This window comes from Numenius arquata, chromosome 9 (genome assembly GCF_964106895.1).
Source record: "Numenius arquata chromosome 9, bNumArq3.hap1.1, whole genome shotgun sequence".
In the NCBI taxonomy this organism is placed as follows: Eukaryota; Metazoa; Chordata; class Aves; order Charadriiformes; family Scolopacidae; genus Numenius; species Numenius arquata.
Genome location: NC_133584.1, coordinates 9453495 through 9525583, shown reverse-complemented (window position 1 = coordinate 9525583; position 72089 = coordinate 9453495). Strand labels below are relative to the sequence as shown.

The 72089-nt window shown below is 39.4% G+C and overlaps 1 protein-coding gene across 1 annotated transcript; it reads left to right on the top strand.

Annotated features, from left to right (window-relative positions):
• The first annotated feature begins 19549 nt into the window (after positions 1 to 19549).
• Positions 19550 to 69837, top strand: MME (membrane metalloendopeptidase). The gene is made up of 23 exons (XM_074153342.1): positions 19550 to 19600; positions 22846 to 23015; positions 24449 to 24484; positions 32195 to 32356; positions 33456 to 33536; positions 34279 to 34374; positions 34480 to 34598; positions 35580 to 35645; positions 38950 to 39084; positions 41160 to 41261; positions 44010 to 44146; positions 44238 to 44331; positions 47873 to 48001; positions 48900 to 48998; positions 50886 to 50966; positions 51885 to 51988; positions 54151 to 54209; positions 59359 to 59478; positions 60157 to 60290; positions 62422 to 62487; positions 65137 to 65232; positions 65597 to 65673; positions 68426 to 69837. The coding sequence occupies exons 2-23, from the start codon at positions 22856 to 22858 to the stop codon at positions 68523 to 68525; spliced, it is 2253 nt and encodes a 750-aa protein (XP_074009443.1). The 5' UTR covers positions 19550 to 19600; positions 22846 to 22855; the 3' UTR covers positions 68526 to 69837.
• The last annotated feature ends 2252 nt before the right edge of the window (positions 69838 to 72089 follow it).

Sequence of the window (72089 nt, the reverse complement as noted above, 5' to 3'; positions counted from 1 at the left end):
ATTTAGCTTGAGTTCTCTTGATTAGGCACCCATTGGCAGCTTCTCCTGAATCATGAGGAATAACAATTAGCTTCAGATGGAAATATGAAATCTAAATTACAGTTGCTAAACCTAAGAAAAGCAAAGAGAAGATTCTATTATAGTAAGATATATTCAAATTACATACACAGCACCTTTAATTTAGGAAAGTGGGCTCATTAGGAATGGCAGAGATGTGGATGGATTATGAAGTTAAGTATTTCTTTATATTCCTCAAACTTGATGACGAGCAACACAAGACTGTGTCTTGTTTTCTCTCAAATTTTATACACACAAAATATTAAATAGCTTCTCAACTATTTATGCATCTCTCCTATAGATATCTCTTACCTCACTTCCCATTTGGCTTATTTTCCACCCTAAATCTTCCAAAAATTACTCACTCTTCTCCTGAAGAGGAGACCAGAACTGTGCTTCCCACTTCAACAGAGTAACACCTGATAATACAAGCAGCTTGGCAAGTGGGCCTATAGCTATGAGAAAATGACTGGCTTTCTATTTGCAATCTGGATAGTACAACTCACTCACAGAGTATGGATCAGTGAAAGACAGATGCCAATACATCAATACCCTCATACAAAATATTTGAGGCAAAGCAGTCTGTTAAGTGAAACTACTTGCAAAACATCTTTTCATTAGGAAACTCTTACTCATATCCTGAGTGTAATTACTACCTGACGTATTGTTTCCCTAAAGTTCAGTTTACTTTCCCACCCACCTGCCCTAACATGGTCAAGCTAGAACTGAAGGCACTATAAAAAAGCATACTGAAACACAGCCTTGATGGATTTTCCTGGTTTAAAGGTCTTACTCAACTGACAGAACCTAAAGGGAAAGTTTTCTAGACTTATTGCCCCCATGTAGTTTCTGTAAACTCCCCCAAAAAACTGAGATCAAAGCAAATCATATTTAACTGGACAGATGTTATCTTCCAGCACACCCTGATCCAGCTCATCAAACAACCCAACTCTCCCCCTTGTGAGCCCACCATCTCCCTCTCTTTTATAAAGACTGAAGTTTAACTATGTTCAGATGTACCTGTTTCATCTCAGGAGGCAGAGCTGACATTCTCAACTCTCCCAAACCTCCTGCTGCTGTGCTGCTCAGCACGATTGCTTCCACAGTCATCACTAGGACAGCACAGCTGAGAAAACTTCCCTTACTATAACGACTTGGCCTATTCCCCCATCACATTTCTTCTTTGTAGGAGACATTAAGCAGTGAATTACCTTGAAAAGTTATTAGCGTAGCTACATCAGGACATCATCATCATTCTGCATTCACTGCTTTACCTGCATGGCAGTGTCCAGCTGCAGCCTGCATTTCTACAAAAACAGTTCCAAAAGTATGCTATTTTCTTTGCTAAGTACATCAAAAGATTCGAAGTTACTTTGTCTATTAAAATTTCAATTTACCAACACTGTTAAAGTGGTACATATTATACACATTGTAAAAAGTGAAGAAAAAGCGTTACTTATTGCCTATCTGAGATACTACTGAAACACTGGATGGTATTCAAGCATATATAAGTATAACCTTAGAAGGAGAAAGAATGGAAACACTCAAGTTAGATTTCCAAATCAGCCACTGCTTTGCTTTCTTTACTTTCTTAATGTTCCAACTCTACGATGAGCAACTTCACTCAACTTAGTAACAACAATAAAGGGTTTTGAAAAGTATTCTCTTCATCTGCTGGAAGCTGCAATACAGAAATCACAGTCTCCATATTATTACAAAATATGTGAAACACAAGAGCAGTTCCCAGGATTCCCTCCATATTACTGAGGAAGTCTGTAACCTGCCAGACTAGAATCATGCTTTCTTACCCTTTTTCCCCATGTAAACCTCGCTTTTTTGTTTTTAAACAACGGTAAAGCTTGCTTCCTGAAGAAAATGAAATGTGCATAGGAAAATGTGCATAAATGAGCATCAAGTAAGAAGCGATTAAGCAGATCCAAAGCCCAGAATCGAAAGAGACAGGTGGGAGTCACTCTGTGCATGTAGGATCTCTGACAAATGACCAAGCATGACGACCGACCGGACAGAGAAAGCCACTCTGGTTTTCAGAAGTGGAAGGACCCTGCCTTCTGTCCAGCTCAGTGGGAGCTGCAGACACCAGCATCTCTGTAATGTTGAGCAGAACAACAGTGCAGAGCACTGAAGAGAAGGAAAACTGTTATGTTTGTGTGCTGGTCCCGCTCTGTGAGCGTTCTCAAACTGTCTGCTTTTTTGAAGTTAACAGAACAAATCTACTTCACCATCATACCACAAGAAAAGACTCAAGACAGTAAGTATTTTAACAGTTGTGTCTAAAACATGCAGAAAAATCACTAAAACTCCATTTCATTAACTCATCAATGGACCTCATATAAACAAAAGCTAATTCCTCAGTTTGTATTAATTGACTTAAGACTCAGCTTTTAAATCTTGGGCTTCTTTCTGCTGGGGAGCTGCACAACACAACTCCTGTCCCAAACCACTCTTCCTGTTTAAAAATTTATTACAACTTTATTCTGACATCAACTTCTCACATTTTGAATCCAACTATGCCAGACATGCTTTGAAGATATGCCTTTAATGGGCTTTATCCCAGACATGCTTTGAAGATATGCCATTAATGGTCTTGGGGCTGCTTCCCAGTCTTCATTCTTCTAAATTAAGTGACTTAGAATTTTACCACACAAGGACGTCCTTTAACAGACAGCCGTATGATTGTGGCAGTGCTCCATGTTTCAGAGCATCTGTTTAAACACAGGCATTGCTCTTGTACAGTTTCTACTATCTTCCACTTATATTCCGACAATGACATTTCACTATTCCCTCATATATGGTCAACCCACATTCAGTTATAATATATCATTACAGTCACATGGGAAATGGAATAAACTAAATAAAAACCCCTAGTAAGAATGGCAGCTGATTGATAAAGAACTAGTATGTTCATAGGGACCTAATTAAACCCATTTTCTGGTGCATTAAGGGGGAGGAAAGTATTCATAAGATAGACTAGATTTTTTCCAAAAGCATGTAATGATTTATGAATTCAAGTTCTAATGGAAAGCAGGTGGAACTTGTACTATAACTGGCTCCAGCTCTAGAAAACAGAAATGTTAATTGAACATACCCTGCCAGGTAACCACAGAAAATTCTTCTTTAAAAAATGCAAAATCCGGAACTGTTGATTTTTATGGCAGAGGGTAATTGTAGCATGTTGAATTGCAATGTCTTAAATAGCACACAGAAACACATGGTAGAAGTATATGCCATGTTAGAAACTTCTACATGATTTCAAATGTTCTTGCGCTGCTTCTTTTTACTGTAATAAAGCAAACAGCTCAAGTAGGAATAACTTGGAAAAACAGCAGTACTGCAGAAATGCTCACATGCAGAGACAGAATCAAAGACGGGTTTTCAGACGTATGTCAAGCTGAAATACATTGAAACCCACTGTCACCAATATTTTCAAACTTAGAAATGCTGTTTTCAGTACTCCTGGGCACTCAGCTTCCAGTGACTTCAAGGATACTTCCGCCCACCTACCACTTACTTAGATGCTTGGCAACTTATCCTTCTGTGTCTGTATTATACAGTGCCCTTATAGAATTTCACAAGAGCTGGAATGAAGAGAGACTTCTTCTGGAAAGAGTAAAATATTGGCATTTCAAAAGAAAGGATAACAATGACTGTATCTCCAAAAATGTACAAGCTTCCATTTGCTTCCATGTTGCATCTTATTTTGGTTATTATTCGGGAAGGCTATTAGTACTTAAAACGGAAATGTGTCAGGAGCTTCTTTTAACACAGTATTTTTAAATTATTCCCAATTAGCCCAAGGGAAGTCATGATTTCACAGCAGGGTATTAATGCAGTTTTCCAATAAAGCAGATACATACAAACAAAACAGGTCACAGCTTAACAAAATGAACAGTACAATTACATTTGTAACTAAAGCATATATTATGACTGACATTTTCTATGTGAATTTTGCAATAAACATATTCATTAATTTGCTTTTAGCAAAACCTATTAATGAAAAGCCAGTTGTGTCATCTCCTCAGATGTTTCTTTATTTAATCAAGCTGTTCTTCTTACACTAGCAACTGAAATCTTTAAATTTAGCAAACAATCCAGCAAGGTAAACTTTTAAAACTTCAGAACTTCTAAATCTTTTAAGCCTCAGCTGCAATTGTTTGTGGCACAAACACAGCTCAAAGAAGAATAATAACACCAAACTACACCTGTTCCTGAGCCTTACAAACATTAGAGAAATATTACGTATCCACGTACCTGTATCATCCTCTTTTCATTGCTGTCTAAGCTTTCTGTATATCTCAGCTCAAAGAAATGAACTTTGGGCGCATTCTTACTTTATTAGAGCCTGATACAGAAAACTACTTGTTATTATTATCATCATTATTATTCCTAATCTAGTGGAAGGTATCCATGCCCATGGCTGATCTTTAAGGTCCCTTCAACGCCAAACCACTCTATGATTGTATGATTATGCTGGAAAACTTTACTGTGCTCCTGCACCACAGGTTGAGAAGAAAATTAAAAACAAGGCATCACTTGTCAGTACCTTTGAAAAAATTAAAGCCAGAAACTCAGAATTTATCTTTAAAAAGCTATGAAAATCTTAACTGGATATCAGTAAATTCAAATTTATAACCTCCTAAAATGCTGCAAGCAGAAATGGTTAATTTTTAAATCCCAAACAAATTTGGATTATTCCCTCTAATCACCATTAAATCATATGAAAGATAGTGAGAAACTATTTTGTTTTAATCATTATTAGCAAAAACATGTGAGAAATATTATCTTTTAATCTCCACATAACTGAAATATTAAGATGACTATATCAGCAATGATTTTGCTAAACCCGTCAAAAATCATGAATCTTCCCAGCTTTAAACATGCTGGCAATAAGGAAGCCATAGCCAACGTCACCACAATTATAAAATGTTTCAGTGTTTATCTGAATGTTAGCAAGGTTTCTCCAGTGAGTACAAGCTCATCAGAAAGAAAACCCAACAAACCCAAAACCCAAACCAGATTAAGTCAGCACACATTTAAGTGTTGTCTTACACACACTTCAAATTTTAATCTCATTCTACCTAGTTGATTTTATAAAAGATACAGTATGTTTTCATTTTTCATCCCAGCAGAATCAACTATCTTTAACAGTCAGGTTTTTAAGAAACCAATATCCACATCAAAGTCTAAAAGAAAAACCAAACCCCACCCATAAGATAAAAGCTAAAATATCTTTTCTTTATCACTAACATCCCATATCAACTAAGATGATTAACCAAGGTATCTAATGTCAAGCTATCCAAGATATAGCAGGGCGTTTCAGTAGTGTTTCAGAGAATATGATAGCTAAAACCTGGGAAAAGGTGGGAATAAATATTTACAACCATTTTTGTGAATTTTATTTTGGCTCAGCCATCTTTATCAGAGCAGAATATTATCTACATAGTAAAAGCAAATTCCTATCTGCAAACAAAACCTAATAATCAGGGCAATAATGTATGCAGAGGACAAATAATTTTTGTCTCAGGAGGAAACAAATGTAACTTATAAACATTATAACATCTAGCCAGTGAAAAACTATGAATAATGTCACACGGCATATCGGATAGTTTGAACTGATCCTCCCAACATAATGTAACAACTGTAATGATGTATCAGCAAATACAACATTTACCTAAAACTGCCAAGAAAAGCTTGAATAAAATAAAAGGTAAAAGAAACCTCTCTATAAAGAAATTATAAACTGTAAATGGAAACAGCTGAAAGCTCACAAAGTAAAAAGTTTATTTATGCTAGCTACACTTGAAATTAAAAGATGCATAGGGCAAGGCTAACTCAGTGTAAATACACACCAGGCAAACACAGTGCACTAGGTTCTTAAGACGGTCAAGATCAGACGAACACAGAGAAGCTGCAAATTCATTTTTGTTCTCTCTCTAAGCTAAGCACACCTTAGTACAGTACATAGCCTGACAGAGAGACAGGAACAGGAGAGTCACAAGTCAGAGGTACTGTTCTGTAAAACAAGAAATTTGAACTATCTTGTTAAAGTGAAAGATACATTTTACGCTACTGGGTACCAAAAAAAACCACCCCAAAACCACCAAACAAGTACACTGCCTATGTTGAAAGCTTAATACGGCTCTTACCCTCTGTGGTCTTCCCCTTGGTTTTATTACCACTAGCAATTCTTTAAGTTCTATTGGCAACAAATTCACAAATGAAGTATCCTTCCTTTGCTGAGTGAGGTTGTATAGGACCTTCCCAAAGGGCAAATGTGGATTTCTACTAGGAGAGCCTTTCAATGTTTCAACGTGCTTGGTTGGGATCATCCACAGAAAGAACGGACTGCTGAAGAGATACACTATCCCTGAATCAAATAAAAGGAGGGAAGACTAGCTGGAGAAAACAGAATAAGGAATAACAAAGTAAACAAGCCAGCTATGCACTTTGTGAGGACTTGCAGTACTTTGTAATCATTACTTTGCACCATTCACTCACATAAATCAAGAACAGCTTTGACACAAATACCTCTTTAAGTATGAAAATAAGGAAAATAATTATATTAGTTCTGAGCATTTCTGAATATTTTTCAGAAGAAGTCTTGTTGGAGTGAAGGTCAAATCATAATTATAACACGGCAGCACTGGACTCAAGACTTCCCCTAACTCCTTCAATGCAGTTACAAGTCCCACTGGAGTCACAAGTTAGGGGCCTTGCCATGGCCCAGCACGGAGAGCCGTGTCTCCATTATCAACTCACTAGTTTCTCTTGCTACACCAGGCATCCTTCATCTTCAGATATAGCACTTCATATTTGCTGTTCGTTGTTTCTTTTTGGATAGGAAAGGAATATATTTAACTGGTCAAAAACCAGAAGTCTTTGTTCATTTTAACATGGCATTCCCTGGGGTTATCTCACTGAAGGAGAGAGAATAATAACACACTTCTGGAACGGGCTTGGTGCTTCAGCCAGATTCTCTTTTCTCACTTCCGCCTGAGTCACTCTCTGATCCCCCAGGCTTCTCCACAGCTGGGTGTCAGATTATTTTGGCTGGGAGTTGTACTTGCACAGTTGGTACCACCTGCTGTAAATTCTTCAGTCCTTGTTATCTCTGCAGCAGCTCTTGGCCTTTCAAAAGCTAATTCAGTGAAGAAAGAGGAAGGGACAGTTTGTGCTTGATGTTTAAACTGCAAATTTGTTTTCCAGAAACTCTTCAGATTGATAGTTTTGATTATATTTTAAGAACTCACAGTGTGACACAATGAACTATCAACTCCCGCTGCTGCTGGTGTCACTTAAAGGCGGCCAAATTCTATGCTGTTAAGCTGGATGATCAGTGGTATAAATCCAACGTAATGCCAAAGACCGCAATGGAATTACTTTACCCGCAGGTGACAGAGCTACTCTGAGGTTGTGTAAATAAGAGAATAAAAGTTCACTGTACCTCTTCATATAGATAAAAAACAAGCTAATAGGCACACGGCAGACTCTAGTATTTTTCTGTTTATCCCACTACTCACAACAGTCAGCATTTTTAGAAACACGTGTTTTTAGTACTGAGGATGCCATCAGTCAAGTAACGGGGGAGGTAACAGAGATAGTAGCTGCAGTGGTTACAGAAACAGCTGAATTTATATTCTTGTATTTAAACAAGACTTACTTAAACTCACTTTAGCTGCAAGACCTGAACGCTCCCTAGGAATGAACCGATTTCTCATCAACAAGCACATTCAGATTGCTGCGGTCAGGAGATATGGGTATGGACTCAAACTAGTTTGAGAGAGGCTGATACACATTACAGTTAAAAGAAAATCTGAATTTGACCTGAGAGCCAAATTTCACAAGTCAAACCCACTGCTAATTCAAAAATAGATCTGAACAGGTCAAATTTAAAGAAAGTTCTACACTCACTTTGCTGTAAAGGTAAGCTAACTTACTTTTATTGCTGTGTGGTCTTTTTACAGGGTAGTCATTGAACAAAGAGAAGAAAGCTAAATGTATTTTGGGTATCTTTAACCTGCAAGAAAAAACAGTAGTGTTGTGCTACTATGAGAAAAGTGACTATTTGTTTTCTGCCTTTCCTTTCCCTTACCCTCCTCTCTGTCCAAGATAAAAGCTTAATCCAAAGCACTGAGACATGGAGCAGGGGGAAGAAAGTATTTTTAGATTGTATGTATTTTGCCCTTCCTCTCTGGAAAGTAAACAACAGTTCATACTTCTCAGTTGTGAGTGAAAATAAACTAGGACTTCATAATAAAATAACCTAGCATTTAACAGACACTATCTGATCTCCCCAAAAAATACAGAAAGATGTAACGCCGCAGGACCTCATAAATGGGAAACAGGTAGGACAGAGGAAAGCAAGTACTTCATGATTTTTTTTAAACACAATTATTTATGCAAAGATCAGAAAGTAGCAGTAGTTATATATACCAACAGTATGATGCATACCTAGTGCCTGGTTAATGTGTATTTTAATATTCATGCCTTATCAAATACGCAAATATAAATTCTCAGAGAAAACACACAACATATGGTTTAAGCCAGCCATGTGTTTCCAAGATAATTTTGAAAATCTATTTCTGCACTTTAAATTATAAAATCTTCAAAACTTTTCCTTATTGTCTGCAAAATAAGCATTTTTTTACTTCTCATCTTTCAGTTTTATGTGCATTTGGAGATGCCCTAGTTCAAAATCTTTAGCTGCCTAAATAGGTGGGGTCTTTAAAACTTCTTAAGGAATTTAATAGGCCTGGAAATTCTTAATAGGCTACTAAATCCCCCTATAAATCCTGGCAAATTCCCAGACTGCCCATTCTCACAGGGATACATGGCCTAATTACAAATCCATTAAACACTGTGAGTTCAAGGGTCTGCTTTAACCCTGATATTATTTGATCCGCCTTACACTAATAGCTTCAGTGAAACAGAGAAGAGTAAAAAAGGACAAAGCCAATAGGAAAATAAACTGAAATCAGGGTCAGAGAGTAGGCAAATTAAAAACATGAGAAAAGTAAATGGCAAGCGAAAAAGACTAAGCAGGAGGGAAAAAACTCTCTGAGATAAAGGGGAAGGCTTTAAGCTAAAGGCGAAAAAAGAATACTGCTTTCATTGTATAAGCTATCTCTTAGCCAAGTTCAAGTAAACTAAGAAGAGGTGTTAAGATGTTGATGTCATGCCACTTGTCTAGGCAAAGGTATGGCACCAGCTCTGTCTCTGCTGTTCAGCTGGGGCCACTGGCAGTTGCTGCAAGTGAGTAGGTATCACTGTAGAACTCCACCCGGCAGAGGTGTGATGATGATGCTTCTATGATGATGTGTTTTAAGCTGAATGTAAAGCAGGTATTTTCTTTTATTATACATGCTTAATTTTGTTCATGCTCAGACATCTGTAACTGTGCTTTCTGCAACTAAATACCACACACAAGCACCTAACTAAATGACCTGATTTTTCAGGGCAGAAAGATGTCCTAGGTCTTGATATCATTGTTAAAGTTCCTAGAAGCTTTGCCACAGGCTCAAGTGAAGGCAGGGCAAGTCCTCACTGAGGATCATCAGTAGGGATTTATTTTCTCATTTTCAGATTCACGCATACACAAGCTTTGCCCTTTCATATTTTAAGGTAGAAAAACTGATGTAAACGATGAGGAAAAACTATTATTTTTCTCTCTCAGATCTACTATTTGATGTAACCTAAGAAGGGTGATTTGGAACAGAACAACTCTTACTGTGTTCTGACAGTCCAAAGTCAGGGGTTTTTTTTCTCCCCATTTTCTATACAGTACTCATGTTATGCAAGCCTTGTACTTTGTCATTCGAGATTAAGAAAAGACCAAAAAGAGATATTTAAGTCATGAACTTTGTTCAAATTATCTCATTGTCCAGGGACGTGGAGCCAGCTAATCTGTGACATTGAAACAGAACTTATTTTTCTTGCAGACTATTTGCTTATGTCATTTGGTTGGCGAAAAGAAACTCCCATCTAGGGTGCAAGCAGCAAGAAAAACCAGAAAATTGTGACTATTGATTTGTCACTATTCCAGGCAAGGTGGCACTACTTACTGTTTTTTTGTGTCTGATAGTTTTCCAGTGACCCAGACATTACTTAGGAGTATTTTTAATCTGTCATCCTGAATTTGGACATTTCTTTCCTCTCATTTTGAATACCTTCCAGCCTTAATAATCTTCTTGATTTTAACTGTACTCATCACTCACAGCAAACATGGCCTTTAGTTGTTTAGCATGTTTATTACGCTTGCAGTACGTCAATGGCTCGTTGTTTTAACAAAATATGACAATGAAAAGAATCACACCCTTCGGCATGGTATAACCTGATTAGTGACTGTACCAGTCTTGACATTTTTCCAACCTACTGAGGAAACACATACTTTAGGATCTGTTCTTCAAAGTGTTTGTCTCTCCTGATAAAGGCCTCCTCACCTATCAACAATCTAATGTGGTCAACACACAATGCAAATGTGCAGTATTTCAGTAGAAAGCTATCTTATACATAACTCCCATGCAGCGCTGCTATGCCCTACTATTTGTATTTAGTTATGAAATAATTTGTTTGATAATCTGAACAATAATTCAAAGTGCTGTTGGACAGGATGCTTAGATTCATGCACGAGGTAAAGATCTAGAAGGTAGGCATATAAATAAAAAAGGTCTAATCACTTTAATCCACTGAAATAATTAATATCTTTTTCCCTTGCCTCCTTACTGTACATTTAATTTTCACACTAAGATACCTAGGAAAAGATACTCACCATTTCTTTGGTTAAATATTGATGACATTCATTATGAGCCTCTAGAGAAGGCAATGAGGCCCATGCTTTTTCAAAGGTATTGTGGCTCTACAAACAGCAACAGCTGTGAAGACTACTGAAATACCTGGTCTCCAAACACATCCAGATAACTATCGCACTAGAAGAAAAGTGGATCTTAAAGAGGCAACTCATACGAGAGCACTTCTGAGTGCAAGTTGGCACACCCAGTTCTGAAAAAGCATTTACACTGTATAGCACAGCTTCTCAGGTGTGCTATATATTCAAGTATCCACATTAGAAAAGCTCACTTAAGACTTCACGCAGTACCACTGAAAATTTCTAACACCAAGTAAAAGGCTAATCATTGCCCAGTAGCTTCAGGCCACTCTCAGAATCTGTTCTGTTACTACAAAAAACATTAGTCCATCTTTCTCAAGTACCATGGGTACGTTTTCCTCACTCATCAGCACATTTAGCTACAGCTTGATACCTTGGTTCTGAAACAGAACAGTTTCAGCCAGTGCCAAGCCAGTACTTGCATAAGTTATTCTGAGACCACAGTCACCATGACAGGGACATTTCAGCAGGCACATACCTTTGTGAAGCGGTATCAGGGCTTGGAGAGAGGACTTTGGATGGACAGCAATACTTGCAGAACTTCCACGCAAGTCATGCCACCTTCCTGGTACTGTGGCTGAAGCCTGTTTCACTGGCCAGGGAAAGCGAGGTATATTTTTCCTACAGCAAGTTGCCTGTGCCATCTGGAGGCTGCTCCAAATCAGGGGATTTGACAAATCAGGTGATAGTAGGATAGTAGGTGACAAATCAGCTTCTTGACTTCTGTCGTCTCTTTCTCCATTCCATGCCTGCTTCCTCTCTGATAACTAAGTCTCTGGGTGGTCTTTAATGGAATGATCATCTCAGAGACTCTCTTTTTTCCATAGCAGTTCTGCAAAATGCAACTTTTAATCTACACTTCCACCTTATAAACGAGCCTGGGTTCAAAGTCCATCTAAGAAAAGGCATGTGTGCATTGACAGCAGCCGAAGTTTCACTACCATACAAATAAAAATACTGGGTATACATCATTAAAGGAAAAACAGCCAACCAAACAAAAAGAATTAGTCCTTCACAGGCATTTCTTTGCAGTAAAGATGTCATAGCATAAAATTTATGAAAAACAGCAGGTAGATTACTACAAAACATTCTCTCTTTATTTATCTCCTTTGAATTTGGCTTATAGTTTATTTTGTGCTTTTATTTTGTGCATCTAAGATGCCTCTTAAACACTGTGAAAAGGCAGCTTGCAAACAAACAATAGAGGTCTTCTTTTGATTTTTTCTGCTACAATTTTTTTCAACTAAATGAAAAGGTGTCTTCTTTCATTACTTCTGGAAAAGTTCTTATGGATTAATATGCATTTTGTCAATCTTAAATGAAGAAAAAACAGTCTCAGAACTATTCTCTCAGCAACTGGAGAAATAAATTGCTTTTTTTCATCAAGCATCGCTTTTGGTCTATATTTACTTAGCTCCAAATATAGCTACTCTTCAGGAAAAAGTCCTCTAGGATGCTTTCATCATCCTTAGTTCTGCAGATAATTTAAATACTCCACCGAGTATCTCCACTGAACCATTCAATGCACCTTTAGAGCAAACAACAAAAAGACTAAATATTCTGATACGTGGTGACGAAAAGAAAGGTTATTCTATTGTTGAGAAAATGAGTGATGTTAATCTCATTATCTTACAAAGAAAAGACAAGACAGAGTATGACTGCAATTCTGTTTTCCTCAGGGCTGACACAGCCAGGAGTAGCTTCAGAACATTTTCTACTCTGTAATGGTCTACCTATCTTTTCAGCTGATAACCAACCCCCTGCCCCCGAGCTGCCACATTCCAAAGGACATATTCTGCCATATTCTCTACTTTCTTTAAAATATCAATATTCAAAGTATTCCTCAAGCATATTTGCTGCAGAACTCTGGGCTACTCTGATACTCTCAGAATATGCTGTGATCACAACACCTGGATGAGGGGCAGGCTTTTGATTTAGTGCTGTTAGTCCACTCCGTATTTTGGGTATTTTTATTTTCATTGATATCACTACTACATTTTTCCTGCTATCAATTAAACCACCAATTAATATCCTTACTAGATGCCATTTTTGTAAACTGTATTGTGCACTTCACTGAGTAATGGAATGCAGTAAGATTTTTTATATTTTTAAGTAAAAAGTTGAATGAGGTTGCATATTGTGAATTTAAAGCAGCCAAACGCAGTTGCTACCATAACCTCCAGAAAACATCTAGCTTCTATCTTAAATTTCTGAACTATTAATAATGACAATTGAAAATTGTGATGACTGGTTACTGCATACCACATGATACCTATTATACCCTTGTTCACGTGGTGGAGAAGTCAGAAACGTGAAACAAAAGAGAGGCAGGACAAGCACTCTTAAGGACAGAGAGCCAGCTTTATTCCTTGCATTAGTGTTTATACCAACACTGGTATAAACATACGCCAACACTATGAGTATGACTATGCAACATGCTCAATTTGAACCTTTGAAGACTCCAAAATAGCGCTCTTTTATATTTCAGTAGAAGTAATTATTTCCGCAAATCTGCTCCAATTCATGTATCCTCTGTCATCAACAGGATAGGCCCTTTCAGAAGCTCACCCCATGGCTTCCAGCCTGAAGTCCTCTCTAGCTCTGAGTAAAGATGGTCAAAACTCAGCTGTCCAATTCCTGGACAGCTGAGTGGCCTGTACACTATGAAATGGACCCGAAAACCCGTGCTCTTTTATTTGTTGGTAACTTTAATTATCTTGTACATACACACCAGGAATTATAATTCAGTTTCAAATAGTGCGGCAGTCCAATGTATTATAAGCCTTAACCTCATTATTTTGTCGAATCTAGCTGCTATCATTTAGCCAGGAGAAATACAGAGCAAGTACATGCTTTACAAGTTCCTAACTCAAAACATTCTCCACATTTGTGGTTCCCATGTTATCTCCCTGCCCATGGTTCACTCTTTGGTCAGTAAATGCTACTGACTCTCTGTCATTTCCTGTAAAAAAGCAATGCCAAAACTCGATCACATTATCATCTGACCGCCACCACACAGGCCCCTTTCCTGGCATAATGCTCCACTTCCCAGCCACGAGGTTGTTTGGCAATGTCAAACTGTGCAATGAAGGCAAATAGGAAATTACTAGCCCCAAGGCCTAAGAATAATAAAAATGATGACAATGCTAACAAAACACAGGCAAAGTTTAAGCTTTCAAGATGATACAAGCAGCAAACTTCTCTGAAAGAAAAATACGTACATTTAGATGTGAACTATGTTGTCAGGAAAAAGCACAAATGGAGAAGCATGGTTGATGGCTGTGGCTGCCCCATCCCTGGAGGTGTTCAAGGCCAGGCTGGATGGGGCTTTGAGCAACCTGGTCTGGTGGGAGGTGTCCCTGCCCACGGCAGTGGGATTGGAACTGGACGGTCTTTAAGGTTCCTTCCAATCCAAACTATTCTATATTTCTATGGTCTTGCTAACAGCAGCAATGCCGTGATGACCACTAATGATGACTACTGAAGCACCACCCACCACATACCCTACAGGAGCTCACACGAAGGGCTCCCTGAGGCTGTGCAGGGCCCTGGCTGTGCCCGCGCTGGTCCAACCCCCACCGGGCCGCCGTTCAGCTGAGGGATGAGCCGCAGGCCCCCCCCCCCCCGGCCCCTTCACCGGAGCCCCAGGTCACACCGGAACAGGGACACTCCTCCAGAGGGGCAGAATTCACAACAGGCACAACAATTACCCTGTTCAGTGCGGGCCCACGACCGCCTCCCCGGGTGCACAACTCCCTCCTCAGCTACCGTCGCCTCAGCCGCCTCAGCCCCTGACGGTGCCCCCTGGCGGCCCCGCCCCGCGCTTTCCAGAAGGTTCCGGGCGTGGCGGGCTGAGGGGGGCTGAGGCGGGTTGAGGTGGGCGGTGGCCTCTCCTCAGGGCTATTGAGTCACGGTCGGTTTATTCTCACTGAATACACCGCTGGACAGGCTGCTGGACAGCAAGAATTACACGGTTCCCCACCGAGGAGGCCGAGGCGTTAGTTCCAGTACGAAAACTGCTCCTTGTGGGGGCCTGCAAGCGGGTGAGTGCGGGCCGATGGCCGCCTGAGGCAAGGCCGTGGGGAGCGGAGCCCCTGGCCCGGGTCAGGGCTAAGGCGGCAGGGGCTTCACCCGCCGGGCAGCCCTGCTTCGGATCCCAAGTGCAAACAGCTACTTGGAAACATGGTGTGGTGTTGGCTTCTCGCATTTTGTGTGTCTGTACTAGGTTCTGCTCCAGTTGTTGCTGAAGTAAAGGCCTTTCTGTGCTTGTGCTCATTTTTTTGCAGTGCTGTGGTTTTAAAGTTAACCAGAAAAGTGTGACTAAGCTGTGCACAATCATAATTGCACTGTGCAGGAAACCTTGTAGTTAACTCATCCAAATTCTGTCTCTTATCTTTTATTTCTGTGTTTACATTATTATCAACTTTTATGCTCTTTGCATATGTCACATGCAGTTTTACCTTGCTTCAATTTTCACCCGTTTCTTCCACAAAACCCACCCACAATTTTCCCAGTAACGCTTACAACTATGATTGCCGCTATGGCTACAGAGAAATTTAGAAATTCAGGACCCCAAAAGGCCTGTTAGCCCGTGTTAACTGAAGCATTGTGTGTGGCTTTTAGGCCAGCTCAAAAACAGCCAAAAAAAAAAAAAAAAAAAAGAAAAAAGCAGCTTTTCAGCCAAGCATTTTATCAGGCTTGCAAACACCTGCAAATCAGTCACACTACGAAGCCTGCCGACTAACAAAGACAAAGCTTTGTAATACAATACAATTAGACCTGAATAATTTAGGCGCTGAAGCAAATATTTTGAAACCTAGGCTGTTTACTTTCCTGAATGAGAAATTACAGAGACTTGGATTCTTTATAAACCTACTGAGAAAAAATCCACACAAACGAGTAAACAGTGTGTTAGACTTTACCATCTAAATTCTCTCACAGTCCAACTACATTGAACATGCCAAGGAGGGAAGGCAGGAGATTTTCCATTTTTTTTCTCCTGCCTATGAGTTAGGACTTGACAGGGAGATCAACAGGATTAAGATGGGTGGTCAAAATCACACAGGCAGCATTAATGTTGGCAGCTGTTTGTTTCTTGAACCTTGACTTTGTTACTTAGGGAAAGTGAGCTTTCCCAAAAGGAAATAAAACAAGTATCATCAACATTGTTTCATAGTAATGTAAATGAGTCCTAATTTCCTAAATGTCATCCAGAGGTCATATTGAGAATAAGGTCCTACTGTTGTCAGTTTGGACCAAGTGGAGAAAACAATATTGAACGGGTTATTGGCTTTTCTTCACTTGATGAAGGATTCAAGTTGAGCTATTGTGACACAGTTTGTTTTTCTGAAGGCTGGACAGTGCGTCTATTTTTTTATAGAATCACGGAATGCTTAGAGTTGGAACGGACCTTGAAGACCATCTAGTTCCAACCCCTTGCCATGAGCAGGGACACCTTTCACTAGACCAGATTGCTGAAATCCCCATCCAACCTGTCCATGAACGCTTTAAGGGAGGTATTTATGTTATTCTGAACAACCTGCAGGCACAGTTTTTGGAGAAGCATACTTCCCTAACCACTGATTTTTAGGAGATAGTACTCCTATCTCCTCTCAAATTATTATTGAGCAGAAAACGTTTATTTTTCAGGGATACTGGTTTAATGACAGTGGGCTCTTTCATTAACTCTTCATTATCTGACTCTCTAAATCACATGCTGAGTTTTACTTGGTTCTATAAATTTACCATGTATTTGTTTCAACCTGGTGGTTGTCCATCAAAAGTCCAGAGAACTGTCAGCAGTAGTGCCAGATACCATTAAACTTACCTCTTAAAGGATGAACCTGCAAAACTTAATCCTGCTGTCTTTCTCAACTGAAAGCAGTAAGATTTCTTGAGCATAAGACAACTTAGGAAGGTTAAAAGGGCAAACTATTTAGTCTAATCTCTACAGGTGAGGGTTTCTTTTTTTTTTTTTTTTTTCAGTTCTGGGGTGAACCTTCCACTGTTGATTTGCTTTTTTGTTTCTTATCTCAGGGTTGTGAAATTACAGTACTAGAAAGATGAAGGTGAGTAAGAAGAAAGCAAACACTTAGTGTTTGGCAGGAATCAATACAAGCTGTAATCTGCTCTTTGGTTCAATTTGTAGGGCATTTCCATTAATAGAATGAAGCTATAGGTCTCTTACTAACCCTGAATTTATGGGGCATAAAAATGACCAAATGCTCTACTGATCTCAGCTAGGAATTTGTAGAAGTTGTTCATATGCGGAGCTTGAAGGTCAGTGAAAGAAGGAACTTTGTGTGTATAGCACCTACTGGAAGCCCTCTGTCAGCTGAGGCACGCTGGGTGGGTGGCAGGAGGACCGCGGCCTGCCCCTGTCACACCCTGCGGTGGGTTGAGGAAGCAGCCTGTGCTGGCAGGGAGCTGTGAGCGGTGGGCAGCGGGAGAGCAGTCCTGCAGCAGTGGCGGGGCTGTGCTGACCGAAGACTGTTTTGGCTGTAGCCTAGGCCTAATACAACATATTGTCTCCTACTACAAATCTTGCTTCTCCAGCTGTCCACGGAAGCATTGATAATAGGTCTTCGCTTACTCTTAGGCAGGATATTACACTATTGACTTGATGGGAGTTTTCCTTAAGTAAGGCCCAAACAGGAATCTCAGCATTTGACTCATAGATCACACCTCTTGTAGGTTGCATATATACAAATGTCTGATCCCTCTTTCCGAGCACAGGGTGGAAACTCTCACACTGCCTGTCAGGTATGTTAGTCCTCTTTGGACTATTTACAGATTTCCAGGCAAGTTTCTCCCTTTTCTCTCTTTGTGGTGAATTAGGCAGTTACACTTTATTGGTTCCCCTAAAGTTTTTGAAACAAGTCCTTTTCTGCCATTTTACTTCAGTCTGTTTACACACGTGACCCTCTATTTTCAAGCTTTGTTGTAGTTGCAGCTGTACAATAGGCATCTATTTGCAAAATTACATGTATTTTTAAAGACTCCTCTATTCTTATGAGATTTTCTGTTTGTGTTAGTGTGTCTTTAAGGCACCAGGTAAGGTCAGGACCGATCTGCAGGAGCGGATGGCTTGTTCTAGTAACCGGAATGGAACTCTGCAAGAATTAACGCAGGCAAGGTTGAAAGTAAGATACTTACATTAATTTGAACACCTGATTCTGGAAAGGATATAATCAGCATTTTCCCCACTCCTGCCTGCAAGAAAATTTGGAATGTTTTTCCTGCCTAGTTTTGGTACTTCTATTATCTTTTCTCTTCAGTGAATAAAACCCTATTTGTTCTTGCTCCGTCTTTAGATTTTCATTTTGCAGAAGTGCTTCATTTTTACAGCTAACGCTCAGTTAATACCTTATCAGCCTCCCCTCTTCATTGCGTCTGCTCTGCGGATCATTTGCTGTGCAGTTCCATAAAAAACTCGGTATTCGGTTTCCACCTTTCTTATAGAGGAGGAAGGTTGCCCCTCTCAAGCAGCAGACATTTTAGTATGTGTAGCTGGTAAGAAAAGATTTCAGAAATTTCAGCTGTCATTTCTGCCTCAGAGGTAATAAAGGTGCTTTTAGGAAGGCAGCAAGAGTGTGGTACCTGGTTTGAGTGAGAGGAATGACAGCAACTCGTATCACTCCCTCTGATGTTTGCCGATTAGTAAAAATGAAACTTAGTAAGAATGAAACTTAGTAAGGATGAACAAGTATCTTGTGGTATTTGGTTGGCTGGCAAATCTTATGCCAGAGATTGGAGCTGCCTCTCTGTGCAAGAAGTCACAGCTGTCTACCTCCTGAGAAGAAATCACTCAGTGAATGAGGATATAAGATCTTGCAGAGGGTACGTGACTGCATTTATTTGACAAAGGCAATGAGTCTGCATGGAAACAGGCACCAATCGTTGCAGACATGCAGCCGCTAACCTTCCCCGTGCATCATCTCTTTCCTTCTCCTGAACAGAGTGGAAAGAAATGAAAAGCCGGAGAAGGAAGGAAGGTGCAGGCTGCTCTTGCCCTCCAGCTCGGCTCTGGCTTTGCAGACGGCCGCGGTGCCTTCCACCCTCCTCCGCGGCAGCGCGGCGGGCAGAGGCGGCCTCCCCAGCCTGCGGTCCCGAGCCGGAGATGGGGCAGCTCCGTCGGACGTAGCGCTCGGCTGCACCGCCCGTCTCCAGGCGGCGGCTCCTTCTCTCTCCTCTACCTAAGCGCTGGGGGCAGCTTTGCGAGGTGAAGAGCGTGGTTTGTTGCTGTCGGGGCGGGGGGGCTTGTTTGTTTGTTTCCTGCCCCATCACATTTTTATGATCGCAAAGAGGAAGAAGCCTTCAGGTCACCCGGAGAACTGCTCGTCCCGCAGACAAGGGCTCCTTTGATTGCCAGCAGCTTCGCTCTGCGGCGGCAGCGGCGAGCAGCCGGAGCAGGGAGCGTCCCGGGCTTTGATGTGCCGGCGATGCCGGCGCCCCGCGCTCCTGCCGCTGCCCGCGGGCGGGCCGGGCGCTGAGCCCCGCCAGCCCAGCCTGCGCGCCGCCTTCCCCGGGGACCCGCGGGCGCTGCCCCGCTGGCTCGGGGCGCCCCGCGCCGTCTTCGCCCGGCGCCGGTCGGGGATGTGTGTGGCGACCCCGGGGCCGGACCCCTCCGAGCGCCAGCCGGTGAGTACGGGGGCGGGGGCCGGGGGCCGGCGGGAGCGGGGCGGGCACGGCGGCGGGACGGACGGGTCCCCGCGTGGCTTCCCTGCGCCGGCCGTCCTGCGGGGATTTCTGACCGTCCCTAACAGGAGCCTCCGCAGCGTGCGTGCTCCGGGCACCGGGAAGTAGGGTTTCGCGGCGGCGTGCCGTCGGGTCGGGCTGCGGGACGGGACCGGCTCGGCCGTGGGTCGTGCCTCCTCCAGCAGCGCCCTGAGCCCGCGGGACGCCTGGGCGTCCGGCGCTGGCACGGCGGGGCTGAACCGCCGGGCGCTCCGCCGCCGCGGCGGAGCCGAGCGCCCTCCCCGCCCGGCCGGCTGCAGCCCGCGGCGGCCACGGCCCGCGGCCCCTCCCCGCCCGGGGCGGCCCGGCCCGCCCGGCCCGCGGCGCCGCCCAGCGGAGCCGGAGCCCTCGCTCGGGTGGGTTTCCAGCGGCAGCAAGGCTGTGCCGACGACCGCCGGTCAGGCTGAGCGCCGTCCCCTCCGTGTAGTGGGTACGGCGGGGAGAGAGTTGCTGGCCCACGAGTGGGGCTGACTGGCGTGACCTGTGCGTGGCACTTAGTCGTCCTTACTGGTTGTGTCGTGCTTTTAACTGCGCCTGGAGGTAGCTCATCTGCACGCTTTATGCTATGGAAGTTATTAAAAAAATCCTACCTATTCTTGTGACAGTCTAAATTTTCTGTAGAGACTACACTGAGAACCACATAAGCCACAAGTCGATTTTTAACATACACATCCCAAAAAATAAAGCTAATGTATTAACTCCCTATGCCACCTGGACCAGGATCAGTCAAAGTAATTTCAGCTGTCTGTTGTAGCTAAGCTTTAGTAGGCAGAGGGGATCACAGAGGCATTAAGAGAAAAGAAGAAAACCATAATACCTAGGCTTATATCTGCTTAAATTGTTCTTATAATTTTGCTGTGCTTGCAATTAGCACATAAAGCCTTTACCTGGTGTTTGTCAGTGCAGATGGGATAAGTTCTCTAAATAACTAGAGTAAAAATTAGTCAGTGGGATGCCTTCAAACATGAGGAACGCTCCTGCAGGAACAGAAAGATTAGCTCACATGGAAAAACTTAGCTGACTGCAAGGAACATATTTGCATGTGAAAGGTACAGTGTTTCTTGCTGCTCTAATGAACTGTGTTTTCAGTACTCTAAAGACACCATGAGAGTCAGAAGATAATAATTTCTTAAATTAGGCTCCAAGTATTCAGAGGATTCCGGGGACTGGTCAGTATTTAGTCAATATAAATAACATCTTTTGCTGCTTAATATGACTGGAAGTGAGAAGAATGGTTAATTTGCTTTTTTATTATCTATCCATTTATAGCTTACAGTTAATGCAGGGCAAATTTCCCTACAAAGCTCTTCCTTTTACATGGTTCTATGAGACTTCATTCCTGTGTCTCAGAAACCACTTGCTGATTTGACCAATAACCTACTCGTAAGAGAAAAATAGCAGCTCATGAGCAACATGAAAGCAGTTGTAATGGTCCCTGTAGGTTTAGAAAGACAGAGGCTGGGCACATTTTGCAGGGTTCCAGCTGCCTGAGCTATGGAAGACCTGTGATTCTGGCGCTGCCAGTCACTCCGTGCATCTTGGTGTCCAGGGAGTAGTGGCAAAAGGGGAGATGAGACTGAGATAAAATGTTCTCTCATTCATTTAGAGAAACAGTGTGATAGTACCCAAGGATCCACTGAGACAGGTATTGTGTAAACTTGTGCAACACTAAACCTGTTCACTTGGGTCCATAATACTGAGTTACTTGGCAGCTTTATTTTATTAATGAACATACACACTTTAGTGACATGTTTTTGCAGTGGAGGAGCTAGCACTTCGGGTGAGGTAGACATCAAAAAGGAAGAGAGTACTGGAAACTAGTGAAAAGGAATCAGGCAGAAACAGAAGGTCCAGAGGAAAAACAAAGTCTGGATATCTGAAAGATTGTAGCAGCTCGAGACAAAGATTAATACAAGCCAGCAATACAGTAAAACAGTTTAAAATAATTAAGTTCAAGTCTTAGACCTGAGCGGATGCGGAAACCGAGAAGGATTCCCTTAGTGTTGTTACACCAACTTACAGAGAGTGGGGAAGAAAGGGTGTGGTGAATAGAAGAGGACTCGAATGCCCTGGCTTGCACCACTGGTTGACCTTCTTGTGAGGGGTATGGTGAATGTAGGTGTTTCTCTTATTTATCCCAGTGGAACTCTCATATTCTTCCCTGTTGAGTGGAAAGGGTATGTACTCTATCTATGGATGTAAAGATCCCAAGGAAATGCTGTGAAAAGAAACTGTTGAGTTTTCATTGTGGAATACTGAGAAATACATTGCTGTATGTATAGGAATTTGAATATCTGTCAGTGGGGGAAAGTCTGGCCCTAAATAAATGGGAGCAGATGAAGAGAGACCAAAGAACTGTAGAACAGCATAGTGCAAAAGGTGGCCAAATTACCTCTGAAGAGCGACAGAAACACAATCTTAAAATCTATTGCATATACATTCCATGGGTGAGCGTGAGTCCATTCACAATCCCACCAGTTTTGCACATACATATTGTAGTTACTCCTAATTTACAGCGTTCTAACCTCAAAAGAGTGGACTTGGTCGCACTTCTTTAAAAATTACTGTGAAGACTCACTATCTTCACTGTGAATTTGACAGGCTCCCAGCAGAGCCTGAACTTTTTTTTCCTATTTTTAGAGACAGCTGTAAAGCTGTAGTCAAGAATTGCTTACATAATATTTTTTAAAATGACAGCGAAGCACAATGGCATATTTTGACCTTTGGCATTAGATAAGTAATTGGCAGATTAAGTTAATTTTTATTCAAGCAGGGAGACTTGCTTTTTGCTTGCTTGTGAACTCCTGCACCATCATACGAGATTAAACCACACGAGTAGGTTTTAAAAATAGGTTTGGTTAATTAGCCTCCCTTTTCTATTTGGTGGCCTCTTCATGTGAAGAAAGACAACTCTTCTGTTCTCCGTAAATGACAAGTAGCTCATGGTACGTACTTGTGTGTGTATGTGTGTGCATGCCCTTGAGACAAGAAGAGAATTTTTAATTTCATGACTGACATTCTAATGGTGTTACAAATAATTTGAAAACTCACCCAGAAAACATCTTTGTTGCTGTGAAGTTGAGGAGCCACTTTCAAGACCTATGGCTCAGCGTTAAGTCCTCCAGTGAATTTTCCCTTTTCCTTTTCAGACGCTGGGTTATGGGCAAGTCAGAAAGCCAGATGGATATAACTGAAATGAATACTCCAAAACCAAAGAAGAAGCTGCGATGGAGTGGCCTGGAGATAGGGCTAACTGTTGTAGTGATTCTGCTGGCTATTGTAGCGATCACAATGATAGTTCTGTATGCAACATATGACGGTGAGTGCACTTAAACTGTCTTTGGATGTACAAATACATATGAATATAAAAGTATTTTAAGAAAGTACAAAAAATGCTTTAATAATTAGAATCCAGTTATTAGTAAAAAAAATTTGAAGTTAAATCAGTCTTAAAACGTTGCATCAGAAAAGGCTGCCTTACATAGTATATATAGCTGCACTATCTAAAACATTAAGAAAATAAAATAATGAGGTCAGCTTAGAATTATTTGCCCAATAATAGAAAATTGTACCTTACCCAGTGTATAAAATTATATGATTAATAACTGCTACATCCTAACCACATTTTATATGTATGTCACTAGACAGTATGACATAATTATTTGAAATGTGAAGCTGCACCCACACTTATTGCTGGACCAAAAGCACAAAATTGCTTTTTTTCAAACAGAGACTAGATATTGTTCACACGAAGTTGTGGTAAACTCAAAACATCTCCTGCTCTGACTTAGCAATACTTCTGTTTGTAATTAATGCTTCTGTAAGCAAAAACCTCTACAAAATACAACACTGCTGAAGAAAACCAAACTACAGTGCTTCCTCCATATTCCTGTATATATATGAAAATCTTACTTTTTGCTTTTATGGGCGGTTGCAGCAAGGACTTTCAGTGAGTGTACTCATACTGAGAGGTTTTGTGATTCAGCAGGCATACTAAAATATTTGAAAATAATTCCATTCAGGGGTAAATACCCTGATAATTTTTGGAAAAGGTAATGCAGAGAAGCTAAAATTTCCATTTGGGGTCAAACTAGAATGTTTCTTTACACTGGAAATGAAATGCTTTGTTTCATTTTAAAGTACTTACTAATTTTGTTTAAACATTTAAAACTGGTTCAATTATGGAATGGAAAAATGCTGTAAGTCTGAAGTCTTATGAAGTCTGAAGTCTCAGACTTCAGAAGTCTCTGAGACTGAAGTCTCACAAGGAAACTTCTTCATGTTCCTGAACCTTGTATTTTGTTTAGAAGACTTCAGAGTGAATGTCTCAGAATTTTCAATTAATTCCTCCAAAATCTTTTTGTCATTGAAGGGCATCGCTAAATTCAAACTGACTTTGCAACTGCCTTCAGTCCATGTGCTATTTTTCTCTAAATTTATTCTTTGTTATAAAAATAATATTTTGCCCACCTCTGATTGATAAAACATTTTCTTCTGATGACTACAAAAACTCCACACGATGAGTGTATAGTACAGAATGACCCCAAAGGGATGAAAATGATGGTATTTTTTATAGCCTGATCCTATAAGTATTCACTTGCTGAGTGTAAGGTGTCCATTCACCTTTATGTGACTTTACTTTGCAATTAAATGCAATTCTAAAGTAACCGCCAATGAAAATAATATTTACAGTAGGTTTTATTATATTGACATTCAGTAAAGAATTAAGCATGTGATTGTATCCTCTTTTAGATGGGATTTGCAAGACATCAGACTGTATAAAATCAGGTAAGAATGAAAATATATACCTTTTAAATTAATTTATATATTTTTAAACAAGATTACCAGCATGTAATGTTCCCATCTGAGCGCAGACAAGTATGGGACACTGTGGTACTTCTAACCATTAACCATCTATTAACCCAAATAATTTTCTTAGCATATTTCTTCTGCAAATGTAAAATCTTGTGATGTGATATTGTCAGATCTTGCAAAGTCATCAGGGTCTGTCTAGTTTAAGACTTAGAAACAAGAATGCCTCCAGCTTCAGAAAATGCTCTAAGTCCATCAGAAGATGGTTCTTCACACACCCACCTCCAAGTCAGAATTCAAGCAGAGGCTGTGTCTCTGAAGAAGGTGCATAAAAAGAAAGTCTTGATCATTGGTAGCCATTAAAGATGCGATTCTACTGGTTGAGGAAGAAATTCCAGATTTTATAGTCTGACAAGCTAACTTCATCCTTCAGTAAAAGCTCCATTAAAAATTCTTAGTTTACAACCTGGTCTGAACTTTACTGGAAGGCTATTAAAATGCATCAGAGAAATGCTGAGTTCCATACTATGTATTCTCTTGTAGTATGTATCCTCCCTTCTCCCTCACCTATAGTTCTCTTATCCTTTCTGGTTTCTCCTCCAGATCAATTAATGCTGGTTTTCTTTCCTTACCTAATCTACTTCTAAATGTCCTCATTTAGATCAATTAATGCTGGTTTCCTTTCCTTACCTAATGTACTTCTAAATGTCCTCATTTTCTTTATAACATTTCCTCCACCTCATTAATACAGACTGATCCTAGGCTCAGAAGCAGCCTCTCTCATTCCTCAAAAGAAAGAAGCATTTAGCTGACTGCGCCAACATATATTTCAAAGGGGCTCTATGCTAGCTCTGCCCTGCTTCCTCCTTTAATGCCATTTTCCATGGTCAAACAGGTGACAGTTCTTCATGCCCTTGCAGCAGTCTTCTCCAAGTCAGGAGAGCCATACATTGCCAGTGTATAATCACCTTCTTATATCTGCATACCCCTATAACAGATCTCTTGTTTATGTGTTCTTTCTGAGAAGCTTCTGAAGATGGGACCTCTGAAACTACTCTCTTGGTGTTACTTTCTGGCAGGCATTCCTGTTTTGCTTTCTCCACCCCTGTAGAATAACGTGGCCTCACAGTTCACAAAGGCTGTGGCCCGGTCACAGAGGGCGGCAAGAAATCTAAAACGGAAGGTCAGAACATGGATCACTTCCCAGCACCCACATTGTGACCTCTCAGCTTACCAAGCAATCATCCTGCATTTTGTTCAACTTGCCACTGAAAAGCATCATAAACATTCTAATAGCTTTGTGTTATCTTCACATCAAGTGGAACTCGTAACTTCTGTGTAGGTTCTGTACATCATGACTGGCCCCTCTGGAAGTTAAGAGAAAACACAGCCCTAGGAGAAGCCAGAGACCCAGTATGTCAACAGGAGACACAGGAAAGGTGGTGAGGAGTCATAAAGGATTTGACAGTCAACATGCAAGAAAAACCTACATGCTTGCAAGCTAAAGTATATATATAATTTAAGTACAGTTGCTAAGGAATCTGAGGTGCACAACACCCCATGGGAGGCTTCCAAAAGGCCCCATTAGCCCCCATTTAGATGTGCAAATGTGCCAGAAACAGTGTAGAAAGGTGATTGTATTGGTTTCCTTACTTCCATGGGACTACTTGGTTTTGGTCTCATTTTAGACAGTAGCCAAAGTAGCTAGGGTAGTTGCCCCACACCTCAGTCCTACTGGAGTCATCCATTGGTGAAGCTCCAAGGCAATCCATTACCTGAATTAACTGCATATTGCCATCAGGACGGTATAAGTATCTTAAAGGATTTATTTCAGGTGGTCATCACTGTCTTTTAATTACACTTCCAGGGTGTTTTTTTGCCACCAAGAAAGCTCATGTTGTGGTTTGAAAAATGATCATATTAGTCATCTGCTTGATTTTTTTAAATCTCTGGTGATGCTCACTTGCAGCTAAATATTTATGCGTATCTGTTAAAAAGAACATAGGCCATGTAATGATGAGTGAACTCAAAAAGAAAAAGCAGTAAGACGTTTGGAGAAGTAAGACATAATGTAAACTGAAGATCTAGCAAGAAGTGGCTAAATAAATTAAGCAGAATAGTTGTACTCTTTTATGCTTCCGTTAAAAGATCTAACAGCATGCAAATATTTAAGGGAATAAATAAACATTCTTACCTAATGTTAGATTCTCAATATCGAAGTAAAATTGGGAAGACATTACAGTAGGGACATTGAGGGGAAAAATGGCAGGCTTACAAAATTACAAAACAGGGTGAAGAAGGAGCATTTAAAAAAAATATAAATTGCCTCAATTCAACAGAGATAATCACGGTGAGGCACTGGTGAGGCTGCATGTTGAATACTGTGTTCCATTTTGGGCGCCTCACTGTAAAAAAGACATTGAGGTGCTGGAGCGTGTCCAGAGAAGGGCGATGAAGCTGGTGAGGGGTCTGGAGAACAAGTCTGATGACGAGCAGCTGAGGGAGCTGGGGTTGTTCAGCCTGGAGAAAAGGAGGCTGAGGGGAGACCTTATCGCTCTCTCTACAACTACCTGAAAGGAGGGTGTAGCGAGGGGGTGTTGGTCTCTTCTCCCAAGTAACAGGCGATAGGACAAGAGGAAATGGCCTAAAGTTGTGCCAGGGGAAGTTTAGATTGGATATAAGGAAAAATTTCTTCACCGAAAGCATTGTCAGGCATTGGAACAGGCTGCCCCGTGGAGTGGTAGAGTCGCCATCCCTGGGGATATTTAAAAGATGTGTAGATGTGGTGCTGAGGGACATGGTTTAGTGGTACTTGGCAGTGTTGGGTTAATGGTTGGACTCGATGATCTCAAAGGTCTTTTGCAACGTAAACAATTCTATGATTCTATGAAATATAAAAGGGAAAAAAAAAAGGGTAGATAGACTAAAATGTCCCAAAAATAGAAATGTACAGTTTGTTTCTAATGTTATAATCTCTTTGGATTTTACATTAAATATAGCTTTATTTTATTGACTCATTTACTCACTATCATCTGCCCCATATTCTACAAATTGTCTAGTTCAAACAGTACAAGAATAAGTCTAAAAGAAAGGGTGAGAATTCAGTCTCAAAACATGTAAAATGCTAGAGTAATGCTATAAATGTATTCTATCAAAGTGTTTCCTACTGGCAGGAGAATAAGCTGTTTGACATCACAGAGGTTTTCTGTAATCCACATTCTGCTGTCCCTATGTAGGACATGAAAACTGATCCACTGCAGCCAGGGGAACTACTCTTGTGGGTGACTACTACTACGTGTGCTAGAACTGCACGCTCCAGCCTGGAACACATAAAATTTACAACCGGGCAAAAGACAGGTTTTGTATTTTACCAGGTGTTAATTCATTATGTTATTTACATACCATACTGTAAGAGTCCTCGGAGGCAACCAGTGTATCTGATTAAATTTATAATTTAGAATTAAGTTTTAGCTGTGGGTCTATACCTCAAATAAGATCTAAACAGATGCAAAAGCAATGATGTCAAATGCGGGAGCCCCCACATAAAGTTCAGATATGCCAGCCATTACAGAACTATCAGTTCCAAATATGGCATCTGTCTGTAAATGATACAGAATGGATAGCTCTAACCAAAGCTGGGAATAACCAGCTTGAATTTAAAATTGTTATTTATTAACTGAGCCAGGATTTCCATGTCCCACCACAGTATAATGCATTTAAGGTAGAAACTGCTATTGATGTGCAGGGCCTTCTCCACACTTACATGGACATTAAATGAAATATAGTCAGGTTATGAAAAAGGGAGGCACGTGTTGGCAAGGACGTAATAACCTAGAAGACCTGTTTGAATTGGCGGTCACTAGAGTGAGTGAGTTTTCGGCTCCAGAAGCAGTTCACACGGTGAACTAGGAGCCCAGAATGGTTAGCTGGCATCTGCTCAAGCCTTCAGTGCTCAAAGAGCTTCAAAAATAGTTCAAAGAGTTTGTCAGAATTATATAATTCAATAACAAAATAAATTAATATTTTAAAAATGCAATGTAAAGTGCTTAAACCAGAGAAATAAATTGTATTATTGCTGTTTAATAATAATATTACTGGAATGAATCTACAAGTTTAATATTACTTTAAATCAGGATTTCACAACAGTTCTTTGTTTCTTCCAGACCGTGTAGGATGACATACAGGAAAAGTTAGACAGATACAGATAGAAAGCAAGTACTAACTTCGGAAAATTATGGAAATTGTATTTCAAGAAATATAATTGGGAATAGACATTAAGTGAAATGGTAATGCCTTACACCAGAACCGACCATACTGTGACAGGTTTTTGCAATTAATTTCAAAATTTTGCAATAGGTACAAGCCACTGAAAAAGAATAAAATGCAGATACTAACAGAATTTATAGTACATTTAATAAAGGAGCTTCAAATAAATGACCAGAAGAAAAACTGTAATGAAAATTCAATTGGTTATATACAGGGTAAAATATTAGTAACTGCATAACAATGTTACCAAGGTTTGTGAAATCCTTTGCAGTGTGGCACAGGAATATACCATGTAATTTGTACGTTTGAACATTTTTTGAATAAGCTGACATACTCTCTGCTAATTTTCCTGAGCTCAGACAGCACAGACTGATGAGAATAGGGAATTTTGATCTCTCTCATATCAATTTCACCTAGGTAAGCATACTGTGTTTCTCCTATATTCCCCCCAGGTCACTGGTTATGTCAGCTTATATTACTTTATTTGTAAGCTATTAAAGCAACAACTGACAATCAGGAGTACTACAATAAAATTAATCATTAAAAGAAATTGAGATTAGGCTCTACATTCTTCAGTGACAGGAAACTGAATAAACAAGTGAAAATAGGAACAAACCCAAACACTGATTCATCAAAGCAATACTGAGGACTAATGGAAAGTATACTATGGATTATTTGTATGTGTATTAATTGACCTGTATTGTATTAACAATAACAAAATATTCATCAGTCTCACAGTTATTATTGCCAGAGCAAAAACATCTCAGTGTGTATAGCCATGAACTTACCATCAAGCTTCTCTGGACACAAGGTATCGACTTATAAATGACTTAGAGGATGCTTAGGATTCTGTCCAGCCTAATTGGTCCCCCTGACTTTGAAGAGGCAGTTCATGTGTCATTATGCTTCTGGTTGATAATAAAATCACATTTCATTGATTTTAATATATCCATGATATCAGCCAAATAATGAATGGTTATCTTGGGGTTCAGATGTGCAAATTACACTTTTGAGTATTCTTGAGAATACTTAATACGTGTATTTTGCACAAAGCCCTAAGTGAAAGACTACAGTTCCCATGACTGAGCTCGTTCTGTTTGCAGTATTTAAACTTCAAGTTTTGATAAAATTTGATGAGCTAATACTGGCTATCCTGGACTCTACAGGAGAAACATTATGATAGATGATTGGTTTTGTGTCACAGTAGTAGGTAAGGAAGATTAAACATATACTGACTACAAATAGAGCAACCTGATTCCACAGTTAAAGCAAGGTTTGATGTTACATCGACTGTTAATAATTTCTCACATTTATGCAAGATGTGCATTTCGTGTTGTTTTCTTTTGTTGTTTTGGGTTTTTTTTTTGAAAAAGTGACAAGAGCCATTTTTTCTTGGTGTTATAGATTTCTCTATCCTACCACTACTTTTTGGCAGGGCTGGCACACTGCTCTGAACGAGCCAGCTATGATGTCCGGTCCTGGCTATTAAAGTCTTTGTTGCTGGATTAAGACAAGCCACAATAATCCAAGGGACCATGCTGCCTTTCAGATGCTGCGAAGAGCAGCTGAGAGATTTGTAAGGATACCCTTAAAACAAGAGATGTTAGTAATAATTAGCAATCTTCCTCTTTTACAGCAAATAAATGGAGCTAGGACGGGAATAAAGTGCACCATTCAAAAATATTCCCCTTCCCCTGAATGAAATAGGACAAACTAGACAGAAACAAGTACCAGAGTTTACAGAATCACAGAAGAGTTGGGGTTGGAAGTGACCTCTGGAGATCACATCCAAAGGCCCTGCTTAAAGCAGGGTCAACTAGAGAAAGTTGCTCGGGATCTTGTCCATCAGGTTTTGATTATTTCCCAGATGGAGACTTTGCAACTTCCCTGGCAACCCATTTTAGTGTTTGACCACCCTTATAGTAAGAAGTTTTTTCTTATGTTCAAAAGGATTTATTTTTTTTTCAAATTTCTGTATGCATCCATTGCCTCTTGTCCAAGTTTACAGGCAGAGGGGAAATTCCTTGCTCTAATAGACTGCACAGTAGGACCGGATGCTTGGCTTTCTCAAGAACGGGCAAAAAGCACGTGTCAAACTTAGTAAAAACATGAGTGAATTTCACAATCTCTGGCTGTTGGCATGATCCTGTATCCTTTCAAATTGAAGTCAGCCAGCCATTGTCTTCAGAAGGAAAAGAATCGGGTGCTAGACACTGTACCTATTTCCACAGCGGTTTTTATGCTTCTTAAGCAGTCTAAAATTGAAAATGCGTGTGTTCATGGCTTTTTCCATTTTCCAAGCACTGGAGCATTGTAAAACCATCAGATGTTGGCCTAAAATATAACACTTTTAAGCCAACTGAAGATCCCAAGAAAAATAAGGGGGGAGGGCAGGAAAGGCAAGTCAACATAAATACTACATAGCTTGTCTATTCACCTCTCATTTCCACCAGCATAACAGATGTGGAAAATATTCAAAGTACTGGAGAAATAACTACAAATATTTGTCTCACCCATGTGGAAGGAATGAACACTTGAAATCACAAGCCTCACCATTTACTAAAAATAATGACTGAAAAATGGGAAGGATGTTCAGTATCCTGGGAAATTCAGAGGTATCACTAGCTCTTGCTTGACTCTGAGCATCTCTCCTTCTGTGAGAGACTATGTTAGCATATTAGTGGTGAAAGCAGTCTAGGTAGAAGAGGAATACAAAAAAAGAAAAAGCACAGAAGGTTTATGAACAGCAGCTTGGAATCTCTCATCAAGGAATCAGATTTCACTAGAGAATCCCGTGTCACTATCAGTCAGTGACCGGTTAGTCTTTGATGAGCCGCTTCAAGAGGGTCAATAGGGGCAGCAAGAGGCAGGATCAGCTCTAGAATAAAATGTGGAATAAGTCTAAAAAATAAGTCAAAAAAATGTACATTCAGGAAAGCATTAATAGGAAAACTTGACAAGAACTTAAACAGTACAACAAAGTCATTACTTTATTGAAATAGATTGGATTCAGCTGAGCCCATATCATACTTAATTACTTAAATTACATTACAGTGGATACTTCACCTCTGATATTTTGTGTGCTTTTAAATTCACCACATTTCAATACAAAGAATTTTAAGTCAATAAATGAAAAATCTTCATTTTATTTAAAATGGAGCAACTACTCACAGAGAGTAGAAACATTAGAGTCAGTTTACCCATCAGTAAACACAGGCAACAGAAAAGTATATATGTTATGGGCAGTAAAGGAATAATAATTTGTTACTCACTGATATTTTGTTTGGTCTAGAACATTCAAGTAGGCTTAAGCCTATTCTAAACTAAAGGAAATATATTTATTACTTCCCTCTTCGGAGCAAACAAATGTATTCATTTATTTTCTCTAAAAATTCTTTTATGTCTTGTCTCGTATTACAGCAGCCCGAATCCTTGAGAACATGGACACCACTGCAAAGCCTTGTGATGATTTTTACCAATATGCCTGTGGAGGATGGCTTAAGAGGAACGTCATTCCAGAAACCAGCTCCCGTTATAGTAACTTTGACATTTTAAGAGATGAACTAGAAGTTGTTTTAAAAGGTCAGTGGGGTTTATGTTTGTGGACTATATAAAGTTTCTTCTTTGGCTTACATGTTATTCTAATAAGATGTGGTTGTCTAGCAAAGCTTAAAATACTACCAAATATTTCAGTTTCTTTGTGCTTGATTCAGGACAAATCTACCACAAACTGTTTGCTTGGAGAATGCTGTGGAAGTTATGCTGTTGTGTCTGACACTGGAGCGGAGTTGACCAGACCTGACCTGTCTGGTATCTGGACTCTGTGTGCTCATCTGCATATTATAACAACTGAAATCTGTATCACTACCCTCATACGCTAACAACAGCAGCCAAGCTAGGTGAAGAAGAAGGAAGTGTGTCTAGGTCAGATGAAATGCTGGAACTTGCTCTCTGGCAGCCCTGTGTCCTGCATATCTGTATTTCATCAGCTAAATCTCAAAGAGCGGGCCAACAATTTTCCAACTAGTCACATGATAAATTCACAAATATTCCTTGCAGCCGAGGACATCATCCGTCGATGCAGGAAGTCTGCAGGCAAGTCGGCCAGGCAGGATCAGGCTCAGCAAGGTAGAAGGCCTGGTCCAGCATGCCTGTAAGGACCATGGGCAAGGGGGGCTGACCTGGACTGCACAGGGTGGAGACACCAGATGAGGTTTCTTACAGTTCAGACCACACCTTGAACACAGCTAAACTCCTGGCTGCAGTGAAGAGACTGCAGATTAGAATTACAGGAAAAGATGGTTACAGGCTGGTCAGTGCAGTTAGAGCCTGCTGGTACACGTAGGCCCTGACAGCAGTTCTCTTCATACAATAGCCTGGTCACCTAAAAACTGTCCCTGAAAAATCAGGGTATTTGTATTTTGCCAAGGGTGATCCAGAGATTACTTCCCTGACTCCTTTATGCTTAACATATTAACACAGACTGATATAATTGCAAGCCATTTAATCTCCAGAGCTTTTTCCCCTCAGCTTTTGAAAGGCAAAGCTTCCCCGGAATCTGAGATGGATGGGGAGCACTTACCAGCCACCATCTGGTCCTCAGGATGGTATCCTCTATGATTCCTTCAGTATCTTTCCAATTAAGATCAGGTATTATATATTTGCTGTCTGTGTGTTTCAGATGTCCTTGACGTACCAAGCAATAACGATATAACAGCAGTGCAGAAGGCAAAAACTCTGTACAGATCATGCATAAACGAAAGTAAGTGTCTCTTGAATTTAGTGCATGTAGGATATATAAATATAATCCAAAAAATCCCATCTTCAGAGGCAGCTATACCTATATCCTAGTTTCTCTGCATAATTTTCAGAAATTCTTAGTGAAAACTAAAATGTATCCATTCTATAGAGTCAACTAAGAATGTCAGCAGTAAAATTAGTACCGTTTCTCCTGTTTTACTTGCTTTGATATTTTAGGTGAGATTGTATTACTCTTCAGTTACCAGTTTGCTGCAGATATTTAATCTCAAATCATGTCAGTCAAATACTAGTTAATTTCTTTTGCAGAAATTATCAGGGATGATGTGAAAAATAATTGGCACACCAGGCTCCTAGAAAGACATGGAGATAATTTATTTCAAGAATTTGAGTTAGATGCTGTCAGTAGAATGAGGAGCAGTAAAACAGTTAACAGTGCTTCCTAAATCGCATGTTTTTATAATGTTATTATTACTTCTCAAAACTATTTTTTCAAGCTATCTGCAGAGTGAAAGTACAATAGTTCTTCAATGTCATGGTTGCAAGGATTTGCATAGGCTGTTTGCAGTCATGACTGAAACTTGTTTTAAAATTAAATGCTAAAGCACAGTCATACATCAGAGCATACTCTATTGTGGTGATGGTGAAAACATATTTCTCAGCTTCATTATTCTGAACACATTATAATAGTATAACATTTGTGTGTTTTAAAATGGCCTGATAACTCATTTTGTTTTTTCCAAAAGCTACCATTGATAGCAGAGGTGGAAAGCCTTTAATCAGGTTATTGCCAGATGTATTTGACTGGCCGGTAGTAACAACTAACTGGGATTCTTCCTATGGTAAGATAATCTGTGTTTATTTCCTTTACAATTAAAATTTCTATATCTTTGCACTTTTCATTGCTTATCAAAAATAGAGACTGAGTGTACCTTTCATTTGCTTAGGTACTGCTTGGACAGCTGAGACAGCTATTGCACAGCTGAACTCCAAATATGGAAAAAAGGTCGTTATTAATTTTTTTGTTGGCACAGATGATAAAAATTCCTCAGCACATATCATTCATGTAAGTCTCCCTGGGTCGCATTGCCTTGTTAATCATAAAAATGCAGAGAAATAACTAGAAGCATAGACGTAAATTAACAGAGTAAGTTGTAGATGAATTTGTGAATCTATGTAGTTTTCAAACTTAAATTACCAGTTTCACAGTGCACTGTCAGTTCTCAAAGTTAACGTCTTTATTCTGTGCTCTTGTACACTGTTATTCTCAGTGAGATGAGAATAACGGAGACATATATAGATGTACAGACACAATTTATGTGTACACTGGACAGAAGACAGACATGATCTACTTATATACACATGCAAGCAAATAAATAAACATGATTTCCTTACCATGTACTTCAGACAGAAAGCTCTGTCACTGAAAACCTGGGCTCCAGTCCCAAATGGCAGAAAGCCCACAAAGGGAGTTGTGTTTTTACAAGGTATTCAGATGCCCAAGTGCTATCGGGACCTGCAGGCAGCTGGCACAGATACGAAATTTGCATAAGGAGTATGCCGAGAGTGCCCAGCCTGTGAATGTAAGACGATCTCTGAAAATGGAAAATCCAGAGGAAGACAGTATTACGTATGGTGAATCTTCAGCATTTACTCCTGAGATGCAACAGTTAAAAGAGCAAGGTCTAATCTTTCTTGTCAATGGGTGGATAGATCCTTGACTACTTTGCATGTGTGAATTTCAAAGGTGCAAGTAACTGCCTTGCCTGTCCGTGGACTGTTCTGTCTTCTGTACACCCACTATTTTCACACTGGTTACATGTAGCACACATTGTTCAGCAACGCAAAAGAGAAGACTGAGAAGACAGACAAAAGGTATAAGGAGAGTGAAAAGAATTAGAGGGCAACAGGATGAGAGAGAAACTCCCCTGCGGCTGGAAGATAGTTTGGCAAGAGTCGCATCAGCGACCTGTAATTGACCAAAGAATAGTACAATGCTATACGATTTTGTCCTTAAGCACTTTTTAATTTTTATTTGAATTTATAGATTGATCAGCCTGGACTTGGCCTGCCTTCGCGGGACTACTATGAATGCACGGGTGCATACAAAGAGGTAAGAAGCAGCTGACAGATCACTGACTACATTTTAGAAGTTTTAGCCTATATTTTCAAGGCAGACATATCCTCAAGAGTGGGGATAGGCAGAGAGCAGGAATAGCCTTTCCCCAAAGAGATTCCAATGCTGCCTCTTGGAAACATCACTGGGAGAACTGGGGAAACTGGAATAGAAAGGTAATAATGATGAGCATTTAAACAAGGTTGAGCTGCAGGTCAGAAATGCATGTGTGACAGACTGGAGAAAGAAGTTCTAACATGGGTAAGTGTGCAAGAAGTCAAGAGAGCCAAAAGGGAAATGAACAGGATTCAGAGAAAGGAGATTAAGGGCAAGTAGAAATAAGTTAGGTAAGAATGGGAGGGAGCCTAACAAGTGTCCTAAAGATGAGGTGTTATAATTATTATGCCATAAATGTTAGTGACCTAGTTTGATCTTCCTGGCTACACTAGTAGCCAAGGGGTTTTTGTCTAAGCTCCAGTTGCCAGTACGTACCAATTGTCTGCACTGGATGAGAAGACTGCATGTTCCTCTGGCATCACTACACCTTGGACTGTCTCCCTTCCTGTTCCCCCTTCCCTTCTCTTCCATTCCTCTTGTAATCATCAAACATATATCTGGGAGAAAAAATAGTAGCTTTTCCACACAATTACTGTATGATTATGCAAGTCAGAAGAGGAACAGCTACTTGACTTTTCAGGCCCTCTTGGAAGGAAATAAATATGACACAATTTAGCTTTGTTACACAGCTTCTGCCAGGCTTCACAGCTGAAGCAAGAGGTACCTCATAACTGTCGAAGTTGTATTAAGACAGAATATGAGTGCTTATGGATCACCCCTGTTCTGTCACTACAAAAAGAATGCTGTTTATGAACTATGATCGACTGGCGTTGATTGGCAAGTGCTGCAGGTGTCAGTGGAGTCCAGGTGGACTAATGATATCACTAATAGGCTTAGAAAGAAAAGAACCATTCAGAACCAGACATACTTTTCTGCATGAAATATCTGAAAAGATCACAGTCCCCTAAGTCAACTGCTGACTAAAATGACTGCTGACAGCAGCTGAAGTATGTGATATTGTAGAAGTTGCTTCAGATACCTAAAATCTCATATGGTTTTCTTTAATTCATGTTTAGTTATTTTTCGTACGCATTTTCACTAACCTGTTAGCACTGACATTGTGTATCCCTTATTGCTAATCTTCGATGTGCTTTAAGTCCTTGAGAGCTGAAGCCTATGTATTTGCTGAAGTCATGTGGTAGCCGAAACTGCTACCAAAGTAACCTTTAATTAGACAGTTTTCTTCTGTGTAATTAAACGGAGAAGCAATAAGAAAGCATACAAAACATTCTGGTTTTGTAGGTATTTTGCTGACATGCTAACAATTAATACTGTAATACTGATTACATTTAATTACAGATCATATGCTAGTAAAAACAATTATTACCCTATTAACTGTTCAGTTACACTGTTATCACGTTATGGCCTTTAGGAGCTGGCTTATGTATCACAATTTGCTCCCTTCCTTGTATTACATTGACTGCAGCACTAAAACACAATTCCTATTCTAATCTCTGACCTACCAGAAAGTATGATACTACTTTCCACTGCTGGAAAGTAGAGGAAGTATTTTTAAAAAAACAGATTTATCACTGAAAGGCAGATTCATAATATTCTTACAAGCATGAATACTTCAAGCAGGAGACGTTCCTCCTTTCAGTCCCTGTGCTCTGATAGCAGCCTTTTCTTGGCTTTGTTTCCTGCTGTGTCATTCTACTCTTTGAACTGTACGTAGCAAACAAGGTATCTGCCTCCTGCACTTTAACCTCTGGCTTTGTCAGGACTCCCCACCACAAAGCTACAAGTGGAATCTGTGAAAAAGATATTTTTACAGTCGTTTTCTCTTGTAAGATAGATGACGACTCTCCTCATATAGGAGTTATTCTGACATCCAAGTACCCACTTTTTTGGCCTAAAATGCAGATCATTGTATGGTCAGGTAGCAAAGGCCAAAAATAAAGTCCATTGATTAGTACCTGAAGATCTCTGTTGACTGACTTACTTACTGTTTGGTCTATATTGAACTTTTATAAATTGTATTTGGAATCTTAAAATGGTATTTACAGGCTTGGCATACACTCTCCTTTTTGACTTCTTGTAGCTGTCAGTGGTTTCACGGGCTTTTCTCTTTCTGGTAAAATAATCTCTCTTGATTAAAAATAACACTTCAGTCCTTTAAGATGCTGTGAGCAACCTGTCATTTTGAAGTTTGCTGTCAGTATTTTCCGTGAGCTGCTCAGAGCTTTCCGGCGCACACAGGCTTTTCAGCACAGCACTGTTGGCAGGTAGGGGAGGCTGACAGGAGATGGATGGCAAGGAAGGTACGCATCAGAACGGCTGTATAAAGGTAGCTTTCAATAAAGGGGTGCGTCCTCCTGCCTTAGGAGCTGAACACACCAAAATACTTCTATTAATAAAGTTGATGACATGCACACCTTATTAATCCTGGGTTTTATCACTGTTTTAGTAGATTATGCTATTTTGCATAAAATAGATTTATTATTAGATAGCTAATATAATAATATGTATTTTTATTTGCATTTAAAAATCATATTGAAAACAGCATTTCTGTTGATAGAAAAATGAGTGTGGCTTAAAAAGGAACTAGTTCCATAAAATGTAATGAGATCTGTAGAGATTTGACATTTAAGAGAATATAATTCCATATTTCCATTCTAATCCTTGGTGAATTCTGATATGTGAAATTTAATATATACTATATTGTCTATAGTGTATCTAAGTATACTAAATTTAGATACAGCAACATGATTTCTAAATGTTGCAAGAAGCAATAGAGAAGGTACACTGTTTCTGGGAATAATTTTCCCACAATGCTAATTCAACACGGTCAATCAGCATTTCTCTCAGTTTTATGTTTCTGGGAACATTGCTCTTTGGAAGAGGTATTTTTGGAAGTTGTAATTAAAGTGAGCTAGAAAAAACACAGGTGATGGTTTAAATATGGATGTATAAATGCCTCATTTTAAATAATGAAAACACAGTGCAGTAGTTGAGACAGTTTAGCTGTGAGCAGTGCTACAAATTATACAGCAATTTTCCATGTGGGAATTTTCAAAGTTAATTTCTATTTGTCCTTTAACAGTATTTCAGCATAAATTACTACTAAACTATTTAAGAAAGGGATGAAGAACTGTAGTTCATGAAAATAAAATCTCAAAGATAATCAAGGTATGCTACACTTTGAAGAGTTGTGTGTTTAAAATATTTGTATTTTTTCCTGCAGGCATGTTCTGCCTATGTTGATTTCATGATTTCTGTAGCTAAGCTAATCCTACAAGAAAAAAATGTTTCTTTCATTGAGAGTGACATTTCTGAACAAATGAAAAGAGTTATGGACCTGGAGAAAGAGATTGCCAATGTAAGAAAAACTTTTTTAAAGTATCCTTTAAATAACTGACTTTTTTCTTAATCCCTAAGAAAGCTAACTGTAAGCCGAGTTGTTAAGTTACTTGCTAATGTTATTTTGTGGGACAAAAAGTTGACCAAAAATGTATGGGGCCTGGAACACCTAAGAGGAATATACAAATAATAAGACAGACATGCCTTCTAACGAGCAAGGGAAAATATTTGAGTTAGCTGTTTTCCAAATAGCAAAATGTTTTATCCTAATCCGTTCACAGAAGCCCTTCAAGAGAAGAAAGAGCGAGCAGACAGAGACAGACTTGGTTTCTGTTTAGTCTGTTTTAGAAAGTGAGTTTCAGGAGATGCTTTCCGGCATCTTCTCCCCTTGTCCTTTCCCCCCACCCCGGGCTGTTTGGTTATCAGAGCAGTAGGTTCCCAGCCCTTGGCCTGCCACGCAACACAAAGTAATGTTTGTCCTGCACAAGCTGCTCCACAATGCTGATTGTTCCAAGTGCATTTTTAATCAAACACTGTTCTCCATTAAAGTATGGCTTGGAGAAATAGCTAGAATTTGAACTTGCACAGAGAAAAACAAATGGAAATTCAAGCATTTATGAGCAAAAACACAGCTTATGATTATCAAACACTTCCAAAGGACCCAAAGCTGAGGATGACTGTAAAATAAGCCAAATACAAATTTTCTAGTTTCAGCTATTTTTCAAGTTACACTGATAGTAAGGGTATGTGTTTGGCAGAGGAAGAGCTTTCCCCCCTGATCTGTATAAACTAAAACCATCTGATTTCTATTTTCTTCACATTTTCCTGAGAAACATACCTCTGGGTTCAGATCAGAGCTGGAAAATTATTACAAGAAAAGGAATTAATTGGAGAAAGAGTTGAGGGGGAGTACAAAAGGAAACCACAACTGAAACGTCTCTACTGCACTTGCTGCTGGTAGAGAGTACAGTTGGTGGTGGGTAAGCTGCTATTGTCTTGGGTTTTAACCTTTCATCAAAAACTCAGCACCAGCCTGAAGGTTACTGGAAGAGAGCTGGCATTGTGCTCTGGGGAATTTGTCAAAGAAAACGCAGAAACAAATACTGAATGCACAATAGATTAGGAAAGAGGAAGCGGAAGAGAAATCATTTTAAAAAAGGGATAGAGAGAGATAAAACCAGAGTTGGCATGACTGTTTTTTCAAAACAGTTTAAATGGGTAAAATCTACTATTCTTCCTCCTGACCAAGTCAGTTAAGAGTACTCGAGGCAGTAGTGATGCAGGTTCTCTCATGAATCACAAGATCACTCTTTTCCTGTAATGGTTTGTGTACCTGCATTTTCTCTCTTTGCCATCAAAAAAAGTGTAAGTTAAAAGGGGATGGAGTATGAGGGAGCAAGTGCTGATGCTGTCACAAGGTACTTCTGCATGAGAAGGAAGGTATGAAAGAGGATACAAGAATGCTTTTCATAAACCTGCAGAAGCATCCTAGCGAGAAACACACTAGTGTTAGGGGATAAGAACAGAAGGATACCCCAGAAAGTATTCAGAGACAAAGGGAGTAGTTACCATTAGGTGCTTGTTTTATCTCCTCTAAGTCTACATTGTCCACATCCTAATTCCAGAGACCTCCCCCTGCTGACACTTGCCATCTAGAGACGCCAGTGATTAAGCTGCCTCCTAAAGCACCACCACAGGCTCAGTTCTCTGGCAGTCCAGCATCTCATGAATATCATAAACACATTCTTGTGTTGAATGTATGTGTTGGCATCTACTTAGTGCTTTGAGTGGTATGGGTCTATGTTTCAATCAGTGTTCCTGCACAGCCTGAGCTGTTGATGCTCTAACACAAAACAAATCCAAAAAGTAAACATCCATTTTACTGTCAGAAATTTAGTTCATTTAATCTGTCCACTTATATACTTTTTATCTGTAAAATGCTGTCCATATTTATATGTAAAGTACTTTACAGTTAATGCAAACTTACGTTTTAAGCCAGAAATACTTGTCTTCTTTCTTTTTACTTCCACTTACCAAAATTCCTGTGAACTGACTCAATGTAGTCAGTAACCTTCTCATGATTGACTTTGATAGGCAACAACAAAATCTGAAGACAGAAATGATCCACTTTTGCTGTACAATAAAATGACGTTGGCACAACTCCAAAACAACTTCTCACTGGAAATTGATCATAAGGTGAGTGATCAGTAATCTGATGTTTTAACCTCTATTTTAAGACTGATGAGATTAAAGAATGAAGCCTGACAATTTTTTCTTTTAAAGACATTTTTTTCTTGAGTTTAGACATATTTGAAATTGAACAGGATATGTGATGTGCACACTGTATTACCTTATATCTGATGACATTAAACTATAAAGACTGTGCTTCTGCGCCCACTGTTTCTCCTAACTTGAAGGCAGATCTTGCCCTCTGCTTCAACATAAAGAGATGGAAAAGGACAAAGAAAAAAAAAATAAGAGTTTGACTTAACCTTATGGATTCAGGATGGTAAATTTTGCAAAACTTGCACAAACTCTTGCTGGAAGTCAGAAGAGCATCCTTTGCAGACTACAAATAAATTCCCTTCCTATAATTACCACAGCAGCTCCAGAGAGCCTGGGTCAAAAGTTACGACTAGCTACCAAGTGATTCAAACATGTTGTAGTGTGACTATTCAGGCCTTCTCTGTTTATCCAGAGCTGCAGATTCAGAACTAGAAGTCCTGTTTTTCCAACATTTCCTCAGTAAGATGGGCTCCCAAAGCAAGCAGAAAGGAGCCCAGGAAGCCCTGACTATGAATCGGGAAAATTCTCCCCATTCCTCCCACTGTAGCTCCCCCAGGATGTTTCAGCTCTGCCTTTCCCTTACCGTGAGCCATGTGCCGTTTGTGCAGTATAACCTTTAATTCATGGCACCACAAAGTCCAGCTAAAGAATAGCCAAAGATTTGATAACATAGGTGTGCCTTCTCAGTAACATCATGTCTTACAAGACATGGATTTTTTTAATCATAAATGACTTCTACTTCAGTACCTTGCACAACAGGAGAGCAGGTGAGCTAATGTGTCCTGTGGAAGGCACTGTGGTCTGAAAGGCAGGAGTGCATTATTGAGTCTTTTGAGACCCCTACGGTACTATGAAATACTATTATTCTTACCACAGTTTCATAATCACTGCTATTTTTATTGACTTTAAATTCTTCAACTTTAAATTACATGACAGTTCACTTCTGCCTAGCTTAATTTGTTTCATAATTTACCTTCTCCCACAGGTCTTAGTTGAACAGTTACCATTACAGTCATAATGTCAGAAACTAACTGCTCTTGTCACAGAATGGTATCGCCCTGGTTATTTTTAGTTCCTGGGGAGTGCTGCAGATCAGCAATAATCATCTGCTCTAAATTTATCCAAAAATGCTCAAAAGACACATGATGGGAGTTCATAGCGTTGTTGTAATGGTCTAAGGATAGAACAGCAATTATTCCTAATATTAGCTTGAAGTTTGCTGCTTCTCTTTCAACCTGAAGTGATTCTGTTCCTGAAAGCATTTCTGCTTTCTTCAGCTACATTACTTTGTTTGATAAAAGACATTATCTCTTCCAATAAAACTTTCCTCTCAACAGATACAGACTGGGAAAAATCACCAATACTTTTCAGAGTAACAGACATAACAATTTTTTAAAAAATTAACAAAAAAAAAAAGTATGAAAAAAGAAGTACAAAGATTATTTGCTTTTCTTAAATTTAACATCTTCCTTTTCATTACTAAAGTGAGTAACTACCCAATGTGGTAAAAGCACTGAGTAGAGTTTTGATGGTGATTTTCAGCTTCTGCTCTGAATCATTTTCTCCATCAGATGGTCCAGACAGAGGCGATGGATTAGGAAACCTTGGGCCGACATGGAGAATTTGAAGCAGTGTATATAGAGTTAGCTGTAACATCAGTGTCAGTTACTAAAGAAGTGAATGGAGAAATTGGAAGAACAGTGACCACAGCCTGCGTTCTTTCAGTAGGCAAGAGAATGACTCTCTGTTCTCCAATCGGTCCTTTGACCCATCTACTGAGGCACACCATAGTGCTAACCAAAGACTGAGCAAAGGGAAATTATTTATCTTATCAGCAAACTAGTAAGAGTTTCCAGTTGAGAGTGCCCACGCACCAAAATAATGCTGCCCAGACTAGATGGACACTACAGAATGAAAACTTAAAAGAAAATAATATTCACAGGTACTGGCTCATGAAAATTCTGTGGGCCTCTCGCAAAGGTGAATACCAGCATAAAGAAAATGTGGGTTTAGGACCAGAGAGGCGGAAAATGAATGAGAATTCTAAGCTTTGTCTGAGAATTGTCTGTCGCAACGACTGACCTGCCATCAAATCAGTTGCTTTTCCAGTATCTAGTGCTATGGCATGCAGAGGAAAATTCATTATAGATAGTGGATTTAGTGTGTCTGTTTTAAAGCCTATTAAATTAAATCCTTTTATGGACTTCATTACCATATGCTTCAGAATGGATTGTCAAGTATCCCACAAATCTTTTTGCCCCATAGATACAGAATCATATTGTAATGAAAACTGGGGTTCTAGTAATGCTTTGATTTAAAAATTTTTAGCCAAATATTGCAAAAAAGCAACCATAAATTAAAATATCATTTGTGCTTTTCCATGCTAAAAGGAAGGCGTCATAACGTTTTTAATTGTGTTAGTTTGAAATCAAATCAATGTCTTGACCCTTTCTGCTAAATATTACCCTATTTTAATAGGGTTTTAGAGCACAGAGGATATAAATTATCTCAGATCAGTTATTATATATTCCATTTAAGTAGTGCAGCTACTAGGAAAACTAAAGGCAGAACATTTTTGTTATGCAAAGGTATTTAAACTGGAAAAAACAGCTAAATACTGTTTCTTTAACTGTATAATAATGCGTATTGATTTTTCAGGTATTCAACTGGTCAAAATTCATAAATGATATAATGTCAACTGTAGAAATTAACGTTGAGAACACTGAACATGTCGTTGTTTATGACCCAGAATACCTTATCAAGCTGAAGTCTATTCTTAATAAATACACTCCCAGGTAGGTATGTTAGGTATTTTTGTAATTTGCATTTGCAAAATTAAAAAGCCTAAAAACATTACCAGCTTATTACTGTTGTTTTGTTAAACAGAGACCTTCAAAATTACATGGTCTGGCGATTCGTAATGGATCTTGTCAACAGCCTAAGCCGTAACTACAAGGACACAAGGAATGCTTTTCGTAAGGTGCAGAAATTAATCACTTTTTTAAGTTGTAAAGATTAGTTTTGTGAACCATGAAAGAGAATTTATGTAGTTATAGTATATAAAAATTTAATGTATTTTGAATTTTGCACACAAAAGCTAGATGCGTTCACTGAAGCTTCTGCTGGAGCGTACACATTGATTATATGATCTATGCGTAATAGCCGGAGTGGATTTGAAAAGCAGTCTGGTACTTAGTCTCCATGTTTTTCTGAATCTAAATTACTCCCCATTTTAATAACGGAAAAGTCCCATTTATTTAGAAACAATTACTCTGCAGTTCTGATTGACTTGTTGCAAACTCTTCAGCATCCAAAGTAATACATTCAAAGTCAAACATTATGGGCCCAATCTTGTTTTTCATTCACTTGATCCTGCAGATATTTTAGCAATTTTAAGGAAATGCTAAGCCATTTCATGAACAGATTGGAGATGGAAGTCCTTTTTATTTCCACAGTAAAACTTTCTACTTTTTAAGTTTGCTGAGCTCCATTTAGAAAGTTTAAGGTCATTTTATTATATCTCTTAGTGACATAAGAAATACTTTTAACATGCACATGAAGCTTTTTGAGGAGATTCTGCTTGTTACAGAAAAGGATAATAATTACTGGAGGAAGTCAACGAATGTTCCGTTCAGTCAGTTTTATATATCTGAGCAGGGCAGTCTTATTCATTGATTATCTGGCTTTTTCCCCACCTCTTTAAAGCATGAAACTATTCTTATATAAAGCTTCATATTTGCTTAGTCTGTACCATCAGCAAATACTCTGTTCTGCACTCTCTAAACTAAAATAATTCCCACTACATCTTAGGGCATCACTGAGGAAGTTTCGTTAAGAAAAATATCAAAGTTGGAAAAAACAGAAAAAGATTTTATTATAATCTGTGTTATAGAAACATACAGTTGTGTGCTAATTAATTAATAATATATGATGTAGTAAAGCTGGAGCTTCTCACACTAAATGCAGTGGAAATAAACTAGCATTTATCTTGTTAAGTTTGCTTTCAAATATAAATGTTCGGACAGATATGGCATTCTATAAATCTCCCATACCAGTTTTTTTTTCTGGGTTATGTGGGTAATTGGTCATTTATTAATTCAAAACTCCCATTTGGTTTAAATACAGATTGCTTAAAATGTGCTACAGAAAGTGCCAGAGTCCTGGCAGAAAGATCATTGGATTTGCAACCACTTCCTTAACAAATCAGCAAGAAGATCTCAACAGATTACTAGACTGCACGCGTAGATGGGCCTGTATATGTTACTGAGGGGCTATGCTGTCACTCTAAATTGCTTATGTTTGGTTCTCCATCTCAAGGTCAAATTGTCAGCTTTCAGTGTAGCACTTGTTCAAAATTGTGCCCTTCCAGCAGATCTACTGTCAAGAAGCCCAGATGCGGGGGTGGGAGAGCATGCAGAGTATCACGACACTAGTTTAATACTTAGAGCTACTAGAACTGCATCCTCAGGATACAATTACTCCCACCAAAGAAACAAAACCGTATCTTTCTTTTTCCCAAGATCTATTTAAAGATAAAAAAACTGCACTTGTTACAATGTTGTAGTAGCAATTTTATGCCCCATGAGATCGGGAGGTGTAATTTCAGATACATCAACACTGTACGTATACAAATCCACAGTAATGCGTTTTAATTGCATGTTATTTTTACTAATAAGCAGGTTAAGTTTCTGTTGCTGTAGAAAGCATCACTTATTTTTCGTTGTGCACCTCTGTTGACACTAGGCTGACCTAAAAAGGGTCTATCTCAGGGATCCTGTGAAGGGCAATCCTGGTCTAATATAAGTCCACCATGGTCTCAAGTAGCCCTCTGCCCAAATTATGCTGAGACCAGGGAACTATGATTGACTACAATAAACTTGAGCGGCACAAAGTGATCTACCAGAATCTTCATTGCACAGTCATGCTGAATTAGTTATTTGTCGTGATTTAGCCCCAGTCAGCAACGAGGACCATGCAGCCACTCGCTCACTCCCCCCAGTTGGGATGGGGGAGAGAATCAGAAGCATAAAAGTGAGAAAAAACTCATGGGTTGACATAGAGGCAGTTTAACCGGCAGAACAAAAGCTGCACGCGCAAGCAAAGCAAAACAAGGAATTAACTCCCTGCTTCCCATCAGGTGTTAGCCATCTCCAGGAAAGCAGGGCTCCTTGGGAAAGCAGGGTTAGTTGGGAATACAAACGCCGTAACTCCGAATGTTCCACCACCACCTTCTTCCCTCAGCTTTATATACTGAGCATGACATCACATAGCAGGGAATATCCCTTTGGTCATTGGGGTCAGCTGTCGCAGCTGTGTCCCCTCACAACTTCTTGTGCTCCCCCAGCCTGCTCGCTGACAGGGCGATGTGAGGAGCAGAAAAGGCCTTGACTGCTCAGCAACAACCAAGAACACCAGTGCACTACCAACATACCAGATCTAAAACAGCACTATACCAGCTGCTAATAAGAAACTTACCTCTATCCCAACTGAAACCATGACAGTTATCAATTTAATTAAACTTAGCACTGCTAGTGTTTATTACTGGGTTTGCTTTAAGTTCTGTGGGGAGAGGGGCTGTATTTACTTCTGCCGTATAAACTTTTGCTATGTAAACAAATGACCACTGAGGCAGCCTGTATGTGCGCAGGGAGTATCTAAGAAATAAACAGATTTTCTAGTCGACTCAGCTGTTTGTCAGCAATGAGTTACAAAAAGCTCCAACGTCCCTTCAGGTCTTCAGGGAGATCTGCAGTAGAGATCTCTGCGCTGTGTTGTACCGGTAACGTTTTTTCAAAAGGACCATTTCTGTGTCCCTAATGCTTTAGGGTCAAAAGAAACATTAGTCATTTTCTTTTTCAATACAAGTAATTCAGTTCAAGGTGTAGCAGTTACAGAGCTTTTAACACCAGAAGTTATTGATCTGTATCTCCAAAGAGATGGGGAGCTGCTTTATTATGGAATAGAAACTTCATGAGAGAGTATGATCTCAGAGAGCTGCCCTATAATGACACTCTGCTATATTCCTTGCATTCAGGTGTCATACCATTATATTACCCACTCAGCTTCATCATGTATTTATACATTATGACAAAATCCTTGCCTACCTTGTAGCAACATCACAGAGTAAAGGAGCTTCTACTTTGCAAGTTCCCAAAGGTGGGAGGCTCTGACAGAAGCTGCTGGTTGGGTGGAAAACACAATCTTACCACTGCAGAAATTAATTTGCTGCATAATCACAATGGCCCTTTAACTTCTTCCACTCTTAGGTTTTAGAGTAGATTTCTTGTCTCTACCTTTCATGTTTTGGAAGGATAAAAAATATTGCTAATGCTTGTCATATTCCCTCAGCCTGTGACAGATGATCACATTACAGAGAGCCCACCTAACTGCCATAAACACAAATGTGAATTAAATGCACATATTTAAGGTGAACTAGGCTCCTCTGAAACACACATCTGCCAGTCAGACACCGTTGTTCTTCACCTTATGTCACTATTTTACCTAATGTTTATGTTTCACAGGCACTTTATGGCACAACATCAGAAACTGCTGTTTGGCGTCGTTGCGCAAACTATGTCAATGGCAACATGGAGAATGCAGTGGGACGATTATATGTAGAAGAAGCATTTGCTGGAGACAGTAAACATGTGGTAAAGCTTTTAGCAAATTTGACTGTGCCATCTAAACATCATTTAATTGTCACTTACCATGCAGTTCTTTACACAGCTTTGATTACGCTTTTTATTAACCCTGTCTCACTTTCTAAAAAACCTGACCTTCAGATTTGTTTCCACTGAGGAGTAACACGAACATCTGTACTAAGAGAGTCGTTCCTTTGCACCCAAGTACTTCTGCATTACTTGTCACGAGCTGGCCCGCCTTCCAAGCAAAGGACCACAGTGTGAAGTAATGGGTGAAATAAAATCACGTGTGGGCACTTGGAGGGGGACAGGCACCTGCCTGCTCAGCTCATTCTGAGAGCCAGCATGAGCCAAAGCCCCACTGGCACATTAGTGATGGAGTGCACAAGCCAATGCGCACGCCCAAGGAACAGCACTTACTGAGATGAACAGTCACTGCTTGTTCTTTTAGACTGACGCTAGTTCACATCCTGCCAACGTGGGGCGCAGGGACAATTCATTATTTCTGTTTGTCTTCAGTCACACAGAAAATGGCTGAAGATTAACCTGGAGTTAAGCCTTAGTTTCCTCCTATCGCTCCTACTGTAATCCAGCCTTAAGATACACCATTTTTTGTGGCTGACATACACACAATAGTTTCATCAGACGCACAACATCCAGCGGATAGAAATCCATCAGATTTTTTGTAAACTCCGTAACTAAATTACATCACCTTGTGAGCTCATGCCCATTCCCTTTCCTCCCACAGGAGAGGCTTAACTTGAGCTCCAGATTTTGAGTGTGGCCCATAAACAGCATACACTCAAGCAACTAGTGCAGGAAAAACAAGTCAGTAATAAACTATGACTGTGGAAAAATCACTGGATCATTTTATATGGATTTGTAACATACTGATGTTTTTTCCAAGGTGGAGGAAATGATTGCAGATATACGTGATGTTTTTATAAAAACCTTGGATGAACTTACCTGGATGGATGCAGAAACTAAAAAGAAAGCAGAACAAAAAGTAAGTTAAATCTTAAATATTGGTAACGTGTATTTCTATAAAAATGAGTATTTCAATTGTTTTTCCTGAAAAAAATAAGCAGTGACATCTATCACTATTTTATGTATACAAACCCATATATATTTGTGTTTATATAGGCACAGCAGCTTACAGACTTCCTATATCAGACCCAGATTACATGGGAAGGGGCCTCTATGGAGATAAGCGCACAAAATAGGAGGAATCCATATACAAGATTAAGATTTTCCAGACAAATCAGTGATTAAGGGACTAGATAATTAATATCTATAAGAAAGCAATACTGAAAATGAGAAGGAATGATTTACGGTGATTTGACCAGCTACTAGGACCAGTAGGACAAAAACAAAAAAGTCAAACCACAGGCTGGACATCATCAGTGAGTTCTCTTTCAAGGAAAGACGTAGCTTCAGACAGTTCATGTAAGTCTGGAGTAAGCAACAGGAATCAATTATAGAGAGCCCCGAAAAGTGAGTGAAGCAACTGAAAGAACTGTTCATTACATCTCTATTTTGTTATACTGTGAAGATTATAAAAAAAAAATCTTCAATTTTGCATTTTAAATAATAATTCATTGTTAAAATTTAATTTTAAAAAAGCTTGGAAAATACCATGGTTAAATTAATTCTAGAGCAGGACTTGGTTTTTTCCTCCAGAAAATCTTAAAAAAAATAATTATAATAACTATCAAAATACTAAGTGTTTTATCAAACAACTCTAGACTGTAAAGACTGCAAGAAGCTATGATTGCAACGAGGAGCTAAGACAGTCCCGGCATCCAGTGAGCTTACACTGATTCTGATGTGATCAGACAGTAAAGATGCAGTTATACGAAGGGGTGCTTATGTACATTTCTAGTGTTCCTTCCATAGCTACACATACTGATCAGTTACAACCACACAGTAACTTCCAATCAGGAATGGCAGTTTAAGTCAAGTAGTAAATTGAAAATCCTAAATAAATTCTGTACTATGATTAGACATAGACAATATATGTACAAAGTCTGTGAAGTACTTCCACTGTTACGAACAATTTGACAAAATGAAATGCAAACTTTCTGAAAAGTTAGGATCAGAAACCACATACTCTCCACGTGTTCTTATAATGTTCACCTTTTTATGGGAATAGCCTACATCATAAAATTATTTGTATAAATAATGTGATTTTACTGCTAAATTTATTAAGGCATATTTATATGGAAATAGTAGAAAATATTGCTAAAGAATCATTTGTTCTTTGGGTTTTTTAAATAACTCCTGACATTGCCATCAAATACAAATCAATACTACGCTATCAAAAGAAACTGCATAAGGTTTCGGTCCTAAACTTTGTTCAGGACCTCAAATTGTCAAAGTTTGGGAACATTTCAAGAAATCATTTCACTCCAATGTAGATGCAGGAGCTAGTTACGAAATCTGGATACAAACCCAAACTAAGTCAAACTGTAATTTCTGGAAATTTGTAAGTGTGCTTTCCTATAATATACTGAAGTTAAAAAATGTCCAGTTATGAATTTTATTTCTGGTTTAGCTGCTGTAAAATATGTCAAATATTGCAGGAGATCTACTATTTGTTTCAACTAGAATTTAAACTCAAAAGTATAGTCGATGTGCACATAATCTTGTGCACATTTCTGAAGTTTACTCTTGGAAAAAGGAACAGAACATACTTTCTAGAATTCTCCATAGTTATAATTAGCCATAAACTTCACAGTGCTTTCAATGAATACAAAAATGTAAACAAAACCTATATATAATGAACATTCTGGCTTTTCTGCAGTTGCTTCCATAATGCATTTATTATGTAATTTATGATTGATTTAAGAATAAAGCTGGATTTGCTATGGATATCAAATTGTCTTGTCCCTAGGCAACAGCAATTAGAGAGAGGATTGGTTACCCAGATGAGATCGTGACTGATGATAATAAGCTGAACAGTGAGTACCAGGAGGTAAGTATCCACAATAGGCAGTATAATTAGAAAAGGGTCTTAAGAGAAAAAATGGTGAATTTGCCCAGAATAACTGGGTGTAAATAAGGATATATTACAAGCCAGTGTAGTACAGCTGATCTAGTACAGATAGTGGTAAGTATTTGATGGTATTTCAAGGAAATTTATACATTCTAGAGGAATTATGGTAGAACAGAACATGGAGCCATTGGCGTTGAGTCCAGTATTTCTAAATCTGCCACGTATTGACATAACGCTGGGTGAAGTGGACACCAGTACACATAACTAAGTAGCTGTGCTTGTTTATCCATAGATTGGAATTAGTCCCTGAAGTATGACATTGGACTAACCATGTAATTTAAACTGCATCTGAGCTTTTTCACTGCCAATTGTGACCTCAGCGTTCTTTTACCTTGTAGGTTCATTTGTAAGAGAACTCTGCTGATGTATTTAGTATACATGTATGTTCAAGCAGAATATGTCTTAGAAATCAAAGTTTTAATTTTGAAAAATACCGATATATAACCAAAGTATTCTTTTTAAAACACCATATGAGCCTTATTCATGTGTTCTTTCTAAGGTGGAATTTCAGCTTACCAGGCTGGTAGCTACTGGCTTCGAGCAGGCAACTCCCAGAGGTTAGGGTCAAAACCAGCAAATGCTGAACTCCACTCAATATATGTATATAAAGAGAAAATAAATATCTTTGGGAAAAAAATATACAACTGGTAACATATATCCAGGTACAAAATTAACTCTGTGATGTAGCAGAGCACTGCAAACTAAGTTCTAATAGATCAAAAAAAAAAACTCTTAAAAATGTGTTCCTTAGCTCATGATGCTTAAGACTAGATTTTCATATCCATCTCTTTTACTGCAAATCACTAACATCACCACTTTTTCCCTCTTTATTTTTAGTTGAACTACAAAGAAGAAGAATACTTTGAAAACATTATTCAAAATTTAGTATTTACCCAGAAGAAAAGGTTGAAAAAGCTTAGAGAAAAGGTGGATAAAGAGGAGTAAGTATTTAAAAATACTGTGTATAGTCTTTCAGCCAGTTTCCACAAGAGGAGGTACTTGGTTGGAGGGTAATCAGTGATAATTTAATGACCTCCCTTCTGCACTTTTTCCTCCATGAAGGGGGCAGGTAAGAGGGCATTGCTTCTTTCTCAAAGTGGACCTTAATTAGCAAATAGAGAAAAGAAATTGGGAGATGGTGTAGAAGATTAAGTATTCTGGAGTAGGTCTCGTCTGGTCCCTTAGCTCCTGGAGTGGATTAAGTGGACTCCTGGAGAGCAGCTTTTTAATTAAGTTCATCTGAAAGATTAATTTCATTCCTGAGAATTTCATTTCTCTTGCTCAGAGAGTGCTGAGCCAAAGAAAGCATGATTACTTGAGGATGAGCAGGAATCTACTTCAGAAATGTACTCCTGATCTGAATTAAAATTTTAATGTAGAAGGTAGATGTACCGAAAGACTTGACACGGCAAATTCCCTGGCTGTACTGGGTACTCTTCATATCTCAGCTCTGACCCATTTGGAAGTTAATTTAAGCCAAATGAGAAAAATGACTGTTCTTTTGAATAAGGGCTGCAGAGCTGGTTTTATCTTGAGGAGAAGAAAAGAGACCTACCTTTGTACAGTTCAAGAAAGAAAAGACTAAGGGGAAGTCTTATACCTGTCTTTAGCTGCCTAATGGGAGGAGATACAGAGAAGCCTGACTCTTCTTGGAGATGCACAGAGATAGAACAAGTGGGAAGAGACACAAGTTGGAACATTCAAAATTCTGACTAGATGTTAGGAAACACTTTTTACCCTGTGGGTCATCAAACAGGACCCAGAGAGGTTGTGAGATCTCTGTATCTGCAGCCTTGGAGATATTAAAATCTTGAATGGACAAGCCTCTGAGCAACCTAATCTGGTTAATTTCTAAAGGTTTTTTTTACCTAAATTATTCTGTAATTCTGTGTTTCTGTTTAATTACTTTATAATTTCATCATGCTGTTCCAGACTTCTTTTTTAAGAAAATCAAAACCTGCAACTGTTCAGATTCTTTCTAGTTGGTCATCTTGCATCTTCAAATTCTCACCTTTTCAGAAGATGAAGTATATACTTCCCACCTCTGGAATCACCACGATGACTCTTCCAAATACCGTGTCAGCTTTTCAGAGCTACAGTCATTATTGTGGATAAACAGTTCCAACTGTTGCTTTTGCTGTTCTGTATTTCCATATCATTACCTGAAAATTCACGTTCCACCTAACAGCCACCTCACTTCCGTTCTGTTTTAACTTCAAGCTGTGTTTGGGTTTGGCTTGTTCAATTGCTTCAGCTTAATTTAACACAACTCCTATTTTGTTCTCATAAGCGTGAGAGTTAGGAGTAACTACCATGAGTTGAACTGCATTCAAAGATCGCTCAAGTGAGCCCAGAAGTATCAACCACAATTGATTATCCTCGGATAGTTGTAATTTATTCTGCAAATTAATTTTCACATAATCAAGCGATAGCCACTGTTAAGAGTCCTTTGCATTGCTTATGACTGGCATATGCAATACAGTTATCAGATCATTTATCATAGAAATTCATTTCACTCATAGACCATGGAGCCAGGAAATACAACTTCCGTTGTGTAAGGCTCATCTATTTTATTTTGTAGAACCATTACCTCATTTTCTCTGACATCTTATCTGAAATATTATGAAGTGCACAATAATGACCCACATCAAAACACTAGCCCTGCTTGTGATTCTAGGAATTTCATTAGGTGATCACTGATGAAAGCCAGTAAAACTGTAAACTAGAAATAAAGAGTTAAAAGTCATTATTTCCCATGTGTTGAGACCCAAAAGTAATGCTGAGATCCTTCATCAAGGAAAGTAGGTATTATTTAAATTAAACAATGCTACAGCATGAGCAGAAACAGAACCAAAATCTAAGTATCGTTGTTAATCCGTTTGGATAACAAAGGGCAAGGGCTACTAAATGATGAAGGGATTGGAGTGTCTGACACAATGAGAGGCTGAGCACACAGGGGTGTTGGACTCAACAGTGTCCAGAAGTACCTTCCAACCTCAATTACTCTGTGATTCTGTTATTCAATTTCTAGGTTTGTTCCAGTAATCATTAACTCTGCCATTAAGAACTGAAATTCTAACATTTATTATTCTGTTGTTACTAGGTGGATAAGCGGAGCTGCTGTTGTCAATGCTTTTTATTCAGCAAGTAGAAATCAGATAGGTAAGGTTTACCAACTTATTAACTGGATACAGATTTAATGACAAAATTACTTATATATGCATGTATGTATTTTTAAAATCATGAAGTGAAATGCTCTTAATGTTATTGGGGTTGCAGAAGGGCCTTAGTGCAGCAAGGTCAGAGATTTCATTCATAGTGTTGTCAACTCCTCATGTTTTGACTTGCCTTTGTGTAGAACAAGGATATGATTCAGCCATGAAAGCAACAGCAGTGGGGAGCGGTTAGAAGTTTAATGACCAAGTAAATTTGGTAGCCCCAGCCTTTTTATTTTTCAAGGGATGAACAGGGAGTACAGTACCACTTTTACCTGAAGGAGACACTGACTAAATGGAAGTTGCAGAACTTCCTGCCAGAGTACACATGGCTTCCATTCCTTCTAGCCCCTTCACAATTCCTTTGTGCAAACTTATTTGGTGTGACTTTGGAAAGAATGTTGGCTTTCATCCTGCTGGTTAATGAATACACCACTTCATTGGCTGGACTGCTCGGAATCCTGTAACATTTCACATGGTGGGCCAGAATCAGAGCCCCATACTTGTTCTCATGAAGCAGCACACTTTGCTTTATATAAGGGCAATTACAGAGAATGAGACCAGTCTAAAACAAATGTCATATTAACAAGGGAACAAATATTCTGCATTTGGTGATGAAATAATGCTGAAATATTAGTGCAAAACCCAGCTTATTCTCAGTTTCTACTTCTGCATCTCCAGCGCTTTCCCAAACACAGCTGTAAGATCCAGTGCTCAGAAGGCAGACTACAGCAATGTGCTTCATGTAAGCTGTGCTGAGCCAACTGTCCCGTGCTGTGTGGGACCAGGAACTTACGGGGTCACTGCTTCTGGAACATATGGTCACTGTTCCAGAGCTGCTTCAAGGCCCAAACAGACAGAACACCTACATGGCTCTGTCAAAACCTTCTCTATGTAAAAATAATCATGACAGTTGTGCTCAATGAAACCAGCATTTCCCAAAAGACAAAGTTTACTCAGAAAATCTCTCACCAGCTATGTTATCTATAGCACTTCAAGATCTAATTATGAACCATAGCCTATAAGAGCTCCATACTAGTATTACTTTAAGTAGTCTCATTTAAATTGCAAGTCTTAACTGTTAGCTATCTTAAATGCAGGGTTCTGACATATGTTCTTTCACATGTGGCTTAAGAAAAGTTGAAGGAATTTTGAGGCATCCTTAATTGCTGTTCTCAAGATTTAAAGTCTGATAGATGACTTCGAATTCACTGTCTAATGTGTCATTTAATTCTGCTTCCTTTGTGTGGAAAAATGAGAATGTAAACCTGGTAGATTACAGCAAGGGAAAAATCAATTTTAAAAAGTAAGACATAAGCTTAGTACAATGAAATAGGTTTTGTAATGCTTTTGAGTATAAACTTATCTAATGTCAGAATACCCACAACCATCCATGGTTAAAAGTATCTTAAAATAGAGGAGAAAACATTAATATGCTTTTAAAGAAATTTTCAAAAATCCATTATAGCTAAAGATTAAAACTGCATGGAAGCACTAAAGCTTCTCATCTTGTGAACCATACCAGCTCTCTTCACAATGGTGCAGGCTTTCAAGAGTCACAAAACATTTTACATTAATTATGCCTCACAATATTTCTGTCATATCCATTCTGCAAATATTGCTATTATCCACATTTCATAAATTGCAGTGTCCTTCTAAGCCATTAGTGAGGTACTATGATCCATGTATAACTCCTGAAAACAAGTCTCTAAAAAATTAAGAAACTTTGTCTTGCAGGGCTCTGCACAGAAATGAAATTATATTGTATCTTGTTCTTTTATGAAGGCTTCAAAAAAAATTTTTGGTGGAGACATTATTTTCATATGCCAGGGATTAAATTTCCACTTCTTTTCAGTCTTCAGTAATAGCTTCTGATATTGTCCCACTTCTTGTATCAAATGAACCATTAAATCAAGGTGAAAAATATCAGGTAAACTCTTATAATACTAGTGTCAAAAATGACATCACTGATCTGCAAGACTGACACTATCAGCAGGACTTCTAGTAGCACCGGAGGTAATCGAAAGCCTTATTTTGGGATCAAGTATCATGCCTTATTACATGGCAAAAAACCCACTCCCTGCTGCTCAGTCTGCAGGCATAGCTGCACTAAGCCAAATGGAAGCAGTTTTCTTCCACTTTTTACAGGGTGTGTTTAATACAGCATACTAACATTTTCACAGGCAGTGTTTGCTGTGCAAAAAAAAATAAGGTTCATTTAGCACCCCTGATCACATAAGTCTTGATTCTGTGAGTGCAGGTTTAAAGGAATAGCATCAGGTGTATAATGGAAGAAATCAACAAACTAAGTCAACCTTTCCAAAAGGATTTTTCCTTTTTAATCATTTCTGTCACCACTGAAGATCTAAAGAAGATAAAATAAAATCCTGCAGTCCTAAATTTTCAGACCTTAATAAGTCAGGTGATCTGTCAAGCAGATTCATGCAATTATGATCCTGATTTCTGCTAGTCACCTGTGTCTTTATGCCATAGCCTGCATTTTCAGAGTCACAGAGAATACCGTTTGGGGCAAGCTGGGATTGGAGCATTGTCAGCCTCAACATCATGCAGGCAAGAATGAGGAGGCACGGAGAAAACTTGTATTGGTGCAGTCATAAACAGGACAAGAGAATACAGTCCAGTGCACAGGAATTCAGCAGCTTCAATACTCACCTATTTTTAGGTTTCATATCCTAGTCAAAACTTTGGTGATACTTGCCAAGGTTCATTAACTTCTCCAGTCAACGCAAACTGTTGAGGATGGCAGTGGATTCTAAAGGTGGAACATGAAATAGGCATTGTGAAATCCACGATAGACTTCACAGAGATAACACTGTGTTGACTTAACCGACCGGCACTGCTTGGTTAAGGATTGCAAGACAATGCAGTCGGTTTGGCAGGTGGTAAAGCTAAGTGAGCATTTAGCTTATTGCTGAATATTTAGCACAAGAATCTGCTCAGAAAGCTTTGTTTAAAAGAGCTTTGGGCAGTAATTTGTAGGAAAGGAATCATGATTTGGAAGACTGAAACTGGTGACTGGCAGTTAATGTGAGCCATAAATTCTTACTTCATCCTTTAGGTATGGCATGCCACAGGATAATTAAAGCAGTCTGATCTTTAGAGTGATGTCTGAATTAGCTTAGTATTATGCTTTAAAAAAAAATCCCTCTAAATAGGAGTTTTGTGCATGATGTGTAGGAAATTTAGACCTCTGTTACTACATTTTAATACGGTGACTTTATCACTGTTCTATCAGCAGCACTGACAAGGAAATAAGGAAACCACTCAACCTCAAAAAAATCAGCCGAGCTGCTGCTAGTAAGGTAGTTCACCATATGTTCCTTTAGGTACCAGCTGCCTCTGACCTACAGGCAGGTATGCAAAATTAAACTGAGCTGTGCTTCTGGATGTTGGGGGGCCACTGTGGAACACAGCCAGGCTTGGCAAAGGTGTTACTGTTCTCAAACAGTCAAGAAGAAATGCAGCATGTTCTCTTCTTTCATCCAGGGCTGCACAGATTCTGAGAGAAATACTTTATGCCTTTTCCTGCCTTGGATATTCACAAAGCTGGAAAGTACAATCTGCCCTTTAGATCCCAAAGGAGTTGCACTTCTCTGTTCTTTAAATCTCTACTCAGAATGTATGCGATTGTGGGAGGAATGTCTGGCCACTGCAGACCTGTATTGTGTAACAGAAGTCATGGAATAAGTTGTTTTCAGAAGGGTGGAGTTAAGAATAAATAAAATCTACTAATTCTGACATTTTAGTCTAAAAATGGATGAGGTGACATGATGTTAATTAAACTGAACAGAGAGTCCTGGGTAACTGTCTGCCTCCAGGGAGGGAAGATGGCCCTATAGTTAGTTTCAAGCAAAAGACAGGCTGAGCTCCAAGCAAGTTACAGTTATAGTATTCCAGGCCAGCAGGACTGATGTGTATCACTCCGAGTAAACCTCTTCTAGCACTACTCTCCAAAAAGCAGAGTGTTCTGATGCCGTACCCTCCAGGTATCACTCTGGTTTGCCAGTCATCAAAATACCCCATCACACAGTACAGCATTTACACTCTTGTCTTGTATTATCAATACTTTCCGATAATAAGATCAAAACGTGTGGATATTTAATTCCATGTGGAACTATCCATATAATGGAATCGCTGTAACAGTAGGCAGCAGTTACACAGGACAGCAGAAATAGCTTTTTTCTAACCTGTTTATTATCTTTCAATTTTCCCATCGTTCTTTCTCCTTGAAAGAAACTGCTAGAACTGTATTGGATTTCTGCTGAAATGCAAGAAGTATCTGTTTTCTTTCTTTCATTGTGTGAAAACTGTCATCTAATTCCTCTTTTTTGGTAAAGTTTTGTAGAGTTACATACATCTCATTCACAGTGAGGACTAATACTTTGTATTGCTGCCACAGGCTGAAGTATAGGGCAAAGGCCTGCATGAGATATAAAGTGCAACCAAGTACTTTATAGAATTTTTCATTCATTTATAAAAAGATCACAATTGCAACATGACTTATTTTTACTAATCTGTTTCTTAAAAGTCTAGAAAATGAGCACAGAAGCGGGTGAAAAGAAGTGCTTTGTTCCAGTTCTTTCATTGCCAGCTTGGCCTATTTTTATTGATTCTAGTGGGAGTTACTGGTATTTTCAGTGGAAGAATAAATTCCTCTCTCTCAGATTGATTTGTGATGGGAACAACGACTAAATAATTTATTTTTCTAGGGGAACACCCTCCCACTTTTCATGATACTGTGAGGTTTATTTAATAATGATACAGAAGTCTGAGAATGCTAAGTGCTGTAAAATGGAAAAGTAAAATGCTTTTTGAAAAATAAAACAGCAACAAAGTAAAAGCTGATTACGATTTTCTAAGTGTCGGAAGAGCCTGGGGGGCAGGGGAGTGGTCCTGTTGATCTGTCCCTACCATCCTACAGCCATTACTATGTGTCAGTTCACTTACGGTTGCTGGTAAATCTGAGGGAACAGTGTGACTTTGGTCAAAGCCCATAAAAATGGTCTGTTCACACTGCACACACAGGATAATGAGGCAGTGTCTTAATTGTGTTGTGGTTTGGGTTTTTTTTGCAGTCTTCCCTGCTGGCATTTTGCAGCCCCCTTTCTTCAGTGCATCCCAGCCCAAATCTCTGAATTATGGTGGCATAGGCATGGTCATCGGTCATGAAATCACACATGGTTTTGATGACAACGGTAAGGCACCAAGTTTCAAGTTACAAAAATTACAATGCGCAGAATGTTTTACATGCTTTAGTGCTTAATCATTCCAGAGAGCAGATAAAATGAAGTTTCCATATATAATACCAAATCTGGACTTCTGAGGCTTTATAATATTGTTCCCCAAGATGATTCCCAAAAGCACAATCCAAAGAATCCCACAGGCTGTCCTGGAGCTGCCAGGTTGCAGCAACAGCCCAGGACGTGGGCCTGCAGCACACAAGAGCTTTTAGTATAGTACCTGGTCACTTGCTTTTCCCAAAGGCTACATCATAAACTACGCGTAATGGTGAACAGGATGTGTCATTAGGCTGGCACAGGTGGGAACTCAAGGGTCCAGCTATCAGACCTGCTGCCCAGCCACACCATCCGTTTCCAGACCCACACTATGATCAGTCCAGCATTGAGTCACAGGTCAGAACCATACCAGGCTTTCTAAGACAGCCTTAAACCCATCTTCTGATTCAGTCAAATTAGTTTGTTTTCCTTCTCTACTGAAGTATAGCCCTCTTAGGAAAAAAAAAAAAGCATCATTTGTACAACTGCCTCATTGCAGATTTTTTTGCATCAGTGATTATACTTACTTGCTACCCCTTTTACTGCATCAAAACCCTCTTTTCCTGTGTACTTAATTCTGTTAACATATTATTACAGGCAGAAATTTTAATGAGAATGGAGACCTCGTAGACTGGTGGACTGAAGAATCAGCACGCAATTTTAAGGAGCTATCCCAGTGTATGGTGTACCAGTACGGAAACTTTTCCTGGGACCTAGCAGGTGGACAGCATGTATGTCATATTTATTTTTATCTACCAATGTTATTTTAATGAGGAAGCACAAAATCTTATGTCCTAAACATGCAAACACTTATTCACATGAATGCTTTCTTGGCTCAGGGCCAATACTCATCCCTGCACACACACACACAAAAAAAAAAGAGGCAAAAGAGATTCTTAAAATTAAAGATAGAAGTAAAAACTCCACACATACACTGACTGTTCCGAAAGAGGCAGGATATATGTTTTGAAAGACTGCCAGAAGTCGTTTTGGGGCCTCAAAGGCTCTTCCTTAATTCCACAAAGGAACAGAAAACAAAATTTGGAAGTTTGAACCTCATTTCCCCAAATCTCGATGCACAAATAATATATATCCCCATCAAAACAAATCCTGCCTGCTGCTTTCCTTCGCTATCCCAAGACAAACATCTGGACTGCAGAGCAAAAAGGTCCAAGAAGAATCGTATACAGTAGGAGAGGAAAAGATGATACGGATATTTAGGGGAGGCAGGCAATCTAAATGTGACTGCATTTGTAGCATTCTGCAGAGTTTAAATTATTAGACATTCAGTGTAGTGTCTGCGTCTGGAAGCCCTAATTTCATGAGAACAGTTAGCAGGATCAGGTTTGTTCTGTGTCCCAACAAGATCAATATTCCATTAACTCACAGAAACAAGTGATAGTCATATTATAATTACTCACTCTGATCAGGAGACCAGTCCTGTTCTGATTAAATGCAAGCTGCAAAACTGCCACTGGAACGAGGCAGCCCTGTGTACATAACACAGCATGTCATTTCAGGGGTGACCAAATGCTCTGCTAACACACCTGCATTGTCTCTAGTACACAACCCAGTTTTAATCATCTATGGACAGTTTAACCATCTTCTGACTGCTCCTACCCTGCTGCCGTAGGGATTTTACTGTTCCCGGCTGGCAGTGCACGTACTTCAAAGCTACAGGTAGCAGATTTCAACCACAGTTACTGGCTGAGCTGCCACTGTTCTGTCAGCAAAGGCACATCCTGTACCAGTGCAGTATTTTGTTCACAGTCCTGCATGTTCCACACAGCAGGTGACATGACAAGTGAGTGTCAGCCCCTGCATTATCGCTGTGCAGTAAGGAAAGGAAAGCAGTTTACTCCAGGAGTGCTCAGCTGTGTTGCACTGTGGAAGACCACTTACTTTTAACATCCACCTTGTTTAGTTTGGACTTCAGTGGATAACCACATGGAGCACTGAACTGTGCCACCACCTGTTTTTCTGTAAGGAACAAAATTTCTCTTGGATGGGACCTCTTACAGTTAAGTGATGAATGAGAAGATAATTACAAGAAGCTGTTTCAGACTGGCTGTTTTCTTAGAGGCTGACAATATATTCCATCATACAGAACAGGGAAAAGATAAAACTGTTGGACTCACAGGCCAGTAAAAATATGTTGAAATAGTCTTCTCTATTTTTCTGCCATTTTTTCACATATTAAATTCAATCTAATGGTGATTCTAAGTTTTGCAGCTTTGAATATCATAGACTAGTATCTAGGGCTAAAGGTCGAAAAGATGATTTTTTTAAAAATAAAACTACAGATTCTCCATTACCAAAGCTTCATTGTCTTTAGTGATACTTCACTGACTTACGAATATCATACCATCTAAATAGCTTTCTTCTATGTATTCTGCTACCAAAGAGCTACCTAACTTGACTAACATACAGGAAAATACTTCCTAGCAGATTTGCTGATGTCTGTTAACGGATAATTTCAACTGTTTGAATTTTACGGACAGATTCTGCCCACTTCCTCTAATTGGAACTGTAGCAAGAAGCTGAGGGTTAAAGACATGGAGAAAATACGAATGAATGAACAATAACTAAGCATCAGAAAATCTGGGTAAAAGAGATACGAGAGCCTAGAAAGCTGTCTGTAAGGGAAGGAAGAGGATTAGGGAAAACAATAGTCGCCGCATGGATTTTGAGACAAGGGAGGCAAAGACTTTTCAGAGATATTAACATAATCTTCTGCTAAAACTTCAGATTTTAAGGGAATTCTCACCTTTAAAAAGTGAAAAACGCACAAAGTTTGCTATGACAGGTACTAGATAAGCTCTCCTTTTCAGAAAAACTATACTGTTCCTTTCTCTTTTACAGCTGAGTGGAATCAACACACTGGGAGAAAACATTGCTGATAACGGAGGTGTTAGACAAGCATATAAGGTAAGAAGTTTCATTTTTCTGTTTTAGCTGAAGCCATCACAGATTAAGAAAAGTAATTTCAGGGCCTTTGAAGAAGAAACATTTTTCTTGTGTTAGGGACAGGACCACACCTACCACCTCATTGAGACATGGTTTAAAACTATTGACCAGCTGTTGTATTTCTTTCATCCATTAATTATTTCCTGATACACATTATCTGTTCCTAGTGCACTCTTTTTCACCTGACTACTCTGGTTTTTTTTAATTTTTTTTTTCCTATTGTGCGTAGGGAATTTGTAGAATGAAAACATCTACTGACTCACAGTTGGACCATCACCTAACTAAACCAATGATACTGAGCAACTGTCTGCCTCTGTCTTCACCAACTTTTTTTATGCCAGCAAGGAGGGACAATGACTTTCTTCTAAGCTCTACCAATAAATAGTCTCTGTCTACATGGAACACTAACGCTGTTCAAAAAACTGTTCAAAATATCATCTTGTACAAGTGACTTGGGTCCCCTGTACAGGTATCCAAAGATGTCAGTGACATCCGGACTCCTTGCGCTAAGCCTTCCATGGGAGCTTGTATGCTTTTTGGCTTTCCTTTCATTCTCTTCCTGAAATAGATACTTAACTCCTCAGACTGGTCAACTTTGAGACAAAGTAAACACAGTTGAGGTCTTCTCTTTGTGAATGCAAGTTGGGAAGTGAGAAGCAAGTCAGCTTATCTATGAACTTTTCTTGTTACTTGCAAATCTGATAGCCTTAATAACATGATCTTCCCTCTCCTTCCCTGAACACTTTGTTCTATGGCAAAGCATTCAACACTTGTCAACTGGAGAGCTGTCATTCCTCAACAAAGCATCTGCTGGGATGCATGGACCAACTCACACTTCTCAAAGTTACCATCACAGCTTCTGCAAACAAAGCCATCAGCAACGCCTACTCCACTAGACATATACATGTTTGAGGGCAAATACAATTATTAGTAAGAGTTTAAAGAATGATTTAGAAAGCTAAAAGACGAGTTAGTATGGCATATTAGATTAGTCTGATCTTCAACTAGTGGAAATTTCTGCATTTTTTTTAAAAAAACAAAACAGTACAAACCCATGAAAGCGGGTACTTTCTGAAAGGAATGGGAGTAGCCAAAGAAAAATTAGAAGGTCAGAAGTATTACAAAAAAAGAATTAGATATTCATAATTATTGTGACATCATATAAATAGTTAAAAAAGGTCCAAAAGAATCTTGAGAGGTCATGCAGTCTACCCCCCTTCTCCTAGCAGATAGAATTAACCATTTTTATATCATTCAAACATACCGTAGGAGAAGTTCTGCTACGTCCTTGCTGCAGTTCGAGTGCCATCATGTCTTTGCCTTCAACAGAGAGCAATCTGTTCCTTTCTTTTCTGCGACCTTTTACGTATTTGAAGACTATTACATAGTTCAAGGCCCAGACTTCTCTTCTTTAGACTAAACAAACCCAATTCTTTCAATCTTTCCTCATAGGTCATGTTTGCTAGACCTCTGCTCATTCTTGCTGCTTTCTTCTGGACTCTCTCCAGTTGGTCCACATCTTTCCTGAATTGCAGTGCCCAAAACTGGACAAGAGTACTCCAGCTGAGACCTGGCCAGTGCCAAGTAGAGTAGAAGGATTACTTCATGTATCTTACATAAGGCACTCCTGTTTACACATCCCAGTATGACACTTGCCTTTTTTGCAGTACTGTGGCACTGTTGGCTCTAGTTCAGCTTGTCATCCACTAAAACTTCCAGAGCCTTTTCAGCAGATCTTTTAACTGCTCATTCCTCAACTTGCACTTGTGCAGTTGATTGGCTTTTCTCGTGTAGTAGCTTGGCACTGACTTTAGGCAGAACATTCTCCAACTTGCCAGCATCTTTCTATCGATAATGATACACTAACACCACATTGTTTGACACATGGTCTTCATAAGAAACATGAAAGCAGCTGTTCTTACTATGGAAAGGGTTTAAAATCTTCCGCGATTCCTTTATGAAAAAAAAAGAACAGAACCCCAACCAAAACAAATATCACCTTTTCATAATGCCACATTAGATAATTGATCACATTTATTTCTTCTCCCAGCAGAATCAGTTTTGATAGTAAAATTGGATCCTGGAACTCTGTGTTGTATACAGAGAAAGTGTATCTTACCATAAGTGTGTTATTTTAGACTCTAACCCAATAGCTGGCAAAAAAATATAAAATACATTTATGGGATAAACATTGGAGAGAAATATTGTAAACAGGACAGCAAATACATGTGTTCTGTAGAATCAGAGAGAAGAATGATTTTTTTTTTTTTTTGCCACAGCTGAAGCTTTTTACCCTGTATCTCTCAAGTCTAAGCCTGTTTCTCTTACCATTTATTCCGATATAATTCAGGCAGCTTCACTAAACCTGGAGTAAAACACTACTGTAAAGCCCATTCAGTGAGAAAACTGTCTTGATTCAGTCACGCCACTTCTATCACACTACTGAGAAATGGTTCTGTCGTCTTCTGTTTAAAGGTGGCATGTAGAAAGATGGATGGCCAAGGTAGTCCATGATTAATTAAGTAAAAAAAACGTGTTCCTCCTTGTCATCATTTCGTTTTGTCTGTCTGGTCTGGAAGTTTTAATACTTCTACTCAATTCATTCTACAGGCCTATGAAAACTTTGTGAAAAAGCACGGAACAGAAAAACTTCTTCCTGGTCTTGAAATGAACCATAAACAGCTGTTTTTTCTGAACTTCGCACAGGTATTCTGTATTTCTTGACTGGAGGTTTTGAAAATCACTTTGAGTTACAGTTTAACAGTTAAGTCAGAAAGAGAAGGCTGACTTTCACAGTTTCACTGAGAGCTGGCAGAGTTGCTATGCTGAGCAGTGTTCACTACAAAGCAGTGAAAATAAAGTCTTATCTTTCCTAAGTAAGTGAATTCAGCCACGAGTAAGTGCCGTTGTCTAGGGACAACAGTAAACTTTTTTTTTAGCCAAATATACCTTTTTTTTTTTCCTATGTTCTAATGTGAAACTTATTCTTACGACATTAAGTATTTCATAGTGAAGTGACAGCATGGACAATCTTATGGCTAACAAATGCTTTTCTTCGTTACGTGTGTAGGTATGGTGTGGAACATACAGACCAGAATATGCTGTGAATTCCATCAAAACTGACGTGCATAGCCCAGGCAAATTCAGGTCAGTATGTACATCTTCAGTGCATCCCCAGGTGCAACACAGCTTTTAGCTATAGAATTTAAAGAACTCTACACAACCTCTACAGGTTGCACTTACCAGGGCAGATGTAGGCATATACACATATACGGGCACAGCACACTGAAGATGGTTAAGAGAGAAAGACCTCCCAGCCCTAGCACAGCTCTGTGCTGACAGAAGCAGGCACAGTCCTTCCCAGGTAGCTCCACAGGCAGCGTAAGGCTGTGAAGGAGTTGTCCTCACCCTTGAGATAATACAACTTAATTCTGTCCACTCTGTTGAGAAGCTCTGAATGGTCATCATCACAGGACACAAACACCATCACCTGGCCGTTACCAAATGGGCCTGATTGTTACAGCAGAGTCCCAGTGACTGTATCTGGAATTCAGTGCTCTTCTGGAAGTCCCCTGGCTCCCACAATAGTTCTTGCTAGGGTTCTCATAAAGACCAAAGGCTATGGATGGACTTCCGTCCTCCACTAAAGTCACAGGTAAAACCTCCACATAATCTGTGGAGTGTAAGGATTTTACTCTTCCAAGCATTCCAAGAATTCATCTTCTTTTAAACAGTAATACTGACATGAGAGAAAAATGACCTTCTGTCCATAGCCTTTGCTATCATTAGAATGAGGAACGCCTTTGCCATCTAGAGCTAGAAAGATGTTGTTCAGTTCCAACAGAGTGGATTGGCTGGTCTTCACTGTTCTGTTACCAGCGTTACTCGTAATGCCTGCAGCCCAGAATTGGGGCTCTGCTGTGCCCCAGGTGTTATACAAGGTCACTGTTTTTTCTCTCTTGCAAGAGTAGCAGAAGTGAGTTTTAGGTGGCAGACCACCACCCCTCAGCCAGTAACATACCCATACGCTGTGGTGCAATAAGCAAATCTGTATTTTCTGCCTTGTGTACTCAGCCTTCCCAAGAATAGGTGGGCTTGAATTCAGTAGAGTCATGCAGGAAACTTGGCTGTTCATGGCGGAAGTCTTTGGGCCAGAGTAGGTTCTTTTCTTTTGAACTTAAGTCAGAGCAACCTATTCATCGGCAGTGTAACAATGGTTTTGCTCTAATAAATCTGTTTGCTCAAATGCCATGAGATCAAGTAGTAATGTAGACATCACAACATCTCTGTTAGCTTTGAAAGGCTCTGTCATCTCCAGGATTCACATACACAATAGCTGATTTCTCTGCTGATACAATTCAGTACGTTAATTCCAGTATCTTTCTTTCAACGGCTTTTCACCAGAGAATTATACTGTTTATCCCACATACTCAAATATTTACTGAAAGCAGTGACTGTTCCTTCAATGGCTACTTGACTGGCGTTTCTCTGTGGGTGGTTTTTGTACTATCTGCAGATCTCTCCGGAGGCAGTTTATGCATCAAGTCCTACAATCAGCCAAATTTGGTCACAATGCTAATGAGGCTCTGCAGGAGTACATCAGAACTGTGCCTCCTCTTTGCATATCTAATTTGTATGAGTCATGAGTCCTTTAAAGTTCACTAGTTCACATCTCTGTGTAACTGTATCTGTGTATATCTTGGATATATTATATCATGTATTGTGCTGGTTTTACATCAGTATGAAAGACTATATAAATTTTATATGGAATTACACAAGTACTAATGAGAAACCATACTAATATTTTTAGAATGTGAAGTAATTTTCAGGAAGAGCCCCCCCCAAGGGCTCTAAAATAGAAAGCATTTCAGTACATGAGACATACCCACAAAATTACTGCTTAATGACATACTATTAACAGAGCAGTGGAGCACTGCTAGATCACTTAAACCCAAGGCCTTTTTTGTAATCATTTCTCTGTGCTATCTCCTGGGCTGCTGCTGGCTCTTGAGACCAGTTAGCAAATAGTCTTGCTTTTGATCTTGGAGAGACAGTCAAATTGTTGCACATGTCAGGCGCTGAACTTCACCTCAACTTCTGTGGACACTTTCCGGTTCTGATGAATCTAATGATTAAGATTATTCACAGAATAATCACAAATTACTCAAAGAAACGGTTCTTCAAATAATTTCTGGTCCACAACCAACGTGCACCAGTATTTGACATTTGAAGCTGTTTTCCTCCATAGTTATGTGCATGTTATATTTCCATTCCTGAAGGAATGAGCAACTCCTAGCAGATATATTCACATATGTTCACAATTACACATATAAAAACTGCTTTAGCTGGAATGTCCTCATATTCGCTTGAAAGCTGTTCTTTGTACGAGTCTTTTTTCCAGGAAACTCATTCACTGGAACATTTGTGGAGAATGCCCAGAGAAGCAGTATGATCTCAGTTAAAACTTGATTGGTGTAAAAACGTAAATGAACATTCACTGAAAAGTTCCACCGCAGTCTGCTACCTCAGGGTCTTGTTTTCCCTTTACCGAGAAACTTGTCAGAAAAACGAAGCTGAAAAAATTCTCAGTGAAAACTAAGGACAAGCAATAAACCTGTTCCCAGTGAAATAAATGGAAGTTTTGTGAAAGCCAGTAATGAAGAAGGGACAGGTCCCATATTTTAGGTGGCTGCAATAGGGACCATACAAACCAAGAGAGAAAATAGAGCCACTACTTGAGGCGAAATGGAAGCAACAGTCAGAGTTCAGAAACAGGGGCGTTTCCCACAGTATTTTGAGGTGACACACAGAAAAAAAGAAGTTACAAAATGTGGGTCTTCTTGTTTTTTGTAAACAAAGGCAAACAACAATGACAAGATGATGTTGTTTTGTTTTAAAGGGTCATCGGATCATTGCAAAACTCTCAAGAGTTTGCTGAAGCCTTTTCGTGCAGCAAGACAAACTACATGGATCCTGCTAAAAAGTGCCGAGTTTGGTGACGAACTGTAAACCTTGCATCTCGAGAAGCTGTCCAGAAAAAGAGAAATTTTGAACTAATTTTGAGAAGGGGAGGAGGGAACAAAAATGAGGGAAATATGCTAGAGGAGTGACTGTAATTCTTAGTAAACAGGCAAAAATAAAAATAAAAATAATCACACATCAAACCATCAAAGGAAGGACGAGTGCCAACGCAGCAATTAGCTGCTCTAGCTGAATGGCTGCTTTTCCTGTCACTGAACGCTGCAGAAGCTGAATCTCTTGCCAGCGTAACAGTAACAGTTCACTTGTAGTTAAGCCTGTTCCCCACTGGCCAATGGCTTTTTGGATTTATTTTAAAACGTCGAAGTATAACACATTATCTCCCACTGGTCGGTGAATGCGTATTTCTGATCAGGCGGAGGAAGGAAATAGTAAGTAACACACAGTTTTAGACATCATAACATGATAACGAGACAACAGTTTATATCCTAAATGTCAGACTTTGTACCCTCTGCTGTTATGATAAATCTGTTCTACCAAATGTTTTCATTTTTACTTGAAACCATTTATACAAGAGGAGTCCAAAGACCTGCTGTACTTAAATAACTTCTCACTAATTATGTGTGTTATCTGAAGTCACTATTTACAACAGTTTATTTACTGCTTTCCAGCCAAACTGAAATTGTAGGTAATTTATTAATTTTTGAACATATAATCTGCAAGATTGTGATCAAAGACCCTTTCACAGTTTTCTAAGCTTTTTCTTGCTTTGTCTAAAATTGGTCTTTTTTTAAAGTTTCTAGTAATGTATAAATCATAGTTTTTATATTTAAATCTGAGCTACACTTTTGACTTGAAGTATTGTAATATATTTTATCAGTGGCTGCATAGAACTGGGAAATTTGAGTAAAGCATGGTATTAGGCAATAAGGCAAAGTCTACAAAACTCAGCTCTCCAATGGAGTATACCAATATTCAAGTTTTCAGGCTGACTTTCTCAGTGTTTAGGGTCTGATCCTGCACATAATTTGTAGCTGTTCTGATCAACGTCAGTCCCCACATCAGTAAAGCTGCACAGCCGATTGCAGGAATGGAGCTTTAAGTAAGAAGGTAAAAGGCTTTAAATCTGCAATGATATGTATTAAACATCCTCATGCAGATTGCAAAGGAACTTACTGCTTTGTGTATCAAAGCAAACAGATTTCCAAAAATAAGTACCAGATACCTCAGATGACTGCTACTATAGGTATATTTAAAAACCTATGTTCCTTTTAGCTTTCTGAGTTTGTCATCTGATAAAAACATTTTGATAATAAACTGAAATTATGAGTCAAATGCAACGTGTGTTCTTTATGGGAAGTACAAAAGTACGAAAAAAAAATCTCTGTAAATAAATTTCTATACTCGCCCCTGAGCACCACACTTCAACAGCTATAACAACTGACAGAAGGAGAATTCAAATCATTTTGTTCTACTTTAAAAGCAGATCTTAGTGCGTTACTCAGTATCCAAGGAAATCACACCAAAATTGACTGCAGAAAACTTCCTCTTCCAAGACTTTTCCCCAACAATATGAGAAAGAGAGCAGAAAATAGATTCCTTTTCCTGAATTCCCAGCTGGAAGAGTGATGCTTAATGCAAGAGCAATAGCAAAGGCAGCCAGCAGCAGCCAGCACAGCTCCACTGCTGCAGGAGGTACCGTGGCCGTACCTCCGGTTTCTACAAAGCAACGGAAGGAGCTTTGGTTGTGGTGCACCCAACGGATCAAGTGGCCGAAGGCAGCCACAAAGCACGTCCCCACAGGCCCTTCAGAAGGCACATGCTGTGCAGGGCACAGAGAGGGGCTGGATGGGCCTTGCACACACACACCAGTCGGGGTCTAGTCACCACTGCCCGTAAGTCACGCCTGACCACAAAAGGGGGGCACAGTGAAAAACAACAGAAGTTAGAGAAAAGTGGTAGAAGAAATCAAAAAGTTGCGTTAACAGGGTTTTTACTTCTCTGCTTGGTAAAGGTACTTCACTCAATGTATTTGTTAGAGAACTTTTTACATGCTCCATCATTAACCTGATACATCCCAATGGAACTCAATCCTTTACAAATTCAGGCCCATAAAGCGTGAAACAGGAAGTACCATTATCCCCATTTTACAGCAAGACGTGGGAACACTCATCAAGAATCGAAAAGAAATTCAGAAAGTAACTAAATAAATCAGTTCAGTGGATCACTAAATACAGACTAAATAGTATTAAATGGAACGATCAATAAATACAGAACCACTAATAATTAGGGAACAGAATAGCAAATACAATATATTCCTTATAAAAACATGAGTCAGTCAATACAGGCAGGTCAATTCTAGTGTCTGTTCAACAGCGTATCAGCAAGCTTTTCTGATACACCTCATGTTTCATCTCCCTGCTAATGGCAGGACAGACAAAAACTAGAAGAGCATATTTATCGTTGGAGTTAGGGATTCCTGCCTTAGTTTTCAACAGCAGGCAAACTACAGAGTGAAGGCTTTTTCACTTCTGAGCGACCTATACACACAAAAATAATTGCATCTTGTTTCATGCCAGCTCCTGATGGAGCAGGGAAGATGAATTCATATATACTACCGAGGATATGGTCATTTCTTTCACCATCACAGTAAGAAATAAAGCTTCCCTTATGGAAAGTATCCAGCAATGCTCTGGCCAGAGCAGCAACAGATACTCTTTACGGAAACAAACCATCGACACGCTTGACAGCTGGCTTTAGACATGTCATCGAACCCAGCTTTTACATTCATGAATAATACAACTCTCTTCCCAAAACCCCATTTCATCACTGCTTCTCCCTCCCATCTATTTTATTACAGACAATCCAGCTGTAACAATGAGCTAGGAGTTTGGAAAGAAGTGTGTGAAATATAAGCCAAACACAATGCATACGACCAGAAGAAACGACAAAGTTTCACTACTCGTTTCTGACTGCAAAAAGGGCTAGAAATATCCTTTCATTATGTGAAATCATGAAACCAAGTGAATGGACATCTAGAAAACAACCTACAAACACTCCATGATTTGCTGTAAATGAGGGAGAAAGGTTTGAAGAAAAAGGACCTGGCCAGTGTAGGAACCTAAACAGTCGAGCTGTTTGTTTACATACGCCCATGCATCTATATCACTTCCAAAAAAGTCCCCCTGAGAGACTCCTGCCATCCTTCACACAACTATATGGGCTACACCACCGGCTCAAGCCTATAGGTGCAAATAAGGCTGCTCATTTCCTTATTCCCCTTTTGGAGTAGGTGAGACAAGAAATGAAGGGTTGGCTTTACTCCTGGCTAGGGCACCTGAATCAGAACTGTGCGGGTAGGTGTGACTACTGAAATAAGCCCTAGTGGGAAATGACTACCTGCCAGAACCAAGAGTAAACAAAGAAATCATCTGCAGCACAGATCTGAATCTCAGTGTCTCCTGATACCAAGCCTGGGGCTAGGCACATCATACACCATCTCTCATCAGTTTAGTCTTCTCCAAAAGTCACTTGGCACACCAGCTAAGCACAGGGAAGCCTTGTATTAGCATTGAACAGAAAAC

What these genes read in the sequence shown, in the direction of transcription:
- MME (XM_074153342.1), top strand. Translation starts at nt 22,856, where the DNA reads ATGGGCAAGTCAGAAAGCCAGATGGATATAACTGAAATGAATACTCCA. An exon ending in CCTCAGCACATATCATTCAT is followed by an intron (nt 34,599 to 35,579) that starts GTAAGTCTCCCT and finishes TTGAATTTATAG; the next exon opens with ATTGATCAGCCTGGACTTGG. An exon ending in TGGAGAAAGAGATTGCCAAT is followed by an intron (nt 39,085 to 41,159) that starts GTAAGAAAAACT and finishes TGACTTTGATAG; the next exon opens with GCAACAACAAAATCTGAAGA.